We start from the raw sequence: 65,119 nt of genomic DNA on the forward strand, positions 1-65,119 counted from the left end.
ATGAATCATCGGTTAACTGTATTGACGCCGATAACTGATAACTATAATGGTAATTACAACTTCATATGTAAGGCTAGGGTAAAAGTGGGTACGAGATGCCATAAGAAGGGTTCTGGGAACTTTTATGAATCTCATAAGATCATCATCTCTGGGGAAGTTTCCATTTACAAGCCATTCAATGTTCTCACAAAATTTTCATAAAGTTAGATTCTGCAAATATGAAAATTCAGTTCTCCTCAAGCATGGTTGCTACGAAACCCATAACACACACATTATTGTCATTCCACTAAGCTCAACAACTAGACAAGAAAAATCATTGTGTGCCTTGTTTCAATGACACAAATGAAAACTCATGGTCGCATATACTTGCATAGTCTGCTGAACAGAACCTCTTTCTTTTTTGCATGTATAGATAATTGCAAAGTGATCTAGCAATCAAACAGCACAAAATTAATGGCATGAACCAGATCACGCAAGTTACCGTCAGCACAAAGGCCAATATAGACTTTTATTCAAAAGAAAAAAAAAACAACTAAAATTCCATCTGTGTTAAAGAGAAATGTTACAAAATCTATAAACCCTTTTAAATTGGAGTGATAGAGAAACTAAAATCAGAGCCTAAAATACATAATCCTAGATAGACACAGGCACAAAAACTGGCTTCCCCATACTTGCAACCATAAGACATCCTTGAGATTTATTCTCACTCATTTCACAAGTTAAATTTGGGTGTTGAGGCCATCTTTCTCTGCAACTCCAGCAGCATCAGCTATAGAAGTTTTTGAAGGTGGTGGTTCAGCACATGCCTTCAACACAGCTTCATTCTGTAGGAGTGTAAGAAGAGCACAAGATATGAATAATTATTAAAAAAACTGTTAGAATTATTAAAGACATCCATCAATATTTAAACTAAACAAAGAGTATAATTTGTGTAAAGCTGCAGATTTTTTCGTCCAAAAGAACAAAGTAGCATCACTAGTGCTAAAGGAAATAGCTTTGAAGAAGTCAGGAATCAACAGTTGGTACAGTGGTTTGGAACTAAAACAAAAACATATTAACAAAACCTATCAACCTTGAGCTTAAAACTCAAGAAACAAAATTCAAGTAACAAGAACTCAGATTAAGCACATGGCTAAACCCAGCAGGCATGCCTGAACAATAGGTGCAATTTCTTCACCCTTTTTATCATAGAATGACAAAAATAATTCTGTGACGTCACCTTCTGATCCACCACATTTACAATAAACTCAACTCAGGTTCAAGAAACTTAGGGTTGGCCACACGTTAGTATATGCAGGTTTTTGGCTCCTCCGATACCCATTGGTTATACAACTTTCAAGATTTTACTAATAAACGTTAACAAGGTTCAAGGTAGAAGGATCTAAATAATGTGCATGAATGTGGAAGTATAACATACAGCAAAAGATATGAAATGTTGCCCCTTTCAATACTTTAGAGCTTGTTTATTTGTGGAAATTGGAAGATCGTTTTCTGTTTTTCATTTTCCATTTTCTAAGAAAACTTTAGTTTTCATTTTTCATAGAAAACAAGAGAGAAACGGAACATGCATTCACTTGTCAATTAGAAAACAAGTTTCTAATTAAAAAAAATTAAAAAATAATTCATATTTTCATAATTAAAAAATCATTATAAAATATATTTAAAACCTTATTTTACTTTTAAAAATTTTCACTGTGGTATTCATTTATTTATAATAATATGATTAATTTTTTATCAGTGAAAATAAATGTTTTCCTAAATAATTATTCAACTTTAATTATGAAAAGTTATAGTATAATTTTGATGATAGAAAAATCATCGTTTTCACTTTGAAATATAGTTGAAAAACAGAATTTTTGTTATAAAGGAAAACAACCTAAATTTTGGAAAACAGAACTAAAAGTTGTTTTCTAAAACATAGTTAAATCTTGGAAAATTGGAAAACTAGTTTCTAGTTCTTCAATTGAAAAAGGGTACATGCGAACACAAAACTTTGTTTTCCAGTTTTATTAGAAAACTTTCCCATAAAACTATCTCAGTTTCCCACAAGGGAACAGGTCTTTAAGTCCTCCACAAATAGTCTCCTTTTTTTTTTCTTTTAAGTAAAGAAAAATCATTAAAAGGCACCAAATGGCCACAAAACAGCTACAAACACAAAGTAAGGAGTCCACAAAATCTAAAACAGCATGAGCATCATAGTGTCCCTTTTGGAACTCCAGGTCATCCATATCATACTCTTTGTTTTCTTTTTAATTTTCTTTTCAGTTAAGAAAATTCATTAGGGCACCAAAGGGGCAAAGCCCACAACAAAACACCTACAGGCACAAAAAAAGAGTCTGCAAACCAAAATCCAGAACAGCATAAAACATTGAAATTGAATTGTCTCGCACAATAGTACTAATCTACATAACTATAAGAATATAGAGGTGTTTTTACCCCTCAGCTCTTCTATTTCCCTCCCTCCAAAAGCCAATATATACATAGTAAAGGATCAAAGAAAAATTTTTTCTTGTTTTCCTTTTGAGTGTGCATACTCTGAGCCCACAACTTATTCTAAGCTAAAACTGCAAATGCAATAGAGCATGCATTGCATAGTCCCACAATAATCTAGTCCACTCGCTGCTTGCAATCCAAAAGCATGAGTTGATGATTGTTAACACTAAAAAAATTATCTCCCACATCACCACCCAATTGTTTTTTTCCCCTTTTTAACAGTGTTGTCACCAGGCGGCGGGCGCTCGCCTAGGCACCTGGGCGAGGCAAAATCAAGGCACCTCCCTGGGCACCTAAGGCGAGGAAAGGCGAGAAAATGCAAGAAATTAAAAAAAAAAAATAAGTTGAAAGAGAACATGACCAACTTCTCCTCTTTCTTTCTTTCTTTCTTTTTTTTGTTTGGTTAAACATTTCTATTATTTTTCTTCATTCTTCTCTTCTATCCCTCAAATTATTAAATTCTTTTTTTGTTGTCACTTTTTTTCTTAAACCAGTATATCATTTGAAATTCTGTATTTATTTTATATTTTTTTAGTCTAAAATTCCATCACATTTTTGTTATTCCAACTGAGTATGTTTATTGTTCCTTTTCTTGTTTTTATTACTCCTTATTAGAAGTGTCGTGGAGTTCTTTGACTTTCATTGTTCTTATACTTAGTCAGTGGAAATAAAAGAATCTTTTCATTCTTCTCCTTCATTGATCTATAATTTAAATTCCTAACTCCATCAAATACATTGCCAATCCCAAATTTTTTTATCCCTCTTGAACATTATTTTTTAAGGAAACATTCAATACATTCAATGAATATTATTTTTCTAAAATTTTGTTACATTACACATTACAATATATTTGAGTATTCTATTACAATAATCTAGTCTATTCTAGTATTTACAAGTTACCATTCTAATCTATTCAATTCTTATGATGGAATATATATATATATTTTTTTTTAAATTTGGTTAGGATCAAAACAAATGGCTAAAAAATCGATAGCATCATAATGCACAAACAATAAAAAGGATCCAACATGAAAACATAGATAAATACTTTTGATCTTGAAGCTTAAAATATATAATATATTACGAAATATGAATATGAAATTTGACAATTTATTGGTTGTGTAATATATTAGAGTTTTTTACATTATATATTTAATAATTTATTATTTTAGAATGAATTAGCACCTCACTTCGCTCAGGCAAGTGCCTAGCGCCTCGGAGGATAGAGGACCTTCTCACCTTAAGGGCGCCTAGCGCTTTTGACAACACTGCTTTTTAAGCAACTTTTCTTTTTTCATAAAAGAAGAAAAACAAATGAAAGTACAAAAGGAATGCAAAAGGTGTCCCCCTAAGCAAAGACGAAAATAAAAACTGAGGAACATAATTTTTATTAAGCAAATTTACTTCATATAGCCCTCCAAGGAACAATGTTTTCGATCCAACAAGGTTTATGATTTCACTTCAAAACAAACCCCTTTATACCAAAGATTGAGAAATACTCTAGATTCCCTAGAAAAATGCAAGTTGCAACACACTTCCCCATCAGGAGAACCCATATAAGTACAAACAGAAGCTTACGCATTCCTAGCCTTAAAAAACCCCAAAATACATATTTCCAAAGGGCTGTCAAAGAGAGCACTCGGTACCCAAAGCAGCATTCCCACTTCCAACTTGAATTTTATTAAAGAAGTACCTAAATTTGAACAGATGCTTCAACCAGAAAATCTCTATAGCTAAAAGAAATCATCCTTGAGCCAAACTGTTTAATTGCTAACTAATAACTGCATAAACCTTACAGTTACACTAAATGAGTAAATTTTAATGAAATTTGTATCATTTGAACATCAAACCAATGCCTAATAAAACCAAAATTCCAGTTCACATTGAACCCTAGAATTAGATAATTAAAGATGCCTTTTTTTTAATACATAAAATCAAAAACAGAACAAAACGGGCATAAAAGACCAATGATAAATTGAATTATATAGAGAGGGAGACCTGCCAAACCCTAAGGAGTCGCTTCTTGGCGTTGGCTTTACGGGTAGTGGTGAGCTTTATCCTTTTCCATACTAGACCTCCTGAGTCATGCTTCTTCACTATCTCCATTATTCTTGTTCCCCAAAATGCCCCTACCATTTCTCTCCTCTGTGCGTCTATATAGGGTTCTCTCCAGCTATTGAGTCTTTTTCAGTAACTGTGATTGTGTCTGCTCTTACCACAAAAAAAAGAGAACTGGCAATTGGAACGAAGAGGAAGTTGGAAGGGTCTGCCTTTGTTAAAACGTTGCCGCTTCTTTTGTGAGGGTTCCATTAGCGACGTTGTTTCATTATTGCTTGTTTATTTTCATTTTTTTTTTCATATTTCGAGAATTCTTAAAATAAATTATGATCCCATCTGTTGTTTAATTCCGTTATTCATTGTATCATGATTTTTCTTTTTTTTTTTTTTGTAAAATTTTTTAATATATATATAAAAAAAATTCGCAATATATATATATAATTTAATATAAAAAAAATATTAATTTCAATTACACTTATCCAATTCTATAAAATTTAATAGAAATAATTCAAATTTCATTTTTTTTTAACCCTAATGCTAATCATTTAGCATTTAGTAATATAAAGAAAATAGATCAATCTAACTCCATCATAAAAATTAACTTAAGAAAAAGTAGATTTGTTAAATTCTTATAATTAATTCAAATATAATATCTAAAACCAAATATGATAAACACACATCTTCACATACGAAAATGAACATATGAAGTGTAAAGTTTACAAATAAATATATCTGTAGGTGGTCCAATATTAAAGCAAAATAAATTTTAATATCATATAAAAAAATCAAATTTAACTCTATCTTAAAAATTAATTCAAGAGAAAAATATTTACTCAGTCATATATTTAGCTAAAATATAGTATTCCAAACTAATATGTGACAGACAATTAAAGATCACTCTCATTCAATGGAGATCCATAAATGTTTATCAATGTATATATATATTTTAGAGGAAAGGGAAAAAATAACAACAAATCACATGGGACAGCTCCTGCCATATTACGCCACCCCACTTATATATACATGCAGAAGAAGACTACGTAAACCATGAGGAGTGATCTTCAAAGAAATGACAACCCAAGGCCAGAGAGTGCCCCAAATGCGCAGGCCAATCCGCATTATGATTGTTGCTTTCCCTGAAAATATTATGCACATGAACCTCCCATTCCCTTCCTAACAACTCTCAATATATATACGATATTTTAGTGCGATTAAAATATTATTAAAGTGAAATATCTAAATAAATGGATGAAATTAGCGGAAGCAAGATTGCTTTTGAGGGGACAAATTTAAAAATTTAATGGGATGGTGGGAGTAATTGAGAATAAATTTGAAAATTCAGTGGAGAAAACCTAAAATTGTAATGCAACAAAATATTATTAGGTTATGATTATATTTTAAAAAATTATTTTTCCAATAATTTAAAAAAAAAAATTTGATTTTAAGTTATCTATTTATTTTATGGTTCTAGAAGTCAATCATAGCTCTGATGATAAAAATTAAGAAAGTGAGATTTTTCCATGCAATCTGTTCCTAGTTTGATGTAAACAATGGATGGAAACCTAACCTAAATGTCCAAATTCCTCCTGTCACGTAATAATGGAGGAAAGACGCGTGTAAGAAAGAATTTGATAACGGCTTTAACTGTAACCAAGTCATACACACCATGAATGAAATCGAAATCCATCGCTGATTATTAGTTGAATCAGGAAAAAAAAAAAAAAAAAACCCACCCCGTAACCCTCGTTCGATCTCTCGTTCTCTTATCATTTACAACACCTATTCTTATCACGATTTCAACAAGAAAGGGACTTTAGCTAATTCTCTCTCAACCCCTCTCCTCTACCCATGTGTCTTCTTCTTCTTCTTCTCTGATTCTTCTCATTTTTTTATCTTTCCCTCCTTTCGTGCCCTTCCACCTTCATGGGCTGTGGCATTTCCAAGTTAGACCTGAAGGAGACAGGGCAAGGCTATCAGATTAGATCCCTTCGTCGAAGAAGTGATGACGAAACTGATTCTTTAACGAGCAGGAATCGAAAGAGTGTTTCTTCCATGCCCAGCGAAGGTGGTGTTGGTTTCTTGAAAAGGGTGATCGGTTCAAATGAGAGAGAGAGAGGAGTGGAGAGGGAATTAGAGGCTAGTAGCGATCATGGTAGGAAAAGTAACGTTTCTTCCTATTCCTTTTGTTTCAAGCAGCCTCAAGTTGAGATAATGGAGAAAGAATCTTCAAAGGAAAACAAGTCTCAAAATAAGTATCATCAGTATGCTAACAATGATGATCTTCACCAAGAATATATCAGGCCAAGCGATGCAGAGGAATGTGCAGCAAGCATATTATGTAGTCCAGGATCCCCTAGTTTCAGGGTTTATTGTGTTAATGACTTTATGGCTGCTCCCCATGAAGGTCAGTTCTTTTTCCTATTAATTAAATAACATTTGATTAATTACCGTTGGATATTGATTATACTTTGCTGTTTCTAATTTGCAGACAATGGCGATGAAGAACTAGAAGAAAACAAATCAAATAAGGGGAGTGACAAGGTATATATATATTATCTTAATAATTAACTTACCTGAATGTGATATTAGCTTAATTATGAAATTATTTTTATTGGTTTCGTGAAGGGATCGGAGACACCACGGGCGAAAAAAGGAAGGAAGGGAAGAGGGTTTAGGAGTGCCATGCACATGGGTGGATCAAGTCGAGGACTTAGGGGTGTATTGCAAAGGGGTGGATCTGCAGGAATGAAAAATATACTCAGTTCCACTTCTTGCAGAAATCATACTTCTTCACCTTCTCGTGACAGCACAACTAAATTGATTGCAAAAGCTGTTTGATGATGATGATGATCAAGGCAGAAGAGATCGTAATTTATGAAGGAGCAAATCTCTCATTCACTGACCTTAATTAATTCCCTTTTTTTTTGTCAATTAAAAGAGAAAAAAAAAATTCCTTGATTTGTTCCTTCGCTTGTGTTGTTGGAGAACTGAAGAATTAACCCTTTTCGTTTCTTCAATTTTTATGTAGATAGGGATTTGTTTATTAATATGTGAACTATACCTTCAATGTATTTATATATGCATGTTGTTCTCAGTTTTCTCCCCTTGTACTATATAATTTGTGCAATGCAAGACACGGCTAACCCCTCTCTTGCTCGAATCCATTAATTCTGTTATAACAGACATATAAATTTAAGACACGCACAATAAGCACAATCACGTAATATAGGGAAAAAAAAAAAGAAAATAACACAAGATTTACATAGTTCAACCATAAAATCATATTTACAAGTAAAATAAAAGAAAAAAAAATCACTGTAATAAAAAAATAGCAAGATATAATCATGTATTTTCCAAATATCTCAAAAATTTATTGTCAATGACAGAAAATACAGTATTTATATGGGATAAGATTATCAAAGGGCTCCTGCTCTCTATGTCATGACCCAATCCCATAGACTGGACCGGCACTAGAACTTGGGTCAGTATAAGTCTCCCAAAATCGATAGTAAGCCTAACTATTCTCTAGCCCAATATTAAGAAATCAACCGGATAGAATTCGGCTATAAACTGAACTACCTAACGGGGAATTTTTGGCTCACCCGACTTGTGATCACAAAATAAAATCATTTGGAGAGCTCAGCTCATCCTTACAATAATCAACAATTCAATATGATTACTGGGAGCTCAACTCTCTCATCTACATAACCCATTCAATCCACAAATTCATATATACAGAACCAATAAGTTACAGATTTCACATAATAATATATTATAGTCTAAAGTCAAATGAAATATCCTCTAAAACATGCGGAGTTCTAGAATTTTCAAATTTATAACACAAACATAGATAGAATACTAATACACCTGCAAGGTAGAAAGCAAATTACACACAAGAAAGAATCCTCCTGTGGCCTGAAAAAATAGGTGAATAAGAGTGAGCGTTCGACTAATAGAGTAAGATATTGATTTTACATATAATTTTTATAACTACCCAAGTCTAGTATATCCCTAATAATGAATGCAACACCTTCACACAGTTCAAATAGGTCAAGTCATAATCACATCAAAGGCAATCTGGAGCACTCATGCACCCTTGTGTCAATCCATACTCACACATATAAATATGAGAGTTGATCCCCTATACAGCTCTCTTAGTTTTAACCTATGCCAGCGAGATCAACTCAAAGTCGGACTTTCTCTTGGTATATAAATGTGGGGGTCAGCGAGATCAACTCAAAGTCGTGCCTACCCCGACTTATCCATAATAAGGATTGGGTCGCAGCGAGTCAAGTTTCAGCTGCATCTGCTCGTCCTATCCATATCCATACACACAACTCATTCACATCAACTCACACACCAGCTCCAGATTGTCATAAAGCAACAATCACAACAACATCATCAAATACAAATGCAATACAAAACATGCATAGCAAATAACTATGTACATATATCTATAAATGATGCATGAATATTCCTTAAATACATAATAATAACATTGAAATTATAAGTAAAATTAATATTTACTCACAGTATTTCACAAGTCACTGCGGTGGTTGGGCAGAAGAGAAAGGCTGACCTGGCTCACCTAAATAATTACATTACAAACTAATCAATATTTACTTAAAACAAAACTTTGAAAGAGTCAAAGATAACCTAAGTTTTGCTGAAAATTCAGAAAATTTTCCCTATACCTAGGACCTAACCAACCTGCAAAGTAGCTCAAATCACACTTCTAAAATCACAAGTCTCAAATTTACATCTCAACAACATCATCTGGCCTCTCTTGGGCTCTCTAACTAGTTAAAACTCATATACTACACATAAAATAATTATTTAAAAATTCGGATGTTACACTCTACTTCTACCATATACTTCACTTTTTATTCCAATTAGGTTACAATGCAAAATTTTTCTATTGGGTAATAATTCAAATATGTGAAAATATATCCAAAAATTCATGTCATATAAAATAACATATTCTTATGCCATGATTTGGTAATTACTAATTATATATCTTTGCAATTTGTACAAATAAAGGAAATTATTACCAATTAATTTCATTCTAAACTACCGATATATGTATTCAGTGAAATATTTGCCTTAAACCCCATTTATTATGAGACAACACAATATGTATAATGAAACTTATATATTAAATAGGTGAAACTCGCATATTTATATATTGGATTCATATGATAAATTAGGTATAAGTAAAATTTTTTCTATATATATTTATATGACCTATTATAATTTTAATTAATATGATATTTATAAATTGATTTGGGTGTATATATCAAAGTAGGGGTGGCTATGGTTTAGGAACCGTCAATTCAGGTTTAATGAAATCATGAACCTGAACCAAACCGCCATGGGATAGTTTGAAAGACGGTTCCTGAATCGTCGGTTCTGGTTCGAGCCCCGATTTAAAATAGTTTGAAGTGTGGTTCAAAAAATAACAGTTCAAGACGGTTTGTAGAACAGTTTGAGAGCGATTTAGGGGCAGTTTAAGAGCGACTTAAACAAAAAAATTAGAGAAAATTTTTATTGATTTAGAATTTAAGTTATATTTGTAAAAATATTTTAATTTTTCTCAGAAATCTTTCAATCAAAATAAAATAAGAAAAAAAAGAGAATGAAAATAACTTATTTTTAAGAAAAAATTAACAAGCAAAGACTTGAATATATTAAAAAACAAGAGATGAAATTAATTTTTTTTAAAGAAATTAAAAAAATGTGCATGAACTTAATTTTACCTATGTATCCCTTTAGGATTTAGAAGAATCAAAATTTCCAGTTATATTGCTTGCCCTTTTTTTAAAAATTTTATGATAATTGATAATTAAAAAAAGTATAAAAGAGCAAAAAAAATTAAAATAGAGGGTATTAAAAATTTTATTGAGGATATAAAATAATAATAGAGTAATTGAGATAATATTAAAAATTTCAATGAGCATATAAAATAATAAAGTAGGAGAATTGTGAGAGTACTGAAAATTAAAAGGAGTATAGAAAATAATAATTTAGAAAATTTGAGATAAATTGAAAAGTATTAAGAATTAAAGAGAGTGTAGCGAATAATTGTATAGAGAATTAATAATATATGTAAATGAATTAGGAGTTGGGTGATGTATTTATTAAATTTTTTGTATTTAAATCACCTGTTTTATCCGGTTTGAAACCGTTAGTTTAATCCGATTTGAAACTGTCAGTTTACGGTTTTTGAAAAAATATAAACCTAAACCAAACTGCAGAAGGGTGATTTCGATCTGATTCAAAGTCGATCCCAATTTTAATCAATTTCAATCTAGTTTTGACCGAACCAATTTCGATTCGATTCCTGTTCGAAATCAAACCGTGACCACCCTATATCAGAGTAGGAAAGTCATACTTTAAAAATAAATATATGTGAATCTGTGTATTTTCGAACTACCTACTAAATATATATTTTTTATCCACTTTGAAATTGATGGAGGTACAATACAACTATTTATAATGGAGTTAGAAATTAATTATAGTTCAACAACTATTAATTAATTAATGATGCATGTCAAGTGGAAAATCACATATATTTAGCAGATATTTTTTTAAACTTAGTTTATTTATATTTAAGATATATAATATATAGTGATACTTATTTATTAAATATATAAATTTCATATATCTATATTTTAAATTCATTATAAATAAATTTAAGTAAAAATTTATATATAATAAGTAAATCATAAAAATGACATCATGCATTCTTAACTTTAATTAATTTTTTTATCAAATAAATATATAAGCGCAGCTTAGAAAAAGAATACACTCTTTAATAAATTTTATTAAAATATGTTAATTTTTATAAATTCACACACATTTATTAATATGAAATTCTGAAGTCCCTATATGACTAATTAGCAATTAAATAAAAGAAGGAATCCAGCCTTTACACTTGAAATGGGCGGCTTCAATGTTTGAAAATGGGATGGAGACCATATATACGTAGCTTCAAGGATTGCCCTTTTTCTGACCCTATCCATTTTATTTATTTATTTATTTTCTCTGTCCCAATCACTGGTGATTCTCCCCAGTACACAGCTGGACCATACATTTTATAATGTTCTCTTTTATGAATAATGCATCAGTTATTCACAAAAATTCATTTTTTAATGAATTATGAAAAGTCGATATCAACGTGAGTGAATAATATTCTCTTTTTAATTTTTTTTAAGTCATAAATCATATAGAATAGAATATATATAAAAATAAAAAATATAAAGAAAATTATGAACAAACGCAGATGGATGATTATCCTTAAGAGATTATTAAATGTATCAAGTGTATATATATCTCTTATAATTTATATAAAATTTATTTTTTATATTATAAAAATAATTTATTTTTCTGTAAAAAAATAAAATATTATTTTATTAATTTAACCAAAATTAATTAGTTAAAAGCCATAATTAATTTCCTAATGACAGCTTTCTATGAAAACTAATAAATTTAAATCTCATTAAAAATCTCAAAATAAATTAGTAAATAGATTTATTTATACAGATTTATAACAATTGGTTAAAATTATGCTGAATGCATTTTTAATTATATGAATTTTTAAGAAAACATATATGATCAGCTAATAATTCATATTTAGAGAAATTCTAAAAAAAATAAACGAGGAAAAGTTAAATATTTATGTTTAAAAGAATAGGAGTGAGCATTCGGTTCAAACTGAATCGAATCGAATCGAATCAAATTAAATTATAAAAATCGAATCGTAAATTTTAGAAATCAAACCAAATCAAAATGGGTGAAAAATCAAATCGAACAGAATTGTTCTATTTTGGTTCGGTTAGGTTTAAACCGATCGGTTTGATTTTTTTATTGATTTTTGAATTTAGACTTGATTTTCAAGTTATTTAGTCTAATTTTAATTTTGGTTTGAACCTAATAACCATTAATCAATGAAATTAAATAATTAATATATATAAAATTAAATATAATTCATAAATTTTTCATAAAAATAAATCAATTTAAAAATCAATTCGGTTCGATTTAATGTGATTTGACTATATAAATTACTATTCGGTTCGGTTTGATTTAACTGATTTTTTTCTCTTCAAAATCGAACTGAACCGAACCGAAATAATTGAAATTTTTATAATTTAAAATCGAATCGAACCGATTTAATTTTAAAATCGAACTGATTAAATCAAATTGACTCGATTCGATTTGATTTTTCTATTTGAACTTTATTCTGCTCAGCCCTATAAAAGAGTATTTAATAATTTTTAATAAAAAAATATATATAAAAGTAGGAAGTTGAAAATTTTCAAATGTAAAAGCACATGAGAGAAGCGGGCAGAATTAATTTACAAAGGAAATTAAAGATTCAAAAATGTATGCGTCCAATGTTAGAATAAAAGAGAGCTAGTCCAAAATACCAACTGCTACGTACGTAGAATGATATGAAATCTCAAGGCTAGATGCATTGAGTGACGTATCCCAACATCAATTATTAGAGAGAATTCTGGTGACTCTATTCATTCAAGGGGTCTGAAAATGGTGAAGATATAGAATGAGCAGTTTAACTTTGAATAAATATTAAATTTATATTATATAATTAATAATATTTTATATTAATATTAATGTATTAAATTAATATTAAATTTATATATATATATATTAATCAATTTGATAATATGTTAAAAAAAAAACACACACACAAAAACATTCCCATAATTTCAATATTATGAAAAAAAAATAATTTTAATCTAATTTTGAATTAAAAATTGATTACCTCCTTAATTTATAGTTCTAATTTTATCTTTTTAATCTTGCTTTTGATTTAATTAAAATTTAAATTTGAAATCTCTTAATCTACAGATAATTCCAATATCACTTATCATCTAAATTAATTTGGATATAATTATTAAAAATTGTGTAAAAATGGAAAAACACATTGAAAACAATGAAGAATAAGTGATGCAATAACCACTTAAGAGAATGGGCGATGTAATAAGATTCATGGATTAAACCAAATTGAAAATATAACCAAAGTAGAGGGCAGAATTGGAAAACAAATAGAAGATCTTAGCCAAACCTCATTATCGGTCAAAGTAAAAGATCGTTTCCTTTATTGGTTTCTAATAATTCTAGAACTAATTCTTCCCCTTCCCTTTCCTTGTCACTAATCTCTGACTTTGACTGTCTTCTGTCAGTATCCTATCCGTGCCCACGTGTCACCATCCCTTTACCCTCTGGCTCTTCCCACGTCAGACTGCCCTTAATTGTATGATTACCATATTCTCCTCCAATGCAACACGTGTCAGCCTATGAGAGACTGATCTCTCGCTCTTACCATATGACGTTGAGGAGTTTATCCCCGCCTTCTCGTGCCTTTCCATTTTTTTTTTTTATGATTTATTGTTTGGTATTTAATTTTATTATTTTCTCTGATCTGTTACGAGTCGTTTTTGACCCGAACGAAAGCTTTCTTCTTTCTTTCTTCAATGTCGTTGAAACTATCGAATTGAAATTTCACTCTCTGTTTTCCTAATTTCACGCTTGAAATTCATCTCCGAATTCACACAGAATTTGGATTCCACGACAAGCGAGAAAAACGAAGAGCTTTGATTCTCTCTCTCTATCTCTCCCTCTGCGCCTCTTTTGGTCGGCTGTGTGTCTGCCTCATTGCGTTAGGGTTTTCGAGAAATGAAATCTCCGCTAGGTAAGCTTCGAGGATTTAAGCTTCACAAGAGCGATGCTAAGGACAAAAGAGACCTTTTACCTTCCGCTCAGTTGGATGAGCTCGCTGAAGCAGCCCAGGTACCTTTTTTCTCTTCTGATCTTAATCTTCAAGTTCAATACTCTCTTTTTCTCTCTTAACTCTTTTTTTAAGTGTTCCTTTTAATCTTAATCACATATTCAATTCTGAATTCTTTTTTTTTTTTTGGGAACAGATAATCGTAAAGTGGATTTGTTTAGTAATTTTAGTGTGTTTTCAAATCGAAATCGGGAAATAATTTAATGAGAAACAAACCAAAATTTATAAAAAGTTACCGAAAATTTATAAAAAAGTGAAGGGATTTGTAGAAATTCATGAATTTCTGTGAAGATTTGTAACTTTGATCGATATTGTTAATGTAAGTTAAGTTGATTATGTAGTGGATTACAATTTTATATGTAAAAATTTGCTTGCTTTTGCGTGTTCCGAATTTAATTTTCGGTGGTTAGCTTCGGTCTCGCCATCATGTTCGCTCTTGTGTTTCTTTGACCATTCTTGGGACATTGAATTGCCGATAAGGAGAGTGAATTAACTCCAGGATTTAATTGTCGAGCAAATTCACAGCATTTATGGGGATTCTGTGGACGTAAACGTTTTGGGTTGCGATTGATATAGCATTACGCTCTCTACAGTCTGGAAAACCATAGCATAAGTTTTTTTTGCTTTGTCTACTTTGGCTTTTGTATTCTTCAACTCAATTAATAAATTTTGAGAACTTAATGATTCGAAATTTTGTTTATTGGGCATTTGGTATGACCATTGTTTAATACTTCCTTTGATTTTTTCCTTCTCACAGGACATGCAAGACATGAGAAATTGCTATGATAGCTTACTTTCTGCAGCTGCTGCAACGGCAAATAGTGCATATGGTAAATGAACTATCCCCTTCTCTTTTGATTTTTGTTTTTTATGTTGTATATTAGATATTAGGAGGACTTTGTTCCCATGTTCTGCTTTTTCCCATTAGAATTTGGCCTGTTCTGGTTTCCAGGTTTTTTTTTTTGGGGTCAGCTTTCTTATTGCTGTTTAGGGTCAGAAAGTTGTTGGTGGGCTTTCAATCAGTAGCCAATATTACAATCTACAGGATGTTGTTGCAGCTTCTAAGCCTTCATTCTTACCATGAATGAAGTTCTGAAATTGAATTTATGCTCATCTGTGGCTGAAATCCACATTATTGAGGCATAATGAAGATATCAAGAAGCATTTCTCAGACCTAGGAAACAGCCTCCTTGCACATGCAAGAGGAGACGTATGTCTTCCTGTCCCCAAGGCCTGCAATATGGAGGCCTCGGGCACTGGGAATACCTTTTAAAGTAATTTTATGGCTCGTAGCCTTGAAAAATGAAACATTTGTTGGATTGAGCTTTCTGGTATTATGTTGTTCTATGTTGCCAACTGCAAACTCTCATATGTTTTAAGATTTTGTAAATGCTCGAGGTGGTTTAATTGCGATACCTGATATGTGCATTGATAATTTTAATATCATTTATAACTTGCGCCATTCTACTTACTACTTGTTAAACTTCACCTTTTATTGCAATGTGAGATTCGTCCATCTGACTCCGTCTCCAACTTTCAGAATTCTCAGAGTCACTGCGGGAAATGGGTTCTTGTCTGCTGGAGAAAACTGCATTACATGATGATGAAGAAAGTGGTAAGCAAAAGTGTGAAAAAAATTGGCAAGTTGCTTTTGTTATGGCAGTTGTTTGAAATAGATATTGGCATTGTAACATGCTTTCTCAAATTTAGCCTGGAAGTTTATAATGTTCACTTCATCATTAAAATTTCATGCTTTTCATGTATCAGGGGAATTTAGCTATATAATATACACTAGTGTATTTGTGTTATGTACATGGCTCAATCAAAATACAGTATATTCTTTGGGGGAAAGAAAAAGAAAGTTGTTGAGTGCTATATGGATCAGAATGGCCTTTAAACCTTTCTTAAATATTCTACAGTTGACTTTAATTTTGAATAAAAAACGTTTTGTGTCTTGTTTGTTTATTCATGGTTAAATTTGAGAGCTTACTCTCATGGATCTCTGATTCTTGTGGCTTTAGAACATCACTTCTGATTGCTTTAGGCTGGAGTGGGTTTGGTGTTCAGCTCAAAAATATGTTCTAACATTTTATGATTTTGTCTTTCTTTCTTTTTTCTTTCTTTGTTTCCCCCTCCTTGATATATCAAGACATTTCACCTTTATTTATACTTTTTTTTTTAGTGAAGGATTAGTTGAGTTTAGTATAATCTTTATATTTTCTTTCGTTGCACAAAGACTTTGCTTGATATTAGTCTTGTAATGTTGGCCGGAAGTTAATGTATTCTGTTAAATGTTAGCCCATTAAGTACCTAAAGGTGCACCCTAATTTGTTTCTTTAGTTATTTACCTTCTGTATTAGAACTTGTATTGTGAAATTTAGTGAACATGCTAGTTAAACTTCATAGTTATTAAAGGCATAAGATGCAAAAGAGTCCTGGAGCCTATGTGAACAATTGAGAGAGGTGAGGTGCAAAGAAAATAAAATAAATGAGACAACTAATACTATGTAAGACTACAACTTATGTTAATAACATAAAACATTTGGAATTCTAGCTCTGATGTTTTTGAAATCAATAGAAATAAAAATAAGATGTTAAAAAAATTTTTAAACAATATTCCTACTACCTACTAAATAGCAATAATCCCCAAAAAATCACAAGACAACTACTCTTCATCAAGAGCAACCTAGGTCATCATGACAAAAGGTATTATTCATGGCAAAAATAAAATATTGCATACTATCACTTTAATGTCCCTATTTTCCCTAATCATTGATTGCTTACAGTCAAATTAACAATTTAAGCAAAAAGCAGTAAGAGCATTCAAAGAAAAAAGAACAAACAAAAGCATCCATAAAATAGATAGGATTTGAGAGGCATCTAGAAAAGGAAGAAGGAAAAAAGTGAGGAATGAAAGAAAGTGGAGTTGTCCTTTTTTTTTTTTTTTTTAAAGGAGAGGGGGGGCGGGGGAGGTTGATAGAATTGAATAAAATATGAAAACAGGAAAATTTCAGCTCCTGACAACTGGATCATAAGAATTAGTCAATCTCATACCAAAATTTACCAGTTTCAGTCTCATGTTCACAAACATAGTTGTGGCCTATTTCTTTGTGTTGAGCTGTAATCTTGCATGCATTGCTTACATATGTATAATTTTGTGCGTGTATGTGTGTATGCTGAAGTCATTCTTTGAGAAATAGTAAAGAGAGAAACAGTGATTTCTCTTAAGATTATGTTCTTTATTAGGGAGTGCGGGGGGCTGAGAGGCAGCAGAGATAGAATGAATAAAAGGGGTTTTGACACATAATGTTTTGGGTTAAGTGAGTGAAGGAGTAGAATAGATGGAAAAAAAAAGGACCAAGAAGGGCTGAAAGAAAGAAAATTGGAGTGAAAAGCAATAGAGAAGAAGGATGTGAGATAGAGAGAACCTGGTTGTGAGCTGCAGAAAAACTGTAACTGTAGTATTTTCTTACCCCTTTTGTAGGTAGTTTGTTGTTCTAAAGCAATGTTGCCTTCTTTCTTTCATTTTGTTGTTTTAATTTGATTTGGTTTGCATGGGAATGGTAAGACTGCTTGCATAGTTGAATCAACGGTGGAGGTTTGTGGATGAAATAACTTTTTTATTTTTAAAAACAAAAACTGCAGAAAAAATATAGCGGAGGCGTGCTTAGGTGTGCGCCTCATTAAGGTCACCTGCCTCTCAGTGATTGAGGTGCTAGGGGCTTCACCTGTGACAGCTTGTGCATCTGGGCATGTTTAACAATTGTGTTAAACTTCAAAATCTATATCGGACCTACAATTCAATTTAGCTGAGAAAGTGGAGATGGCTTCTTCACTTTAAAATATATGCTCATGGCATAGCCTTCAAAAATGAGATATGTGAAGAGGAGTTGATATATAATCATTTACTAGTTGATTGGCTTTTCCCCCTTACTCAGTTTCCATATTGGTAATTTGCATTTCAGTTTATTGAATATAACAGTCAGTTTATTTAGGGAAGTGCTGTAAAAATATTTGTGTACTATCCAGACAATTAAATTGAAGTAGCCCAAACATTATGCACAAGAATGTATGTGTGTGTTTGTTGTGGGTGGAGAGTTCAACGGTTTGATTCTTTTTTTGTTTTAATGATTTGCTTTTATGATTTTGTAGTTTCATTTGAGAACCAAGCATATTATCACAATTATATTTCTAATATGATTTATGGACTATGTATGAATTGCTTTGATTGTCTACAATTATCTGCAGGCGGAGTTTTGTTGATGTTGGGGAAAGTGCAGTTTGAACTTCAAAAACTTGTTGATAGTTATGTGAGTGCAGTTGTTTCAGTGTAATTGTAGCATTCTTTTTGACACTGTTATGAAATTATACCTTTAATTCAACCTGATTCTATCATACTGTTGCTGGTAATTCAGCGGTCTCATATATTTTTGACAATTACAAATCCATCGGAGTCTCTTCTCAATGAACTTCGGACAGTTGAGGTTTGTTCCTCTGAATCCCTGCATTGTTTGTTATCTTATAAGTGGTTTCTTTTATAACATTCCCTTGACTGTTGGTTAAGTGTTCTTTGTTTCCATTTTCTTGATTCTGCAGTAGTTGCAATCATTGCCCCTAGCCCTCTAAAGTTGTTTTGCACAATATTTTTGTATCATTAAGGGTATTTTTCTTGTTACATGTGCATAATGCACTTGTGAAAGTGCACGTGTTCTTTACTTCCATGTGCCAATGTTTATCCCTTGGTAGAATAATAGAAATATCCTGCCTTGGTTGGAATCAAGGAATTCACTTTGAAATTTGATCATGAGCATTAGTTGCCACATTAGAGACAGTAAGGACTTCCTACTTTCTTTTCCCCCTGATCTGTAAGAGAAAAAAAAGATGTGCAAAACCTATCTTTTTATTGAGTCCCCTTGCAAAAATTCTGTTTACAATGGATTGAGTTCTCTTCTACGTGGTTGGGCTTTTAAATTTTACATTCATCAGAACATATTGCAAGTCTCTGTTTGCATTGCCAAAAATGGCATTTTTGGAGGGTGAGCCATGGTATGGTGGGAAAGTTGCTACGCGAGTTGAAGTCAGGAGTTTCAACTATAGTAAAAATCTCTCTGCAATGGAAAGAGAAGGTTATGTGCACTGTGACATCCTTTTTGCTATGGTGCCACTAATAATCTTGATTGTAGGTGATGTGAGTAACCCATTTTTGTAATAAGCTTGAAAACCTAGGTTTGCACAAACCATTTTTAGTTAAGTCCTTGATCTGTATGTGTGTTATAGCTGAAAAACAAGGTTTGCAAAAAAGTGGTTTTGCAAGTGCTTGAATGGTTGTTGTGAACTTTTTTGTTTGTAGCTTTTATGTTTATCATATTTCATCTCAAAATTAATATTTTATATTAGGTTCTTATGGCACTGCTTGTGTAGCTACTATTGAGAAAAAAACTCGTAAAAATTTTGGTTAAAAGCAATGAAATTTCTTTCAATGTGATTTTGGCAAGTTTTGGCCTTACTCTAAAACAGCTCAAAGGCAATTTCTAACTACTTTTTGGGGAAAAAAAAAAGAGAAAATCTTCGATGCTTTTCTGAAACCGGTTTCAAAGGCAATGTGCTCAAGGCTGTTGTTAGTAGGGCGACAGTCAGTATTGAGGTATGGTACTTGTCAATATGTTAGACATTGGATTTTGAATAAAACCCCTGCGAAGCATGGTATCGGTTTTAGAGGTTTGATTATGAAAGCCTTCCCCTTCTTTCTTCATGGTAGAGGTGGCTGTTGCTTCCTTGCCAGAGGATTTGCATCATCTTTGTATATTTTGCTATGAATTTTGCTCAATAGGCTCCTCTTGCTCTCTGGTGCAGGATATGAAGCGACAATGCGACGAAAAAAGGTCTGTCCTTTTCTATTGAATTCTGCTTTTATTTGATGAAAGTAATTTTCTTCTGAATCTTTGTATGTGATGTTCAGAAAAGTCTATGAATACATGGTGGCACAACAGAAAGAAAAAGGAAAGTCAAAGAGTGGGAAAGCTGAAAGTTTTTCTTTGCAGAAACTGCGAACAGCTCATGATGAATATGATGAAGAGGCAACCCTGTGTGTTTTCCGGTTGAAATCTCTGAAACAAGGACAGTCTCGAAGTCTTCTAACACAGGCAGCTCGTCATCATGCAGCTCAGGTTTTCTTTTATTTGTTGAGAGTATTTAGAAGTCAAGTTCTTTCATTCTTATTGTAACTAAGATGATGATGTGCTCTTGTTTCTGCTTTAAATGCAGTTGAATTTCTTTAGGAAGGGACTTAAATCACTTGAGGCTGTTGATCAACATGTAAAATTTGTTACAGACCAACAACATATTGATTATCAATTCTGTGGGCTTGAAGAAGATGGTAGGGAAGATGGTGAAGATGATGAGGATGGTGATGATACAAATGGAGGGAGGGAACTGAGCTTTGACTACAGAGCAAATAAGCAGGGGCATGATGTTGTTTATGCGTCTAGTAATTCAATGGAGGTAAGGATGTAAATGTAATATTAATAGGAAATATTTTAGGTTTATAAGAAGATCCACTGTGCTTAATTTATTTATCATTTTCTATGCCTAACCTTCCTGAAGTACCATCCCATCCCTTCGTATTCTTTTTTTTTTTCTTTTTTTTTTCTTTTTTATTGCTTTGTGATTTACATGTTACTCCTGTTATGTCTTGAAATTTTATGAATGCCTTATTGGTGAGCTTGTAACAAACTGCCATCCTTCCTTTATTTTTATATTTTGAGATATTCTTCTTTCTGTAATAATGATTTACATTACTGTATAGGAAGAGTTTATCAAAGTATTATTATTATCGTTGCTGCTGTTGTTGCACTTTTATTCTTTTACACGAATTACTCTTACATAAGATTATAGTAGCTTGTGATTGAGTCTTAGTTGGATGGAGTATATATTACTATCTTGTAAAATGTCCTGTTGAATCTTCCTTCATGAACTTGTTAAATAACTTGGTATTTTGGGCAGTTTGGTGTTTCACTTGAATCAAAATGAGCAGTACTATTAGCTGGCTTTTAATTATGTTAATGGCTATGGACTTGTCCTATTGTTGAATGAAATTATTAACTTATTTTGTGGAAGGGTAGACACCTATCATAATTGTAATGTGCTTCCTTTATAGAAGAGTATGAAGGGGTGGACCTTTGTTTGAAGAAGGGACTGTTCTCATAATAGTAATGGAAGTGCATTGTGTAAAAGAATGGATATCTTTCTTAAGAGAAAGAACAAGTCTTTCAATAATGGAAGAATCAAACTTGAAGAGCCAAATCTTCCAAGTTAAAGGAGCCATAATTTGTAATGGGGCATTTCTGGATATTTTGCTTTATTTCTGACTTTTTTAACCAACTTTGTTTTTGGTGTTGACATGGCTGCCTATTATCCAGGTGGATGATGTTGACTTGTCATTTCCTCAAGCTTCAATGACAGAAAGTGCAGAGGTACAATTTTGCTTTCCTTTTGGTTAGTACATTTGAACATTGTGAATAGTGATTTTACCAGTAACAGTTATCCTTCCAAATCAGCAGGCAATGATGCACTTCATATCATTAACTTTACTGATAATTCCCAACTCTCATTGAAGAGAACTTGGGAATTTTGGGCTCACTTTTGAAATTGCTTGGTGTAGAATTTCAATATGATCATTGCAATTATGTTAATGATTGCTATCATTTTAAAATCGTTGGCTTGATGATTCCATGCTGTGAGGTCTGAGGTGTAAGCTAAGCAACTAAAACTGTGTATCATGATGCAGTTAAATCCAGACAAAAACCAAGGGAGTTTCCAGATCTCATTTAGGGAACATCGACCAGGAAGCCATTCTGCACCAATATTTCCCGAAAGAAAACCTGATCCAGTTGAAAAAATGAGACAAATGCAATCATCTGTAAGGAAGTCCAACACATATGTGCTGCCCACACCTATTGATGCTAAGGGTGCAATCTCGTCAAGAACAAGTGGTTCACTTATCCAGACAAAGCCAACTGACCTCAGTGGACGCACCCATAACTTGTGGCATTCATCCCCATTGGAACAGAAGAAGCATGAAAAAGATCCTGTTGACAGTCATCTGTCAGACTTCACTGTCTTAAAAGCATTTTCAGCACACAAAAAGAGCAACAGTAACGCCTCCACCCAGTTACCCCCTCCTTTAGTGGAAGGAACTTCACTTCCACAGCTTGATACATATAATGCATCGGATCACAAAAAGGTTAAACGGCAGTCTTTCTCTGGTCCAATAACTAGTAAGTCCTGGTCTATGAAGCCTGCTTTATCCGCCAGTGGTCCCATTTCCTCTAACGAACTTCCCCAACAAGTTTCTGGCGTGTTTCCACGTGTAATGATTCCTCAGACTACATCTCCAAAAGTATCCCCAACTGCTTCACCTCCTCTTGCATCTTCACCCAGAATAAGTGAGCTTCATGAGCTTCCTAGGCCACCGGTTAATTTAGCCTCAAAACCAGCAAAATCATCTGCACTAGTTGGTCACTCTGCTCCGTTGGTGAGAAATCCAGAGCATTCTGGAACAAGCAAGGTTCCTTCCACAACAACAAATTACGCATCTCCTCTGCCAGTTCCACCTTTGGTTGTCCCTCGGAGCTTCTCGATACCCTCCAGCAGTCAGAAAGCAGTAACAGTACATGTTTCTAAGTCTGCCGAGTCTCTGCATGTCCCAGAAAAGGCTGAAGAAGTTGACTCTCCTCCATTGACACCTATTTCCCTGGCAAACATCAAACAAGCATCTACCCTATCTGAATTGGTCCCTCATTCTGGTCAAATTAGAGGTAACTGGATATCATATCTTTGGCTCCTGTAGAGTCAAAACTATTATCTCTACTTGGACAACTAAAAGTCAAACTGATTATTGATTCCTTGACTTTACACTTCTGTTGAGAATTTTTTTTGCATCACTTTAATTAAAAGTATTAATATGTTGAAGGGGAAAAAAAAAGAAAGCTTTCCAGCTTGAATTAAGAATATTGTTTTCTACATGTTCAACTGTCTTAATCTAAAATTCTACATGTTCAACTGTCTTAATCTAAAAGCCATGTTATGTGAACTGATACTTGACAAGGTCCAGTTGTGCAAACATGCACAAGATCCCTCTTGGACCACCCCTTGCAAATATTAATGACTTGATTGGGCCTGCCCACAAAAGGCATGTTAGCTGAGTGGCATTGTTATTGAACTATGGAATTCTGATCTGTGATTTTGTCTTTGACATCTATTTTCTATTATAGATGGCATGCGCTCAGTCCATTAATGTTATTCCAGCATCAGTATTCACGTTTAGGCTGTTGCCATATGATAATGTAAATCATTTTCAGAATTTGTCCTTTTCTAGGGATGGAGTGGATTTTGTGTCTTGACAATTTAACTAGTCTTCAGAACATTGAAATGTCTTGGAAATTAACTTCCAGAATTATTGTGTCATTTTCTCAGCAAAGGAATTGTAAGATCGGCATGGACCTATATGATACCTTTGGCAAACCAGGCCAAACATTGTTTATAGCTGTGAATTTTATCTACTTATACTGCTTGATTGTTTAGCTGTAATAATGATAAAATTTTGGTTCTGATTGCTAACATGTTCACTGAATGCAGGTGGGAGCTGATATCATGCACGTTAGATGAATTTATGATTTTTTTTCAAGACTGCCTGACACAATTCATTTCCTTTTTCCGATCTCGTCTTCTTCAACCTGGGTACTGTAAATAGTATGTTCTATGCATTGTTTAGTTTCTCATCCAAATTTTTGTTCGTGTGATTGATTTTGATGAGAACTAAGCTCCACATAATTGTGCATTATTACACTGTGTATATCATCGATCAAGAAATTTTGTTTTTGGTTCTACCTTATTAAAAATTTCCAACCACAAATCAAGTGAGGATTGTGTTTCTTACACTGCTACAATCTCTAGAAATAAAATGTTTGTCTCTTGAACATCTCTGCCAAACAATAAGGTTGGCAGGGATGTAAAAATTTTGCATTTCATTTTATAATTGGTTTCATTTGCTCCCTCAAATTACATCACAAGATGTGAAATGATAATGATATCCCACCTCATATATATATATATATATATATATATATATATATATATATATAGAGAGAGAGAGAGAGAGAGAGAGAGAGAGAGAGAGAGAGAGAGAGAGAGAGGATAATTACATCAATGGTTGGGAAACCTAAATTCGCCCCTCAATGACACAAATCTTTATGCAAATTAGGGGATTATTTTATAAAAACTAATTGAATTGATAATGAATTTGACAAACGTAGACAGCGTCAGAATAATACTCAGCGGCTATGAACCATTAACTTAAATTCTATTCTTGAAACATGGAAGTTTATGTCAGCAATCTGAAAAGTTGGGGGCTTCTTAAAGCAAACATGTCTCAACCAGCACCTATGACTAATTATGAAGATTCAAATTCATTCTAGAAGAGGAGGAAGTAAAGGGATAAGCAAAAAAGTATAAGGTTGAATTTGATAACGATATATAGGAATTTCTTAGGTTTAAACTTTAATTATACTCTTGTAATTATTGAGAAAATTTAATTTAGCTTATTTTTTTACTTTTTATCTAATTTATTTTAAAATTTTCAATTTAAATTCGATTTAGTCCAAAAGTAAGAAATTAAGTTCTTTAATTTTTAAATTTAAATCAAGAAATTAAGAAATTTAGTCTTAAAATTAAAAAATTAAATTTATTAATTTTTTATTTAAATTAAAAATTTTAGATGATAAATTTAATTTTTTTAATTTTTAAATTTAAATCAATAAATTAAGAAATTTGATTTTAAAATTAAAAAATTAAATTTATTAATTTTTTATTTTTAATTAAAAAATTTTAACCATAAATTTTATTTTTTTAATTAAATTACTTTATTTAAAAATTTAAATTAATTTAAATAAAAAATAAATTAAATTAAATTTCCTGATAATAAATATCGAAATTAAATTAAACATTTTGCCGAATTTCTTATGTTTGGCCAAATCCGTTGATGTATAGCGTTTACATACTTTTTTTTTTTATTTGGTTAATTCTTCTTATGTATATATATTTTTTTCTATTTGGCATTTTCAGGTTATTAAGAAAATGGAGAAACTGACAAGAGTAAAGAAAATGACGGAAGAAGCAGGAAGACCCTTTAAGCGAAACCACAGCTTTGTTCTTATTGCTGGTACCAAATTTTCAGACGTTACATCACCTGAAACAGTTGGTCACGTCATGGGCTGATCTCGGTGTCCCTCTTGGGAATGCTTCTATTTTTCTATAGCCATATATTGTAGTTGTTACTGCTGAAAGGATGAAATAGATCTGGATAGAAAACTAGCCCTCTTGATCATCTCCATTTGTTTGAAATCACATATTCGTCATTCACGGAGCACGATAATCTGCAAGTCATAGCATTTGCAGCAAGACATGTAGCACAGTACACTGGGTTGAACCTAACCAGGAGCTGTACTCAGTGGATGTTAGTTAAATTGATATTTGTTAAAATTAATTAAATTTAATATTAATTATTTGATAATTAAAATGCTTACATATCCTATTTTATTAAGAGTATAGGAATCTAAGGTGCTCGTACTTTTTCACATTCATAAGAATCCTCAGTTTCCTTTATTTCATCTGTCGTCTTTGTAACTTGGTTTGTGAAGTCATATCAGTAGGATGAGCTATGTTATTTATTTATTTTGAGTCACACTAGATTAGATCAATTGAATTCAATCCAGTTTGAAGTTTTAAGAGAGTGAATTGAGCTCGTTATTCAAAATTATAAATCGGTTTAAGATATTTAAATTTGATTAATTTAATTTCAATTCAAAAAATTGAACTCAATTGTATAAGAAAATATCAATTAATTTTATTAATCTAATTTTGATCCCATAAGAAATGGACCCAATAACTCATATAGATTAATTTAAATTTATAATTTTCTATTTTGTGAAATAGAAATATATATTAAAAAAAACAATGAACCTTTGTAATGGCAAGGTACAGAATTTTATTTATTGACCATAAGGTAGTTATATTAAATATATATATATATATATATATATATAAGTAATCTTTCAAAGTAAATGTATAAATAGTCAATTTTCTCAAGTCAAAAATGATGTTCGGTAGAATAGTAACAAAATTTGTTGCTATAATATGCTTACAATAAGAAAAACAATAAATTAGAGTTATACAAACATGAATTAGTGATTCATGTATTAATTTTTCTTCAAATCTAAATTCGATTTCAAACAGGTTATGACGATTATTCCTTACACTTGGATTTTAAATTCGAAAAGGAGTGTTGAGTTATGATATAGTATGTTCTAAAACTCAAACCAATCTCTAGTGGGTTGAATCCCTATGATCCGATCCAACAAAGATTAGATCTAATATTAAAATAGTCTAAAGACGGAGATCTTACTCTAACATGAATGTGTAAAGTGTGAACATAAGGAGATTGGAAGGATTCATTGGATGAACCAATTTGAATAGAGCTCGGATAGGTAAGAACGAGTTCGGAAAGATGTGGATAGGACAAAGTCATTAAGATATTAAAAGGGATTATCTCCGGGAATGACACTGATATGTTTCCGTAGCATATGGAGATATACAACGTAACACTGATTAACGGAATCCAAAGAATTATGATGGTATCTCTCCTATCACCGTATAAATAGACTCCCAACGACTACCCAAGTAAGTTAATTATTCTCTAGCTATTACTTTTATAATACACTCTGTGAATCACTATCTAATTTAAATGTTGAAGTGACTGTCACTGGACTATCAATCTCACTTTACTTATGATTTTAGACAATTTAGAATTCGATTACGTTTATTGAGTAATTTGAGAATATGAGGCAGGCTGCATTTGCTTCCTATCTCCTTGCGCCCTCTTTAAGCTTTAAGGTGTAATTTAATATTATTCTCCTTTAAGGATAACTTATTCAAATGAAGCATGCCATGGAGATTTTTATATTTCCATAACTCGCTAAAAATCATATTCAGAGGTTGATGATAATATCTCATCCATTAGCATTAGCAGCCTTATCTTCTCTCACACATGGGGTGTATCTGCTAATAATTTTATAGAAATGTTCACGAAAGGAGAGGAGGTTTGGCACGTGCCTGGGATTTTGCATACCTGGTTAGCTCTGGTGCTTTTGTAGATGCTGCCACTGGATCCCCCTTATAGGCCTTGTCATGTGACTCCACGAGCCATCATGTGCCTAAGCTTTTCCTCCCAAGTTTTACCATAGATGTGAAAAATTGGAGAGCTTGGAAAGAAGCAAAACCATGTGGGTGGGCAAAGTGTCTGCCTGAGCCTGAGGCTTTTATTTTTGCATAAACAATGAAAGCTTAAATTCATGTTGTTGCTGCTGAAATCTTGATATTTTTTTTCCTTTGATATTAGAAATAAATTATTTATGTTAAAATTTTAAGACTGTTTAGTTTAATAGTGAAGGGTTACTTTTTGAGGGAAAATAATAGTTCTTTAACCTTAACAATTAGGTCAACTTAATGACAAGGAAAAAAAAAAAAAAATTCTTAACCATGGAAACATCAAATTACTACTCAAAAATATAAATTGGTTGATGGAGGTAAACATCAAATTTTGGATTTAATTTATAAATATTAAAAATAAAATTTATTTTTAAATAATTTTAAAATACACTCACTTATATTAATTACATATGATTTATAATATTTTTAAATAGTAATTTTTTTAAAATAATATAAAATAAGATAATGAAAAATAATGTTTTAAAATATATGCAAACAATCAATTTTGTAGATTAAAAAAGTGAGATTTTGAAATTTTTCAAGATTTTACATTCAATAAAAAGTTTTTTCCTTTCAAATAATTTAATTATTTTAAAAATTTATATCTTATTTCTAAAAATTTTCTTTAAATATATTATTAGTTTAATTAAGATTACGTGCTTCAAAATATAATTAAATAAAATATCAATAGAATTAATATAAGTGTTAAAAAATTTTATATCTTTTAAATAAAATTAAGTATTTAATTTTGTGAATTAAGAAAATTTTCGCTAAAAATGCTTTACTCCTCTAATCAAATAAGCTAAGAGGTAAATATAGTTTGCTAATAATAAAATTTCAAATAGAGTAATAAAATTAAAATTATTCTTAAAAATTTTAATGATTAATGTTAATATTTTAATTCTACTTTATCTTTAGTCAATTATCCCTATTTTTTGAAATGTTTTTCATTCACAAAACTATGTGCAAATTTTTGGAGAAAAAAAAAAAAATTTATATATATATATATATATACGATCCAATGCAAAGAAGGGGAAAAAAAAAAAAAAAGAAAATAACGAAGGTACCAAAAAGAGGTGGGTGATGAGGCTGGTGTCGTGGGATTATAAACAGAGAGGAATGGACTTAGACATGGCTTTCTCCTTCTCTCCTTCATCTAGAAATTCACGCCCATCTTCTCTTTCTTCTCCATCTTCCCTTCTAAGTAGACCCAGAAAGAAAAATAGGAAAAAAATCTTTTTTTCTTTTTTCTTTTCTGTTTTGAATAACCTTGTTGTTTCTCTTGCCTTGTCAGAGATTAAAACATATAATTCTTTTCTGGTAATTGTATGATCCGGGAATTGATTGAAATTCATGGCAGATGATCATTGAAATGTCTTATCTATCGGATTCTTTGATCAGATGCTTTATTGGTGCGTCCATTGATCAGATTAAAACCTTTTTCTCATATAATTTCCTTGTTTATTTATTTATTTATTTTTTTGATTTTCTGATAATTTAAGTAGAAGATCAAGCCTGATTGCTTTTTGGGTTTCGCTGAGGTAAATATATTTTGGGTCTAGCTTAAAAAAAAAGAATGTTGCTTGTGGTGGGCTGTTGATGTCTTGATGACTCAGTGAATTGGGAGGGAGGGTTGTGGTGAATGTGTGCCGTACAAGCAAACCCTTTCGAGCTCTGTACGCTTTTTGTTACTTGTTTTTGATCGGTTGAGGAATCGGTTGTGTGCCTTTCATTCTCTTGCCTTGTTGTCACTGCGTGCTGCTTGAATCATTTATGGGTAGTGGAAATTTTGGTTCGTAATAGTAGTCTGGAGTTGCTTTGATTTTGAGGTTCTTTTGCTATGCTGTTTCTGAATATTCTTTTTAAGATTCAATGTTGGCTTGAGGGGTGAGAGCTTTTGAAGTACTACTTTTGTCGTTTATCTCACTGCATATTTATTTATTTTTTTTTTTTTCATAGCCATTGATGCTTAACTTGTCGTCTTGGATTCTGTATTCATGCCAAGTTCGGCTATAGATACTTGCAGTTTGGATTCAACCATTTGTAGCTTATGGTGATTAATTTTAATTAATGAAAAATTCTTTTTGTGGTTGTCCCAAGGATTGAGAATTAATGTAGTCCAGTTTGGTCAAATTCTCAATTCAATGAAATGGAAGTATTGATAAAGGAAAAAATAAAAAAAAATCCCAGTGCTCTCCAATTTGGCTTTCTCAAGCTTGTACAGCTAATTTTTCTTTCCTTTTCTTTTTTATTTTGAATTTTGTCAGGCAGGTGCTTCAATTCTGTAAGGGACCATGAATTCTAGGTGCTTCATTGTTTGCTGGTTTGGAGGTCAGAAAATCTGTGCTACACGTTATTGTTGGGTAATTAGTATGTGTTCAGCTTTCTCCATGCAATCTCATAAAGGAGTTAAGAGTTGAAATGTGGACGCCCTTGGTAGATACATAGTGCTGGGAAAACTGTAGATAGGAAATTGCTTTTGTGGGATTCCTTTACATTCTGATCTTAGCTGTAATGGTAGAGCCAGTTGGTTTTCACTTAAATTCAATCACATTGATAGGATTAGGAAAGCCCTAGTACTGCTTTTGTTAGACGATATAGCACAGATGATCTTCTTTAAGGAAAATGAGCAGGAAATATTGAATTCTACAAAATTGAAAGTTGAATAGACTCATTTAGAATGAAAAGGACATATAAATTATTCAGCTCAACAGGGTAAAAATATTTTTGAGACTACAAATTTGAGCCATGGGCTTGCCACAAGTTTCCTCTGCTGATGAAACTAATGAAGATCCTGCAGCATTGTTGGGCTCGTTTTTGCAAAGTCCATCACAATTTGCCAGTGCGAGCACCAGTGATTTGAATGGATTGCAGGAAGGAAATATAAGCCGAACAGTAGGGGATACTCTGAGTTCTTCTTTGGGAGATTTTCAGAGGAAAACTGCCTTGGAGCGTTCAAAATTTCCAGAGAATTCCATGAGATTTGGAGGGGCAACTGATGCTAATTCAAATGTTCATGGAATGGTAACTGCTTCTACAGATAAAATTGGCCGAATAACTCCTAAAAGTGGAAGGAATATCCAAAATCCTGCTTCTAGGATCATTGGTTTTGAATCATGGGGTGCAAGTTCTTTAAATAATGGAATTGAGGGATTTTCTGCTGATCATCTTAATTCTTCTTCTGTGGCTGGCCTCACAGTGAGTGACGTTGAGCTGGCTGGGCCTCTTGTCAGGAAAAGATTACTGTCGCCTCTAAACAGCATGCTTTCTGCAGAACACTTTTATGGGGATAATCTGGATATTGGCTGCAATGCTTCTCAGATGAGTTCCTCTGCTCTGACCAATAATTTAAATGTTTCTGCTTCACACGACTATAAGAAAGCAAATGTTGGTAGCAAAATCAATTTCACCGCATCATCTTGGTCCTTATCCAGTTGTTTGGATAAAAGAAACATGCTATGTGACAATAGCACAGTAGCATCTATTTTTCTCACTGATGGCCCTCTACTGGAAAACAAGGACCCACTTTCTAACAGTACCCTCTTATACTCTCCTACACTTGATCATTTCAAAGAATCGAGTGAAGGACGATCCCAGAGTAGGGCAATATCCTTATCCCCTAAAAAGGCCATTTCATCTCCTCTATCATTGTCACCTCTAGGTCCTAAGTTTTCTGAAAGAATAAAAACTCCAAGAGGATGCAAGGATGTCAAGAACTGCATTGAGGATTGCTGTTCAAATTTGGAGAATGTAGAACGGTCACTTGACAAAAGTAACTCAGGCATTATCTTTGCTCCAGAAGAAGAAGATTTCAGAATCACAAGCAGATCATTTGAAGATATTGATCTCTTTCACAAAGAGTTTCGTCCATCTTCCCTTGAAAGTGCTACTGACAGCTGGTGCTTGTTTCAGGAATCTGCTTCTTCCCAATGTGCAAGCTTCTTCAGAAGTTTGAGTGGCCTTCCTGTTCGCAGGTCCTTGGTTGGTTCATTTGAGGAATCATTATTGTCTGGACGGTTCTTTTCTGGAAAATTCACCCAGGTTAGTAGCAATGTGATGTTTCATTGATTCTGCTGTTTGATTCTTATTTGATTTCTTGGAATTATTCTTAACATTCTTCTGTTATTTGTTGATGTATTGTATTTGTAGAGAATAGACGGTTTCCTAGCCGTGTTAAGCATTACGGGAGGGAATTTTTCACCGCAATCACAGAAGCTTCCTTTTTCAGTGACCAGTGTTGATGGAGATTGTTATTTGCTATATTATGCATCCATAGACCTTGCAGGAAATTCATCAAACAAGCATAGGGGCCAAAAATTGAGAAGAGGCTTAAGTAATGATGATTCACAGACTGTCAGGAGCTGCTTTCGTATTCCTATGAAAGGGCGTGTACAGCTGGTAGTTTGCTTTTCTCTGCAAATTGATTGGTAGTTATGAGTTCCTATGCCATAATACGTTGAGCTTATATATATATATATATATATTCTTTTACATTTAGCTATGGTTTGCATTTGATCTTTTATAGCATGTTTTGGTGTACTTCCATTTTTGCTCTTTGACATGTCACTGAACCTTTTTATCACATTTGTCTTTTACATTAGTAGGGATCTTGATTGGCCATGTTGATTAGAATGTCCTACTTATATTGCATTCTTTTGAAGTTACACATTCTAGTGGCCCGTTACTATATTTCATCTTTGACAGTTGGAAAAATAAATATAGTTTTCCCACAATTTTGTGTTTGATATGCTAGTTTGCCCATTATTCAATGTCGGCACTGTTAATTATTGGAGGATCATTTACTATGATTATTGTCATGGGAGTTACAGACATGTTAGATGATTTGTTTTTTACTTCCTTTAATACTACAGTCTATAGATTGAAGTTATAACTTGTAGGTGATTGATATAAGAATTGGCTTTTATTTACCACCATCAGAATGGTTTGCTCTCTGCAGGTCCTTAGCAATCCAGAAAAGACCCCTCTCCACACCTTTCTTTGCAACTATGATTTGAGTGACATGCCGGCTGGTACCAAAGTAAGATGGAGCAATAGTTAGTTGCATTAACTTTGGTTTAATTTTTTTCAACATTTGGATGGTGATTGAACTTTGTTGGACATTATTTTAACACTAGATGTAGATGACATAGGAATTGCATTGAGCTCATTGAGGTTTCAATGTTAGCATCGCCCTCTGATGCAGTATTGGAAGATATACTACAGAAATTATATTCCATGTAAAATTAGGATAGAAGATTTCTATTACATAGGAATATTTATCGAATTCTATTAGGTTTAATATGTTATTATTTAGGAAATTTTAACTGATTTGAGATTCCTAATTAGTATTTGATTAGGGTTTTCTTGTTTAAGGATTCCTAATCCTAGTAGTAACAGGACTAATTATTTTACTATAAATGTGTGTTATATTAGAGTTTATTAATCATTATTATGATTTTATTGAGAATTAGTTTCTTTGGAGAATTTGTTTATCTTCATTGTATCTTGAGAATATATTCTCTTGATTCTTGTGTTCTTGTTCTACGTCAGTTTGGTATTAGAGCCCAAACATCTCACCCTTGTGTTTTATCCCTTGAAATGTTGCATTGAGTTTACTGTTCTGGGAAAACCAAAAAAGAAGAAGAAGAAGAAGAAATCCCCTCAGCAGAGAGCCTTGCAAACCAATGCTGCCCTGCCCATCTGCTGTCTCACCCCAAATCCCCAATAACTGTTGGTTCTACATGACTACATGAGACATTTACCCCTTAGTAAAGAAAATTTATAGGTAAAGAAAAATTGTAGGTAATTGTTTGAATTGAATTATAGGCGTGCTTTTTCACCGATCAAAATGCAACTTAAATTTTTAACAATCTTTGTATGGTAGCAAACTTTTCTTTTTACATATGTAGGAAAAGTTGAACTTTAGATTGATTTTCTTTTTGAACTTTAAATGGAAAATGGTATTTTGTGTAGTCACATGTTCAAAATTAAGAACTAGCTGATTGATCTTTTTCCTCCTTCTCCTGGTTGAGCCAACCAATTTTACAAACTTAAAAAATTTATTTCTTTGTCTAGGTATTGAACTTATGTTATCTTAAATTTTTTTGATGAATTTAATTTGTAAAAAATACTGGGTTTATATGAGTTTGGAAGTGGCCTATGGGGCAGTGCTAGTAAGAACTTTGAGGGGGGCATAACTTTTTGTATTATAAATGTATAACACTTTATGCCAATTTTCACTTTATTTCGACTTTGGGCCATCCAACTCTACTATTCTATTTCTGCATGTGGGTATGCTGTCTGTTGTAATATTTATTGTAAATGTGAAATTATTAGTACACTGCAGTACAAGATGCCATTGGCTTGGACTTCATAATCATGCTTTGTCTAATTAATTTTTTTTTTCCTTTTTTTCTTTTGAAATCAAAGTAGACATTCTTGCGTCAGAAGGTAACTTTAGCCTCTTCTGGAACAACTTCGCCAGAGTTGAAACATGGGCATATAGGTTTAGACAAAAAAATGAGAGACAAGGTGACTACAGTGTCACAGAAAAACCATCCTGTAAATTCAGTTGCTTCTATTGGCCAAAATGAAGTCAAAGGGAATGAATGCCATGATATAGTAGATTCAATACAGACACAGAATTTGTCCACGCAATCACAAAGTGTGGGAAAGGCAGGTGTTGAATCTATTGTACTTCACAATGACTGCCGTAGTGGTAATCGCCCGGGGTCTAGTGGGAAGGACTGCACTGGGGTGAATACATGCATTGGAATTGACAGAAGATCAACTCATGGTTGTTCAAAGATCAATGATAATTCCCAAGGTGGTGGTGCTCTTCGTTATGCACTCCATCTACGTTTTCTTTGCCCTTCACCTAAAAAGTGTTCTAGGTCAGTTCAGAGGTGTAAATCTGATCCTACAACCGTACCACAAAAGCCACAATTAGATGTGGAAGGGGGGCGCAGGTTTTATTTATACAATGACTTGCGAGTTGTGTTCCCTCAACGACATTCAGATGCTGATGAAGGCAAGGTATGTGATTTTGAGTGGGCTCTTAGCATTTTATCACATCAGAGGCGTATTCTCTTATGGTTGTTTTCATACTCATCTCTGGTAAAATTTTATGGTTGCCAACTGGGAATTTAAATTTCAGTCTAATGGAATCATAATGAGTAATTGGCACTTGCAGCAATATTCTATGCTGTTAAGAATTTGTACGATTTTCTTCTTGTAGTTGAAATAGTATTGAACATATTTAATATGTTTCCTATTGATTTTACATCCTATTTTAGTAATTTTTGGTGGTCACATGTGAAGTGATAGATCCATTTGTGATTATTTAAGGTTTTGGTCACATGTGAAGTGATAGATCCATTTGTGATTATTTAAGGTTTTGTGGGGCATTTGCTGCCAATTTCTTGCAACATCTTTTTCTTCTTCGTTGTCTCGTGATCGAATTCTCGCCTTAATGTGAGCTGCTTATATTTTATATCAAATTGGAAATCTTTTTTATGGAGCCAATCTTATCTTGTGATGAGAGGATAGAAAAATAAAAACAAAAGATGGGCTGTGCATAACTGATGTTGCTATTTCGAATGAGTGAACAAATTGATGCTTCATACTTTAATTAGTTTCTGCATTATATTTTTCTCCTCATTCAGTTTGCTGCATCAGCCATCAAGAATGAGACTGCTTTTTTGCTTTCTTTGTCTCTATAAAAACCTGGCCTCATGGGGCTGGCCTGATTAGATAACAACGGAAACTACCTTGACAGTGAATTTTCTGTAAATGGGAGTGAGTCTTTACCTAGAAACTAAAGCCTTGCAAACAAGTTGTCTATGGTCTTTATGCAGAAATGTTTTACATTGACAAAGTTGAACAGTAAGTTATATTTTCTTCTATATTAGTCTAATGAGGTTCATTGCTTTCTCTTTGGCAGTTGAATGTGGAATATCATTTCCCAGACAATCCAAGATATTTCGATATCAGCAACTGAAATCTCAATAGATTGCTGACATTGTACATAATCACATCATGTTTTTAGTTGTCTAATCTAAAAGTTGCACTAACCCCTCAAGTTGTAAATGCTGCCATTCAATAATATTTGACGGGTTGAAGATTTACTTGCTCTCTTGATTACTTATTATATTTCTTGGTATGATACCTGACACTGATAAGTATTAGCACCTTTGCAAGATGCAAACCATACTGCTTGTGAGTTGCAGAAATGGTGCAGCCTTGAATTCCTCGGTTTGTTCCGTGCTTATTTGCTACAATTTCCCTTGTTCAGTTTCCATTTTGCCTGGTTTTGGTAAACTTATGCATGGAATGGCCCCTTAAATTAAGGAACTATAAATATGAAAATTGAGCAAAGTGTTTGAGTAGGAAACTTATGAGTTGTAGAATAAGAATCATTGCGGTCCTGCCTTATAGGCCCATATAATCACGATGCCTGATTATTCGGCCACTGAAATACTTTGGATAGAAAGACTGTGGACAACTCCATTAATGAGAATAGGTTTAAGGGTTTATTTGGTTGAAGTGTTGGACCTGGTGATCGGTTGTAATCGATTAATATTAGGTGGTATATCTCAAATGTTTTGATAAAATTATATTTAATTATTATTTTTCTGTTATTAATATATAAAATAATTAATAAAAATGTATATTATATTATTTATTTATTTATTATTGAAGTAGATATAAAACTAGTATTGATATGTCAGCTATCACAATTTTGATAGGTTCATCAATCAGGTTGATTCACCTGTGATGGTAAGCTCAGTGAGGCCAATCGGGAGCAAGTATAAAGACTGATTGTGGAAACTAAAAAAAGTTGAAATCTCTAAAAGTATCCTTCCATATCTCTTGAAAGGAGGGTTATCAACTTGTCCATGTACCATATCCAACTGGGTTTAACAAGATGCTTGGCAAGAAAAGGAAATCACATCAAGTTATTGAATTCTCTTGTGGCAGCGACACAGGAGGAGAGTGAATTAAACATTGCAAATGGCAATTGATATGTAAGTCTCCAAGAATAAGCAGCCAACCTAGAACAAACCCATTAGAGGAAAGGAACCCCAACCAAAAACCCTACATGATACATGACTCCAGTGATATCACAAGCCTCTTGACTACTGGGTTCTGTAATTGGGCTTTGTGACATTTAAATACATGCATATCAAACGTCACATTTCCTTGACATAATCAGATTTCGCTCTAGTCTATACATATCTATCTAGTTGACGTGGCCCTTCATATTTTTTCCCATTTCAGCAGAAGATGCACAGAGAGGGAATCTCTCTCTCTCTCTCTCTCTCTCTCTCTCTCTCTCTCTATGCGTGTTACCATTTGGCAGCTCTTAGAGACGATTGGGTTATTCAGTTCCTAGTAATTACAACTCTCACATAACGTGTGCTTGCTTTGTTTTTGGCTTTATAGAGCTGAGAGTAACAGAAAAGAGAGAGAAAGATAGCTGAATATTTTCTGATTTTTGGCTGAACTCTTCTCTCACTGCCCTCAAGAAAGGAGGTAACTCTTGCCTCTTCTTGTCCTTTCTCTACTCTATATTTTTTTCAATTTCTTTTCCCATTCTGCCCCTTCCTTCATGTTTTTTCATTAGATTTTATCTACTTGACCATTTTATTAATTTTAAGTAGCTTGATTAAAAATGTAAAAACTCTAATCTAATTTTATAACATAAGTAATATGTCTTTAATTATTAAATTAAATTAAAAAAATATAATAATAATTTCAAAATACATGTACATATTTAAACTTCAATCCCTCTAGACTTAGTTGGAGTACTAAACTAGTAGGCCCAACCAAACTTCATTTCTCTGTTGCTATGGTGAAGTTAACACCATTCTTTGTTTATCAGTCAGTTGTGTTGAAGATGGATTGGACAAGGAAGCCTTTCCTATGTGAATAAAAAAATATATAAGCCGTACACGTGTTAGTTAAATCATGTTTCATGGAGAGTGAGCTCATATTGCCTTCCATGGAAGCCACAAGGACCCAATACTCCAATCAACAAGGCAACTAGTTCTATATTTCAGTACGTAGTAGCTTCTACCACTACTACGTACTTCACTAGTCCATTATTCTAATATACGCACACACAGAGTCAATTTGCTCTCTGTTTTTTTTTTTTTTTTTTTTGTATGTTAAATTTATCCCAATATCTACATTTAAACTAAATTAATCCAAAGTTTTTTAATTTTTTCTGATGGGTTAGGCATGGTGAGTGAGTGGTTTGTGTTGAGATTTGATGGTGCTGGGCAAATAATGAAGGTTTTCTGGCGTCGGACATGGGTGAGAATGGAGTTGGGCATGGTTAATGGGTGGCACTGGACTGCAGGAGATCATGAGCAGGGAGAGGGATGACGTCGTTTTGGATGAGAATGAAGGTTTTGAGTTTTCTTCTGCCCTGTGTTCTAGAATTTAGTATTTAAATAATTTTAATATTATAATAGGTAAATTATTAACATTTAATTAATAAAAAATTGAGAGAGCTAATTAATAAAAAATAAAATTTATACTTATTAATTTTTTTTTATAAATGTTTTTTTTTTAACTGAGTACTGTTTTGGCGACCCATGCCCCTCTGCTCCGCCGCCGCCCCATGCACCATGCCAACAAAATTAAGCAAAGGGTATTTTTGTCAATTCGACTACGACCAATCATATTCCTGCACCTCCTCTATCTCCACGTACAAACAAAACCTTAAACCCCATATAAACCCTCACTCATCATCTTCTGCAACCACACAGCACCTCCCCTCTTTTTCTTTCTCTCTGCAAATTTACGCTCAGAAATGGCGGACTCATCCATTTACAACTTTCTCAACCAGAAACGACCCTTGCCTTCAAGACCTTCTAGAAAGAACCCTACAAACCCTCCACCATCTTCCTCTTCTCGCCTCTTCCAGTGTCTTTACTGTCCCCGCAAGTTCTACACATCTCAAGCTCTCGGCGGTCATCAGAATGCCCACAAGCGCGAGCGAGCCGCTGCTCACAGGAACATATCTGTGGAACCCATGGGTCATCGCTTCCCATCAGAGCCATACGTGGACCCTGGTGCAGCATTTCTGGACCAGTACTGGCTGGACCCCATCCAGACCCACCAGTTTGCACCTCCTGCTCAGTCTGTTTCCCCACCTCATAATGGGTTCTATGGTGGCTCCACCACTTCTCCTGACAATGATCCTCTCTCCCCAGTAGCTGATCTTAACAATGACCCAGTAAACCTTGATCTTACTCTGCGTTTATAATTTCTCTAGGTAGTTTCTGTGGAGATTGAAGTTTGGAAGTGAAAATGCGGAGATGTTTTTCCAGATACTTAGATATTATATGGGTTTAAGTAGTTTATTAAAAGGAGTTATTGAGATTTGGAACAATAGTTTTACTGAGACAGATGACTGTGAAACTGATGAGATATGGTTGATGAGTTGCTGTGTGGCTGATCCTCTCTTTCTTTATTTTCTTTATCTCCCATGTTTGTTAGTACGTACTAATGTGATACTGTTTGTTTATATCATCCCGAAAATGCCCTTATGTTTGTTCTGAGTTCTGGTCACCGGCCTGGAATTTATTGTTCTGTTGCGACAAGTTTTCAGTTCTGGAAGAGAGAGAAGCCATTAGTAGTTTTGCTTCTCACTGACAATACAGGTTGCTTTCATTCCTCTCTCAATTAAGTAGTACTAGCTGGAATTAGTTTATCCAAAATATTTTATGTTATTTTTTTTTTGTGATTTCATGGACTTTTATATATATATATATATATATATATATATATATATATTGTGTGGGTTTTATTTATAATTCTCACTATTGGGCAACAAGTTCTGCCAAAAACAATATGATTATCCTGATTCCTTTCCTTTTTTGGCAAATGACGAAATGCTTACTTTTTTTTTCTTTTCCCTTTATTATTGGTTACATTTGTAACTAAATTATTCCCTTGTGCTCGAACATTCATAACTAGATTAAGCACCATTAATAGATAATTATTGGAAAATTCCTATCTAAATTAACTTGAATTTAAGATGTAATATGAATAAGAGGTGTGCGATTTTAGTTCAATTCGAGATTTGTCTAAAAATCAGAATCGAATTAAAATTTTGATATAATTTTAATTTGATTTTTTATTATTTTGGTTTCGATCAATACGATTCTTGATTTTTCGATTCTAATTCAATACGGTTCTAGTTTGATTATCAGTTCTTCAAATAATTTTATGTAATTATTTTCTTAAAAAATCATACTTAATTAATATTTAAGTTTTGAATTAGGTTATTAATATATATCATATAATATATCTTTTAACTATTTCTAAATTATATAATCTTTAATTATAAAATATATATATATATATATAATTTAAGATAAGTATATTATATAATATAGTAGTATAAGCATCATATAATATATATTTTAATTATTTATTAATTATATATTATTTAATTATAAGATGTAAATATAATTATGAATTTATATATATAGTACATTTATAATTAAAATTATAAGATAATTTTATGTATTTATAATTAAAATTATTAAGAAAATGTAGAGAAATGAAATATAATATTAGGTTATATTTAGTTGATAGTTATATATAAATATATATTTATATTAAAAGTATATTATACATATAAAAGAAATCATAGAAAAGCATATGTATAAATTTAATTCTCAATTTGGTTTCGATTTGGTTCTTAATAAAAAACTAGAATCGAATTAAAGTATCAAAATAATTTCAGTTTCATAAGGTTTCTATGAATTCAATATGATTCTTTTGTTCGGGACCTTTGAAAATTGCATATGATACTATATGAATTATAAAATTAATATATAAAATAATTATGATTTATATATTTATGTCTTAAATTTATAATTAATGGGTTCAACACATTTCTTTCATATATATATATATACAGACACATTAATTTTTAAATTTGCAATTGACTCTTATATACACAATACATCAAGTAGAAGCTCTAAGGAATTTGAAATAAAAGATAAGACTTAATACAATGTATAACACCAATAATTTATAGCAACACATTAAAAAAAAAGAATCTCTAACTTAAGAACACAAAATTAAAACAAAAATTAAGGGTGTTTACTTAATTATAAAAAATTAGTATATATTTCTAAAAAAAAACTGAAAAATAAAGTATAGTGTTCAAATGTAAAAGTTTTCTAAATAAAAAATTATTTTTTTTCAATTCTTTAAAATATTTTTTTTATTCAATGAGGGGTAATGGACCATGTAATTAACGTCCCAAGAGCAATAGTGGAACTAGGCAGTGGGACAATACCACATTTCTGGGAAATTAAAATGTTAAAGGATATATATAACCTTAATCTTGTTTTGAATCCAATAATTTACGGCTTGAACATTATTTAGATCAATTTAATTAGATGTTAGATTTATTATTATTATTATAAAAATAAATAATTTTTAGATAAATGAAAAGAGTTTCTTATTATAAAAATAAATAATTTTTAAAAAAATGAAAAGAGTTAATAGTGAACAGAAAACAAATTAAATGATGAAAATATGCATTAGAAAACATACATAGTATTTTAATATATATTACCCAAAAATATTTTTATAATTTTAGTTTTTTAAATTACAAAATTATTTTCTATACTTAATAAATGATCATATTTTCTAAGTTTTGAGAAAATTGAAAATAAAAAAAAAATTGTATAACTATTTTTTTATATTAAAATTGAAACCAAGTGATAATTTTTAAAATTATACCTAATTATTTCTATTATGGGAAATTAATTCTCTCTTTGACACAATTTCTTTGTTTATTAGAAGATAGACTCATGTATTTATAGAAAAGTCACACATGCTCTAAGAACAACATGATAATCCTTCATTATTTTGCACATCAAATATTGTTATGGCGAGAAAAACATGCTATTGTACCATGTTAGTTTAAAATAAGAATTTTGTAGTAAATATAGATTTGAGTAAATCTCTTCTTTTTAGACTAACTTTTTAAAATAGAGTTAGATTTGAACCATTTTCTCTATAAATGCAATATATAAATCACAAATATTACAAATTCATTTATGGGCCAGTTCCAGCCTAACACAGAAAGGGAGAAAATGACCCAGACTCACGTGAAGCGATTTTGGAACCAAGCCACATTAGGCCAGAAGTGGGAATTTATCAAGCAACAAATTTCTATTTTGTGTCGAACCATGCTTGCATTTGGAAAGAAAGAAAAGACAGAGAGAACAAAGCCGAAGAAGAAGAAGAAGAAGAATTGATATTTCTTCTGATATTGCTTAATCCGATTATACAATTTACTCATTGAGTAATCAAATGAATCTGACAGTGGCATGGATATTAATATTTCAATAATCTAGCCACATAGAAGATACAATGTCCTTCTAAGATTTTCTCAAAAATCTATTAAATGATATTTTAGTAATTAAGGCATTAGAAGAAGATGATGAACAATTTGCACAAATATCACTAAAGTAATATTCATCTTATGAGAATTTATTTACATACATTTTATTTTTATCTTATTATTTATTCTTTATATTTATTTTCAATATATTAATTCTTCATTTTTTTTAAGTTATTCTTAAAACAATTTAAATAAATTGAGTTTATTTATATAAGAAAAGCTATATGGTCATATTTTTACTCAATTAAATAATAAATCAATAGTGATTATATCCATGCAACGCATGGATGAAAAAGATTAATAAATAATTTCAGATAAATGTTATTGTATACATTTACAAAGATATGGTGCATTCTAACACATCATAAATTCTGTGATCCAACATTATCTAATCAAGAATCGAATTTTTTTCCTTCTTTCTATTGGAGGGTTTGGATTAGAACACTGACAGATGATGAAAACAATCAAATCTTCAATGTGCAAAACAATCAAAGTTCAAAAGTTGGAACTTCAGAAGTAAAGCCATGCGTAGCCTGGTAATTTAGTCGAGTGAATAGATACCTGTAAGGATCACTTTCTCTTTTCTCCTTCAAAAAATCAAGGCATTTCTGCACCTCAGACTTAACTTCCAGGTATAATTCATGGGCTTTCTCTCTGTCATATAATGCCTTCTTCCTCCCTTCAGAACACAATGAAAAATCTGAGTGAATCTTCTTGCGTTGAGAAATGGACACTAAACTTCACAATTTCTTTTGTTATTATGGTAGTGGTGTACCGGCAATAATCTAAGTTGGACATGTACCACTTCAATTGCCACATCAACAATTATTAAAAAAAAATTAAAGAAATGAAGAAAATAATCAATATTGATAAATGCTGACATAAAATTAATATATTATATTTTGATGGTATATTATTTGGAGATTGTAGAACTTTTTATCAAATGTCATGTCATTGCATGTAAGATTCACAAATATGTAAATATAACCGAGAAATGACTGTAATTGATGTCTAACACTACAAGAAAATTACTTTCCTTATATAAGAAAAGTAGCCATGGGAAGTTAGTTTGGTAATGTAAATCAAATAAAATTATTTTTTGCACTTTTCAGAAAGTTTTACTTAGTTTACTTATCTCTAACCAAACAAAACCTAAAAATATAATTGATGAAACTATTGAAAAAAGGGTTAAGACAAATGTAGACTCTAAAGTTTAAAATTTTGAAATTTTTTGGTGAATTTTCCTTTTTGTGACACAATTTGCTTTGACACCTTCGACGCTTGCTGGTTTTGGCTAGATGGATGATTGTTGGTTTGTGTTACCAATGAATAGGTTTTTCTCATATAATGTGTTGTCATCATACCTTGTGTTTCGATTGGTTTCCCAAAATAATAATAAAATCTGCCCGGAAATTTTGGTAGGAGTCCTGGAAGGTGTATATCTTGCTTTCCCACTTCGCCATGTTCTTCATTCCTATTATCACAAGAGACCAGGCAAAGAAAAGAAAACAAAATTGGAAACGAGGATATATATTTCTTTGAAGATTTAGTGAAATCAACAGACAAGAAGGTGAGCATACCTCACTTTCGTATACTGCTCTGATAAGGCTATTATGTAATCCCTAAGGAAAGGAATCTTCATTTGGTCATCATAGTCAAAAACTACCTGAGATTCATAAGTACAATCAATTATTCATATGAAGGTTGAGACTAGAGATTTGTTCCAAACAGGAATTAAGAGTCTTGGAGAATAGGATTATGTGAAAAAAATAATGAGGCATGCGTACACAATGCCAGGAACCAAGGTATAAATGCCATATTAGAGATCTCGAGTCCATGTGTCTAAAAAACTTGTGTAGGCACACAAAGTAAGCTCACTGTGAAGCTAGGGAATCACTAACTTTTATGCTTCTCGCTTGGCAACTATGAGTTGTACCACGACACAGAAAGCTCAAGCATACTACATATAAGAGAGAGAGAAAGAGAGAGAGAGAGAGAGAGATTTCCAATGAGTAGGAAGAGTGATTCATCAAAGATAAATTCACCTAATAGGATTGATAAAAAAAAAAAATCCATTGCAGCAGTGATGCCCTACAAAGAAACAAAATGATAGAAGGTTTAATAAGATAAATGAAATCCTCCGGCCTTACCTCTAAAAAGTCATCTTCACCGATAACACCAAATGGCACAATTTTGGCTCCGAACTTCGCCGCCATCCTGACAAACTCGGACTTTTCTGGCCAGAATAACTTGTATTCTTCACCCTGTATGGTGTCAAAGAAGAGGGAAAAGGAACACTAAAACTCATCACATCCCTTCAATTAAAAAATAATTAAAAAAAAGAAAACTCCATAGAAAAATGAGCTATATCATAGTATTTACTAGATCCCAAGATTTTTCCAACCATTTGTGGGATAAGAAAATAGACCACAAGTCATTTCATTACTTCACCAGTCTTTCAGGATCCATTTGGATGGATATACATTAGAGTGCATAGTAGTTAGTTATTTTAGTTGGAGTAAGTTTGATTTGGCTTGGTTTTTAGTTAATAATAATAATTTTTTTTATAATTTTATAATAATATTTAATTTATAATTATTATCTTGCAAATAAAAATTATAAATATATTTCTATTATTTTTTTTAAATAATAAATAATATAAAATATATATACATATTTTTTTTCAGTTAATTCAGTTATAGTCTATCACCGAATATTTTTTATTTCAATTTTTCTTTCAATTTCAGTTTGATTCAATTTGGTTAACCAAATGCTCAACCATATATATATATATATATATATATATATATATATATATATATATATATATATATATATATATATAATGAATGTATATTTAATTTTTTTTTTTTAGGAAAAGTAATAAAATTTCAGGATAACATTAAATTCAAATATTTCATTATTTAAAATTCACATTTATCGAATGGAGCATTAAACAATTTTCTACTAATGTCAATAATTACTTTATAGAAATTAGAATAACAAGCAAGCACTAATAACATTACCTTGCGATGAAAGGCCTCACGCGTGCCTCCTGGGTACAAGAGCACGTGAGCCTTTGAAGACAGAAGCTTGTGCAAAAGGTTTCCTGAAACAGGAACTCCACCCATTACCCTGATTATGTCAAATTGTGACGTTGGAGGTAAAATCCCTTCTTTCAATCTCCTAAACATGAATGGATGTGCTATCCCCCTCACAACAATATTTTTTTCCAAAAAACATTGGCCCAACAGTGGAGCTAATTCCAAACCCAGTAACACGTGATAGCCAACATACAAGACTGGTCCTTCCGAAGGAAGTCCAGCGAGACCCCTGACTATCTTCCCATCTTCAAACGTTGATAGCATCACAGGGCTTGTAGCAAGCCTCAACCACCTAAATCATCATAATTGTAACCAAATCTCAATTAATCACAAATGTCATATATATTAAAACCTATTCTTAGACTCTCACCTATAAGCTTGAAATTTTTTGAACCCTAATCTATAAATTTGAGATTTATATAGGTAAAGTGATTTCACAACATCATATCAGACCTCTCTAATTAATTAACTAAAAGATTTAAAATTCAACTCCACTTATTTATTGAATTTCATGAAAGGTAAGTCAAGCCTATGCTTGTCCAAGTTCTTAAGTCAATGGACTTTACATGAGGAGGCATGTTTAGTATATTAAAATCTAGTTCTCAAAGCTCGAGCATTTAAATTGAATGATTTCCTAATAACAAGAACTCCAACAATAGATTGACTGGTTTCATGATAACCAGGAATTCCTATAAATATGATGGCTAAGTTAGTCTCAGGTTGGCTGTCACCATTTGTATACTATAGTTTTTTCCCAGAGATTATACCAAAAAGTTCATCTTCCACATGAAATGCTTGACAGGAAATTGAAATAAGCATATTGTGTCGGGGCACAACCCATGTCACACCGCTGCTATAGTAGCTAAGTTAACTAGAAGTTGTTCTGTCCAAGTCACAGAAAACATTTGTATTTATATAGCACAATAATATACCTCGTTGATTCATATATTTTTTTGAACTTATAAGGGGATGGTTGTATGTAATCTGAAATATAGTCGTAGTAGGCTCCTCTACGATAGAAACTAGCACCCACGATGGTAGTCACCAAATCAACATCTTCCTGCTTCATGTTTAGAACAATTACATACATCAAATAAATGCTTAAAACCAACAATTGAAACATTTACTTGTTGTATATAAATGATATGGGGAGCAAGAAGGACATAAAGAGTTAGTTTATCCTACCAAGAAGAGGAAATGACCGCTATCAGAAAACAAACGAGTCTCACATTTTGGCAGCAAACTATGAAGTCTTTGAGCTTCCTCTGCACTTGGCAGCAACTGATCCCTTCCACTGAAAGTACAATGCATGAACTCAGGCCTATCATTCTGAATTGAATCAGACTTAAAGCAGCAAAGCTACTCCTATCATGCATTATGCAAGCATTAGTCTAGTTTATCAGTTACAAGTTGGCACTCATTGAATGAAAATAATTTGAGAAGTTCAAGATATAATCCTAGAAGATGATGCATCTGGTTCTTTCATTAATTTAAATTCATATGAGAAGTCCAAATATGGGAATGCCAATGTATTGTTGTGCCATATGCTTGAGGCTCCATAAATGGTGCTATCTACTTGATATCAAGGACGGAAACTTAGAGGGTGTTTGGTTTGGTGTATAAGTTGGTCAAACTTACTTATAAGTAGAAAATCATAAGTAAATTAGTATTTAATTTGGCTTATAAGTTAAAAAACTAAAAATAAGTTAGAAGTTGTAAGTAAGATACCCCTCATGACTTATAGTATATTTTGATCAAGTAAAAGACTATATTATTCTAATAATTTTTTAAAATATCAATACTGTCCTTATTTTAACAACCACAACACTAAATGATATCCCTTTTTATCATTTTGACAAATTAAGTTACTTTTAAGCGATTTAAACTAAATATTTAAACTATTTAAAATTAAAAAGTTAATTTTAAATAATTTTACTAAACAATTAAATTAACTTATAAGTTAAAAAATACATTTTAAGTAAAAAATAAGCAATCAAGGCAAACACTCTCTTAATTGGCTTAAACAAATGGAGAGAATCTTTTTTGTTGAGTCTTGTTAAAGCAAACACTTATGAACTTGACACTAAATTCAGCCCAAAACCTTACCTAATAGGTCTACGGGTTCTTCTCACTTACATTTTTAACTCATTCCATTTCTTTCCAATGTAAGAATGCTAACTTCGCGTAACTCACAACTCACACTTTCATATTCTCTTTTAAGTTATATATAAAATATACACACTAAAGAGCTTTTCTTTTAATAAAATAACTAAAATAATGGTCTTAAGTTATACGGTCAAGTCTTCAATATAAATAAATATTACATACATACACACACCTTAAGATTTATATTTTGAAACAATGGGTTATGCCAAAGATATAGACCTGGAAAGTATCAGTGTTTGAGCCTTTACAGCATGGAGGCGTGAATTGGCAAATGCTGAAGCTGATTTAAGCAATTGTAACTTCCAGAGAAGTGTTTCCCTAGGTAAGACATCACCCAAAACCTGAGACAAACCATCAAATTCTATTCAAAAGAGTTAACACATGGCATCGTGTGAGCATTATAAAAAAAACATGTAGATGCATAATGAACTGCGAATAGATATCCAACAATGGCTATTTCCTTTTTTTAACAATAAGATTGAGAACAAGAAATGCCGATGATAGAGTTCTTGACATGTCAAATGATAGTTGTCGTCTATGGTCTTACAGACACTTCATCATCATTTTCCCATTTGTAAACTAATACTTATACTCACTTATCGTGACCATGCAACTACATTTCATAATCACTTATAGTAACCATTTCCTAAAGTGTAAATGTGGGATCTTACGGAGAGGTAAGATGGAATCGCAGCTACATGTTGTGAAAATTCTCCAACTGTCTGTTGAAGAGGAACTCCCTCTGTCACATCATCCATCGTCACCTTGAAAGGATCACCTAAATGCATGTAGCACCAATTGCTGGTATCAATTTGGGGGAGAATCCATTCATACACTTAATTGAAAGATTTTTATAGTGCTGACAAATTCCACTTTATTAAGGTACAAACTGCAAAATGCGGATAAAAGGAGGGATGAGGTTTTACTAGAATCAGTTCCTAGTAGCCTTTTCAATCCACCGAAGTCATGCTCTCCTGCTTCCAACCAAAAGACTAGAAGCCTGAAAGTGCTCAAGCTTTGCCTTTCAAAGAAAGAAGCTTATTGACTTCACAACACCTTTCAGGTCTACCAGTGCTCAAGCTTTGCTTTTCAAGTGATGCTAATGGGAATTTTCTGTGTTTTCTCATGTGCTGTGGGTGTTTGTGATTCTAACATTGCAGATTTAAAAGCAACCTCTAAAGCTTTGGAACTTTCCTCCAGCATCCGAGGAGCTCATGGTATTGAAGAAATTATTGTCGAATGGGATTCGAAGACTGCAATTTCTTGGGTTAAGCACATCAGTTCAGCTCCTTGGAGAGCCAATTCCATTATGAACTCCATTGTTGCCTGCTTGCATAGCTTGCCCTCTGTGATTTTTACTCACACTCTTAGGGAAGCCAACTCTATTGCGGATTCTTTAGCGAAGCAGGGTGTCTTTCGGGCTGTTGATCTCATTGTTTTTCTCTAATTTGAGTTATGTGTGGCTTGGGTTTGGGTAGCGTATTGTGGATTTTGTTTGGTCCTTAATGTGGTTCTTTCTTTGTTGCTACATTGCCGCCGTGTCATTGAGACTTCTTGGAATTCTGAAGTTGGTTGATGGTCATCTGCAATTTGGGTCTGCTCTGTTTTAGTTGCGGATTGTTGGGCTCCTCTGTTCTTGCTTGCTGTCATGTAATTTCTGGTTTATAGCTGCTGTGTATTTCTTGTTTTTGGCGGGCAGCATTTGTTCTTGTTGGCGCTGCATTTTTGTGTTGAATTTGTTTGCACTTGGACTTTTGTTTGGCTTTTGTGTTTTTTTTTTTTTTCCAGATTTTTTCACGGATTCCTAAATTGGGTGTATTAAAATTAGTTGGAGTTATATTTGCCAAGTTTTCATGGATTCTTTTAATTTTAATAAAATCTTATTTTTTAAAAAAAAAAAAGCTTCCCTAATAATTTATTATCAATTTAGTTATTCTTAGAGTCAAATAATTTATTGTCAATTTAATTACTCTTAGAATCAAATAAGCCTTATTTTATTTTATTTATTTATTTAAGCCCGAATTGAAAATTCACTTTTACAAGCTCTCATTTTAGAGTGTGTATTCATTTAAACCTAAGTCCAGCATGTTCAATGCCTCTCAATCATGTAGCGTCTAAATAGTAATAATAGTGCACAACACTCATATTTTCAATTATTTATCTTCTATCAATAGAATTAAATCACACACAGAGAGAGAGAGAGGGGGAGGGAACACTAGAAAATTTAGCTCTTATGTTATGTAACAAAAATTGACGTCAACTAAACGTTTGTCCATTATGTATAAATCACATGATAAATATTAGACTTCTTTGGCCCAAATTTTCAATATTTTCGTTCTAATAGTAATTATTAAGAGTTTAAATGAATCAACTAAATTGATAATGGCTTATTTGATTTGAATAATAATTGTCAATAACTTAAATAGATCAACTAAATTGACAAGAGTTTATTTGATTCTAAGAGTAATTTGTAAGAACTTAAAAAATATTTTACCAAAAAAAATTAAAAAAAAAGTTGTTAAAGATACCAAACTTATTTTTGGGTCCTAACAAACTTATATTTAGGTCCTCACATCCATGCTTAAACTTTCACATCAACTAGTTTTTCAAAATGGTTCTACAGTTTCCATGACTTTGGTGAAAAGATCTAGAATTTGGATCCTACGTTTCCCTTTCTATCAGATGGGTCTGTGTCTCTGTGCTTTTTCATGGTTTACGCCCATTGAGCTTTTGCATGAGGGGCATGTTAGAGATTAAAAAAATTTATATTCTTTAGGTGCAGAAATCAAACAGTTCAACTTGCTTCTAGCTTAGCCTCTCTGATCATTGGATTCATGTGGCTGATCTCCCAATCTCAATCAGCAAAGGGCCAAGCAACTTAATTCTTAGTTGTCATTAAACAGCACAAGTATCATCCAAGGTCCTAGAGCTTACTATTAATCATTGAATAGTGAAATCGACTAAGACATGAAAATTACCATCACAATCAAAAAAATTAACAGAACTAATTTCATAGCACTGGTAGACCTAATAGTTACCTGGCAAATGGAAATCCCTCCCCAAACTTATTATGCTACGAAATTTATAATATTGCCCATATTGCCCCCAAGACTAACTGAACTACACTTTATAAACCTAAAGGAATTCGATAAGTTATTATCTATGCAATTCTCTAGGTGCATGCCAGTGTTATACATTTACTAAAAGCAGACAGGAAGGGATGTTGCATACATGAACTCAGAATAAGCTTCATGCATAATGAAATATGTATCTCAACTCTCAAGCAATGGGAAAGCCAAAATATTCAACTCTGACTGACAAGAAGAACCTGTCATCAAACTCAGAATATAAGGAAGCCTGAGCTGGAGCGGGTCAGGTATGAGGGCCCATAAAGGTATTAGAGGTTCCAGCTGCGACTTGTTAAATGATGTTCCTAAAAACAAAGAACAAATAAATAAATATTACATGAAAAAGTATTAGCAATGAGCAGAGTCAACTGAGAGCTTTTGTTGAATGAATGCATTTTCCCTTTATCTGAAAAAAACCAAAAAAGAAAAAAGACATCTTTGATACATGTTGGTGTGCTTGCATTTCTTAGAATATCCAGCCATCACATAGATACAAGGAAAATGCTGAATGTATAAAATAGAAAAACAGTTGAAAGAATTGCAATTTTTCACCTGGATTAGCCAAAATAAGTAGAAGATCAACATCCGGATTGCGAGCTGCAACAGCTAGTGCAAGGCATGCTCCCAAAGATTCACCGACAAGATATATCGGTCTATTAGGTGAACGGTGATTCTCTGATCTAACTGTTCTTTCAACCAGCTTCACTAAGCCTGAAACATGAGTTGAAATTTTTGGGGTAAAAAATCATACTTTGATGCAAAAGAATTTTGACTGTAAAAGATAGATTGCAAATGACCTGTAAATGATGTTCTATCCTTAACTGGAATATGCAAGCACCATAAGTCGAAAATCCTAGTTTCAAGATGAAGGAAAAAAGAAAACATATATTAGGCAGCATAACTATTAATATTAGAAGTTGTACTTCATGATGCACTAGGCAATGCAGTACTATAATATATAAATTGGTTTACAAGATTCATCTAAATAAGTTGGTAGCACAGAAAGCAGGTGGGGGAAACTTACTTTCCAAGACTATAATGTTGCGTTATAAGTCCTAGCCCAACGCCATCAATCCCTGCAAAATTAGATTTTTTTTTTTTTTTAACACTCACGTACTAATTTATAATGAATTAAAAATTTAATAAAATATACACTAATTCCCTGCAAATCAAAATCCAACAAAGCTGGTTGTTATGTGGGAACCGGCGTTTTATTGTTTTCAATTTTTTTTATCCTATTTTTTTGTTATAAAATAAAATGTTAAATCTTTACTTTTATATATATATATATATATATATATATATATATATATATATATATATATATATATATAATGTTAATAACAACAATAAACATTTAAAAATATAATTTAAAAAAATATGATAAATAAATATTTTAGGTAAAGAATTTCTTTCAATTTTCAATATTCTCAAGGAATTAATATTTATTAAAATTTTAAAATATATTCTTGTATACTAAACAAACTATCTAATACTTGGAAGTGTTAACGTTATTAGAATTATTAAATTAAAATAAAAAGAGAAAAAAAGAAAAAGTAGAGAAAGAGATAAATGAATAGAAGAGAGCAAAAAGTAAATCTTGCATTTTCTGTTTAACAAAAAAAAAAAAGTCTGAGACCAAATCAGATTAACGGTTTCTGAGACCTGAATTGGCCTAAATCAACAGTCCCTTCTTCCACTGAACATGAATCCAAACCGGTTTGAAATTGACCGATTCAAATTTACTATTTTGAACCGAAATTGGTCCTATTAAAAACTTTATTTTTTTTAAAAAAAAAAATATTGAATTTATTTTTAGTTACTTTAATTTTTTAAATTAAAAATTAAATAAATTTGATTAAAAATTTTATTATAATTTAATAATATCGAAATTAGTTTGATCTGTGCTTAACCAGATCTACCTCTTCTCACAAATCTACCCCCCTCTCAAAAAATAGTTTAGTTTTACTTTCACATAAATTAAGAAATATAATTAATTAATTCATTTTATTTAATTTTTTTTAATATAAAACTTTCTTAATTCATTAAAAATTAAATAGTTTATAATATATATTGAATAAAGATATATTAATAAATTATTATTTTAAAAAATAAATCTATTTTTTTATGCTATGTTTGATATAAGAGAAAAAAATATTAAAAATATATATATTTTTTATTATTTAATTTTTTTATTTAAATAATGAAAAGAAAGAAAATAAAATTTATTTTTTCTTATTTAAAAAGAGATAAAAAGAAAAGCAAAATAATATTATTATTTTAAATTTATTATTTTATTCTCAATTTTATAGATTACTTAAAAATTGAAATTAGTAAATAAGAGTATATAAGAATTTCTTCAACTAAATACACTTTTTTTTCTTGATTAATTTATTTTTTTAAATTAAAGAAAAAATAATAAATATAAAATAAATATTTTTTCATTATTTTTCTTTTATTTAATAATTTCTTTTTCATCCTTTATTTTCTTTTTCTCTTCCCTTTTCATTATCCAAACAGAGGCTTAGTACGGAGAGAGACAGTAATAATGCAGAGGAGAAGCCATAGAAAGAAGACAAATGGGGTAGGAATTTTCAATAGCTATTATTATTAGCGAGTACTACGACATTATACAGCACAACATCAACAGAAAAACGAAGAGAAAAGAAACCATCATTATACTTTCCAATTACCAGGCACCCATAGCCTATTTTTCTCTGATTCCAATCAAAATTCGCATTCAATATCATAATATTAGATAATAATTTTAAATAAAGAAAAGAGAGATCAGCGAATGCACTAAGCAACTAAAAATAAAATTTAAAATAAGAAGAAAAGAATTGAATAAGAACGAAGAAGACGATGAATGGGAAAAAATAAAATGACTTGCCTGGTAAATAGAGGAGGAGAGGAGAGTTGTCCAAGCGAGACCTACACTCCAACGGAGAGAACCACCGTGGTGGACCACCGTCCGATCTGATCAAATCCTTTGACTCCTCAAAGTAATCCTTCAAGCTTTTTAGAAAATTCTTTTCAGCTTCGGCTAAATCCCAAAGCAATGGATTTTGCTTCTCTTCTTTTTCGTTTTCTGAGCGTTCCAACTTCAACCTTCCATTCTCTGGAAAACTCGTCGTCGTTGCTTCCTTTTTCGTTGATATCTGCTCTGTAAAAACTGCAAATCGCCGAGTCGGATTTGATTTCATTTTACCAGATGACAACGATGATCGCGTTAAGCTAGAACGGACCACCGCCGGAGAAAATCCGGCTGTTAAAAGGCACGCTCCCGTGGATGCCATGTTAAGTTTACAAATCTCTCACTGTGTCTGTGTAACCGTGCGGCGGTTTTGAGAGATTTAAAGGCTCTTTATGGTATAGATTTGGTAATATATAATTTTCCATTTTGGCATTGTGGGAGGCTAAATCAATTAAATAATTTCTTATAATTTTTATACCACAAATAAAAAATAATTAAATTATATTTTTAATTTAATTAAATTATTTTTTTTATTAGATCACATAAATTATAATAAAATATTTTTTAAAATAATTAATATATCTTATAAGTTTCTAAATTTTTTTTATTGTTTTTCTTTTCCTATTATGATGAATTATTGATAATTTTGTGAACATGTTTATTGATAATTTTTTAAGCCTCTCCATATCATAAATGTGAAAATAATTTCAGGAAATATTTTATATTATTTAATTGGAAACATGTTAATTAATATTCTTTCAAGCCTCCGAAATGCCATAAATGTGAAATATTTTATATGAAATAAAAGAACAATATTCGTTCTAATTATTTAATTTAAAAAAGGAGATGTCCAAAAAACGAAAATCTAGGACGCCAGTGACGTGTGTTGTGCTCATCCCACATCATCAAATAAGAGGGATTTTTGAGATATATAAGTGAGTGTACTGTACATCTCATTAGGTGTTTCTTTTGAAAAGAGGGTAATAATTTTATAATATGTGGTATTAAAACTAATATTATAATAATCTGAACTTACACTAAACACTTCAACGAGACTGAGATAGACGAGATGGGCCAATCGTGATAAGGGCATCATAGCTTGTCACCTCAACGAGACTGAGATAGGCAGGGTCGGCCAACCATGATAAGGGCGTCATCATCTTGGCTGAGAGAGAATATTACACTCCTTCCATATCGATCAAATAAAAGAGATTTCTAAGATATATAGACAGATGTGTTACACTTCACATTAATATATCTTTTAAAGGTGGGATAATGATCCCATGACATGTGGCAACCGACAGCCGTCATTTTCCAGAAAAGCTGGACTCTGGGGAGGTTGGATTATCTGCAGCTCTGGAATTTGTCTTCTATTTTATTTTTATGAAAATTTGCTATTAAATATATTTTTATATAGAATTTATTATCATCTTAATTAAAATAATAATTAATAATTAAAATATATATATTAAATATAGATAAAATTATTTATTTTTTATTAAAAGATGAAAATGATAATATAATAATAATAATAAATAAAAAGACTGATTTTCAAAATTTGAAGATCCTCTTCTCCTCCTCAATTCCTTTAGGTTATGTTTGAAGGGAAAGATTGACGAAAAATAAAAGAGAGAAGAAAAATAAAAATAAAAATAAAAAAATAAGAAATAAAAATAAAAATTTTTTTTCTTTCTCTCATGTAAAATGGAAAAAGAAAATATTAGAGAAAAAATTATTTTATAAATAGTAAAATTATAACTTACCCTTAAATTTTAAAAAAAATATTAAATATAAAAATATTTTTATATTTTTCATTTTAAAGAAAATAAAAAAAAATAAAATATTTTTATTTTCTGCCTAATATTTTTTTCTCCTCCTTTGTTTCTACTCAATCCAATTAAAAAAATAAAAAATAAATTTATTCCCCAAACACACCCCACCCTCCCCGCCCCCCCCAACACATTTTCTTTCCCCTTCTTACTTTCCCCCTTTACAAACATACTCTTAGAGCTTGTTTGGATTGGAGGAAAAAGGAGAGGAAGAAAAATAAACTATGAAAAATATTTATGATGTGACATTTTTTCCTATTTGGAAAATAGAGGAAAAATGAGGATTGAAAGGAAAATATCCAATATTTTCCTTTGAGCTCGTTCTCTCCGATTTGGAGAGAAAAGAAACAGTGTGGGGTAAAGCCACCTTTTTTAACTTATAAAATTACATAATAACCCTTTTACTTTTATATTCATTTATGTCTTTTAGTTATTTGCATATTTTTTTTTTAATATTTTTAACATCAATAATAAAATAGTGAAGTAATATTTTATGAATCCTTTTTCATAATTATATATTTAATATAGTGTTTATTAAATTAAAATATTTATTTATATAAAAAAATAATTTATAAGATAAGAATAAAATAGTAATTTTAATTATTTTACTTTCACTCTTTTACAAGAGAAAATAAATTTATTTTCTCTCTTTCCCAAACACAAAAAAAAAAATAAAAGATGAAAAATAAAAAAAATTTTCTTCCCTTTATTTTCCTTCCCCTCCTATAATTTATCCAAACATAGCATTAATGACTTTCCAGTTTCTAGAGATTGATGGACTGAAAGCAATTTTATTGTCATACTGCGTCGTTTTCTCTGCTATTATTATTATTTTTTTTTTTTGTGGGGGCGGGCGGGCGGGCAAGTGTTCTCTTTTCATTGTATTATGTCAGTTGTTCCAATTATTTTGTGGATGCTGCGAAGAAAAAACAGTATTCATTAGATGTTTAAACTTTTTTTTTATTGTAAATTAAAAATTCCACTGCAAAAATCACTCATTTAAATTTAAATTTAATTAAAATTTATTTTTAATTATTAAAATTTATTTTAAATTCAATTATTATTACTAAAAAAATATTAAAATTCATTTAATTTTATATATTTAATTAATTGCTATATAAAAATAATTTTTTATTAATAATTTATATTTTAAAATTTAATAATTTTACAAAGTATTTAAATTCTATTTTATTTAAAATAAAATATATAAAATTTATAAATATTATTATAAAAAATTAAATTAATTATTTATATAAATAGATTCAAATAACAGATATCAAATATGTAAAATCAAAATTTAACCCAATCTGAACCTGTTAAGTATATTATTACTCAAACACGAATCTATCTCAAAACTAATTCCAGGTTTGTTTGATAAATTAGATTTGGACTTAGTTGAAGAGAATTTTGGACTTAATTAGAAAATTTTAAAAGTTGAAGGACCTAAATGTAATTTTTATTAAATAGTTTAAATTTATTTTATATATATATATAAGGGTTGAAAAGACCACTATACTGCAGTGGCAGAATTTGACCCTTTAAAAAAAAAAAAAACTTGAAAACGGAAACACTCCCCCCTTCTCTCTCCTCTCCCCACCCCTTTCTTCCCTTTTCTTCTTTTTCTTTTCGGCCACCACCTCCTCACGTCAACCAGTGACTCCTGCACTGACCGACGACATCATCAGTGGTAGTGGGGGTCCAGAATCCAATAAGCAGTAAGTGGTAGAGAGAGAGAGAGAGAGAGAGAAAACGTCCGGCCAAATTTTGGCCGTTTCAGCTAGTGACTGGTGACCCCATTAGCTCCAGCCGACCCCTCAAGAGCCCAACTTCATTTTTCGACCAGCCTCACCATCGGCAACCCTCATAATCACACAAAATAAGGAGAGAGAAAAATGGGTATTTTTTAAGATTTTCAGCCACTTTTTCGGCGATCAAACCGTTGGATCAAAAATTAGAGATCATCGATGGACTTAGGGCGACGAAACTTTTGAGATGGGACAGGTTTCACTCCGAAAAAGATGCCGTTTGAAAAAGGCGATCATCAGACGGTCCAAATCACCAGGTGAGATTTTTGGACTTTTTCAATTTTGAAAAATTAAAAATAATTTTATGGTAATTATTAATAATTTTTGGGCTTAATTTAAGTGAGATCGGAATGATGATAGCTCACTGGTTCTAGGACCTCGTTTTCGACCAGATCCAACTACCCGGCAACCTGTCCAGAAACATGGCCAATATTATAGTCAATCCTAACTTTTTTTGACGTCTTGGATGCATTCCAAGCATCGAAATCAATATAGGTAAACCCGAACCCTAAGTTTCTTTAATTATCTAGTATCGAGTTTAGAATAGAAATTTATAAAATATTCATAGGTGATTAGAAAATTATAATTCTTTTGTAATAGTCTTATAACCTTATTAAGGACCGCGGGATAAAATTTTAGAATTTTTAGAGCTCGTTTGAATAATTTTTGTAAAATATCAATTTTAGAGGCAAAAATATAATTTTATTAATTTTATGAGATTTGCTTGGATTGAAGGGCTTAGGAGGAGCCATGTGATGTTGATGAGATTTGGATGTGAGATTTGTGATTTTAGAAGTATTATTTGAACAACTTTACAGGTTGGATCCTAGGTACAAGAGAGATTTTGTCGGATTTCTGACATAAATTAGGATCTCTTTTGCCTCTTTAAAAGTTTTGTTTTGAATTAGTACTGATAAATTTATAATATAATTATTTAGGTGATCAGGGTCAGCCATTCTCCCCACCCAATTGCCGCAGTAGTCGTCAATTAACTAGTGAGTAGATATTGATTTTACTTATAATTTCAATATTATTATATATTCAAGGCGTGCTCATGCATCACTTATAAATATATGTACATAGTTAATTATTAGGCACACCCTGTGTCACATATATCAGGGTGTGCCTAATAATTGATAACTTATTGTATATATTGCTTTATAGCGATCTGGAGTTGCGTGTGTAAGTTGGTGTGCAAGTGATATGTATATGGATATGGGTAAGATGGGTAGACGCGGCTCAAGCTTGGCTTGCTGGGACCCAATCCTTATTATGAATAAGTTGGGGTAGGCACGACTCGAGTTAATCTCGTTGGCCCCTGCATTTGGATATTAAGAGAAAGTCTGGCTTTGAGTTGATCTCGTTGGCAGAGATTGGAATTAAGAGAGCTGTATAGGGGATCAGCTTTTATATATATATGTGTGTGAGTATGGATTTGACACACAGGTGTATGAGTACTCCAGGTTGCCTTTGATGCAATTATGACTTGACTTGTTTGAATTGTGTGAAGATGTTGCATTTCATTCTTAATGACACACTAGATTTAGATAGTTATAGAAATTGTAGGTAAAATCAATATCTTACTCTATGAGTCGAACACTCACTCTTGTTTACCCTATTTTTTTAGGTTATAGGAGAAGTTCTTTTTTAGAATAACTTACTTCCTTCTTCGCATGTTTGCTAACAGTTATGTATTTGCATTATTATTTTCTAAAATTGTAATATAGAACTCCACATCTGTTCGCAGTTGTATTAAACTTGTCAGGTACTATGTTAATTTAAGTTTTGGGTATTAGTAAATGAAAATTTTTTATGATATTTAAAATATTTGCAAATTGTGATATTGGAGTTGAGCTGGACTCCTCTAGCTTTAGTTTTTGATAGTTATCGAGTTGGGTTAACACGAATAAAAAATGTAATATTTTATTTTATTTTATTCATATGTTGGGCCTTAGTTTTTAACCCTGATTATGGATTTGGGAAACAGTAAAACTTACTATATGCTTCCAAGGGTTTATGACAACTCAGGTCCTAATGTCAGTTCGATCCATGAGATCGAGTCGTGATAAAATAGTTAAATGATAAGCCATTAAATTAAAATTCTGTTTGAAAAGTTGAAATTTTAAAATTTACTTTTAATTATATGATGTTAACTATGCAAAACACAAATGAGTGGAAAATAAGATTATTTTTCTTTCAAATTTTCCTTCCTCTCTTATTTTCCTTCAATCCAAACACAACCTATAGTTAGATTCCAAGATTACCCGAGGAACAGTTGGAAGCATAGGTTCCTTTCCCTTTAACTATAAAATTCGATTCATCTCCATTAATTAATCGAGCCTGTGATTCAATTCTTCTTGACTCTTCTTGTGCATCTTAATTATCAATTCCTTCAGCCTCTTTATCTGACTCTCAACCTTGAGATGCATTACTTGATTGAGATGATGCATCTCTTGATTCCCATCTTGAAACCTTTTGCTCCAAAGCTTGCATTTGGTACTTAAGAATCTGAATCTTAAGGTTTTCCATGGTCTGTTTTTTCTTCGCCGGCTTTGACTTTACAATCTGTACAATCATTAGGTCCTCTAGATCTTGATGCTCTGATACCAAACTCAAGCTCATGAACATGGCAACAAGCATAACGAAAGAAAGAAAAGCAGAGAATGAGAATAGAGAAGAGAAGTTTCGAGAATAAGTGCAGAAATAGAGAAAGAGGAAGAGAAAAAAACAGAGAATGAGAGACAAAAGGAAATCAAGGAGAAAGAATCAAGCTGGCAAATTTTTGGGAATAAAAATGTAATTTTGTAAAAAATAATGAGTAAAAAAATTTAAACAAAATATTCAATTAAAATAATAATATTAAAATATGCAAAGTATTGCTATGTTGTTGAAATTGATAAGCGATGTGACTACTGCGAAGGAGATGGCATCCTTAGTACTGTACGATGCCCACACCCATGTGAGTTTGGACCTGGAGATGGCATCCTTAGTACTGTACGATGCCCACACCCATGTGAGTTTGGTCCTTATGAAGTCCAAAGAGGTCAGGGTGAGCATAATTCAACTTGGATAGAATAAATTGAATTAAATTATATTAATTTAATAATTTAATTTAATTTTTAAAATAATTTAATTTTATATTGTAAAAGTTTTAATTATTTTAATTGAATTTAAAAAAAAATTAAATTGAATTAAAATAAAATGATTTGATTTAATTTAAATTTTATTTATTTTAATTTAATTTTTAAAATATAATTATTTAATTAATTTAATTTTAATTATTTAATTTAGTTTGAATCGAATATTTAATATTAGAAGAAGACAAATCAGATTTGACAAGTTTCCTGGACAGGACAAGCCAAAGCTATATATTAGTAAAGCATTGGTGGAGATCAATGGTGATTAAAAATAAAAATATATTTTTTTATTTTATGTTTGAATATAAAAAGAAAAATATTAAAAAAATTAATTTTTAAATAATAAAATTATAATTTTACTCTTAAATATTTAAAAAGAATTTAAAAATATAGGATATTTTTGCAATTATAAATATTTTCTAAAAAAATGAGAGCAGAATTTAATATTTATTTTTTTTTATATATATTTTTAATTAAATATAAATAAAATAAAAATAAGATTATTTTTTTCTCATATTTTCTTCCTTTTATATTTTTTTTCCTTCTTTATTTTCCTTCAATCCAAACAAAGTATAAATGATGAGTTTAATATCGTTTTTGGATTAAATTACAATTTAGTCTTTAAAATTTAATAAAATATATAATTTAATTAATTTATCTAATTAGTTATTAATTATAATAAAAATTAATAAAACACCCTTAATTTTATATATTTTCAAATAAAATGATTTAATTCATAAGATTTTATATTATGAGTAAAATAATCTCTTTATTTAAACTATTTTATTTATAATACAAAATTTTAGGGATTAAATTATTTAAGTAAGGAAATATATAAATTTAATGACATTTTGATCTTTTTTTCTATAGTATAAATTGGACGGAGTGACTAAATTATATATTTTGTTAAATTTTAAAGACTAATTTACCTAAATATAAAATTAAATTGTAGATTTTATTAAATTTTAAGAATTAAATTATAATTCATTCATGAACTAAATTAAAATTAAAATTAAAATTAAAACTAAAATATATGGTTGGAGTTTTTGCACTATCCAAAGTAATTGGATACTAATTAGTGTCTGAATTCCTGTTTGTCAGCAAATATAGACAAAATTTTAATAAAATAATTAATGTCAATTTTGTCTAATTTATTTTAATTTTTATTTAATATATTTTGATGATAATAATTTCAAAACAATTATTTTAAATTGTTTTTCTAATAATTAAAAAAAAAATAATTTCAACGTCAATCTATTAACATTTGGTACTCGGTTATGTTGTTTCATATGGGCCAGATTTGCTCTGTATACTCTTTTCTTCCTTGAATTTAAAAATAAAAAATAAAAACTTATTAAATTAAATATTTACATTTAGAATCATGAATTCATTATATATACTTTAATTAATTTTGAGTTTATAGTAATTTATATTTAAATGTTAAAAAAATAAATATTAAATAAAAAACAGAAGGGAGATTCTAAGGTACCCCATTCAATTCAAATATAGGGGTGGGCTCAGACTTCATCCAATAAAACCATAGAATTGAAGACCATTCTGAGAAACAAGGCCCAATGGGCTTGTTCAGATTGCGTAGACAGCAGCGATTTTTTACTGAGGTGAATTAAAATGAGTTGTTTGATAATATCAAATCGGTAAATATAGTATTATTTTTTAATATGATTTGAATTTAATGTTTTTTTAAAAAATTAAATAGGCAAAAACATTTTTTTTATAATATAATCATTCAATAATATTAGAAGTTATTATGAAAATTCTTTTAAAATATATTTATAGGTTAATGTATGAAATGTATATTTTAAAAATACATATTTATATTTAAAATATAAAAATATTTAAGTAAGTTATCATAAATAATAAAAATTTCATTTTGTTAAACCGAATTGGAACATTTAGAATGTAAAATCAAATTAAATTATCAATATCAATTTAATTTGATTTATTGACTATTCCTAAAGAGGGGTTTGGGGGCATTCTATTGCCAATATGGTTTTGCAACTGTGTGTGTGAACAAATTATAGCATGAAATTGATGCACATATAATATAATTATATTATAACCGTTAATTATGATGGGGGAAGGGAAAGAGTTTGAGGGGAAAAATGATTTTTTTTTCCTCTATTTAAGAAATTTAAGGTGAAAGTAGGAATCATAATAGGCAGAATACTAGCGAACAATACTATATTCGAACTTATTAATATCCTTAATACTCGAATTTATTCTAAACTCAATTAAAATTTATGCTCAACTATATGAACAATTTCAAACTGATTATTATTACCTGAAAAATATTCAAACTTATTTAATTTTAAAAATGTTAATTAATAACATATATAAAAAATATTTTTTATTAATAATTTATATTTTAAAATTTAATAATTCTATAAAATATTTAAATTCTATTTATTTAAAATATAAAATATGAAATTTATAAATATTATTATAAAAGATATATATTTTTGGGTAACAGATACCAGCAATGTAAAATCTAAATCCAACATGAATTTGATGACTGAAACTCGAATTTGTCCAAAATTTGATTATATGTTATCCAAACCCGTCTTATTAAGATTCAATCAGTTGGATACTCAGCAAATATTTGACCCATTGTCATCCTAGTGAGAGTGAAAATTGAATGAAAATTTTCACCTAGTCCTATATATTTTGCCACTCCAATAATTTTCTTTGAAATAAATTATTTGTAAAAAAATAATTCAATTGAATTATCTCACAATTATACTTTATTTTTATTTTTTTAAATGAATTTAAATTCTTTCACTCTAAATATGAAAATCAATAAAAAAGAAAATTTCCAAAAGGGAAAAACGAAGATAAAAGTGGGAGAATGTGGGTTTTGTGAAGCTATACTTACATCTTTGCCTTCAAAGCTTTTTTTGTTTTTTTTTTTTTTGTTTTAATAAAGAATTCATTAGCTATACTTATAGATCAAATCACCTTCCCGAATATCTTTTTCATGAATTTCTTTCCCCTCTCTTTTCTCCTAAGGGTATATGTCGCCAGCTTCTTGATTGGGATGTGCCTTTCAGAATATGTTCATATATATATATATATATATATATATATATATATATATATATATATATATATATATATATGATGTTTGATAATCTGGAGCACGTGAAGCTGTAGTTTACTATGATCTTGAAGCTCTCCTTAATTTTTACTAAAAAAAAAACATAAAATTATGAATTTTTATTTGCATTAATAATTTAATAAAATGATTAATGATATGTTAGTTAGCCATATCAAGAAGAAGATAAATAAATAATCCACAAATGATTGAATTTTCATCCTTCTCATAAGGTTGAGAGTGACAATTACACAAAAATATACCTTGTACGTCTAAGCAATTGAATTGCTTCAAGGTAAAGTAACTGGAAAAAATAATTGAAGGATGAACTCTGGCTAGTAAAGCTTCAACTTTATTTATTTATTTATTTCTCTATTTGGTTGAAACAACATTCTTTATTCTTTTTTTCTTTCATTATACACTCAAACTCAATCTCAAAATTCAAATATCGAGGTTAGAGCCAATCAAGGGTAACCTGATTGGTATTTTTTTACTTTTAACGTGAAGAAATAAGTAGATCTCAAGTTTGAGTATCTCTATTTAACTATTATTAGATAATTTAATTCTATAGTGAGGAAGGGAGATGGCTTAGAAAAATATTGAAATTAAGAGATATAAGAGATTATGAAGAGGTTTCAATGTCTATAAGTAAACGATATAGAATAAGAAACTAAGAAGAATTTTATCTTAATAGTGAAGATTAGAAAATTTTGACAAAGTGCTTTTGACGAGGTGTTAATCTTAGTTTCCTAATTATTATAGTGAAATCCAAAAATTTATACTGTTAGACAAGAAAGAGCTTGATCATGAACCAGTAAATATTGGCTGATTGAAAGTTAATTTTATTGATTATATATATATACACACACACAAGAATTTTATTGATTATATATATATATATACACACACACAAGAATACATTAAAAATGTGCTTGTTCTTTATTATTTGAACTGAGAGAGGTAAGACTTAGCAGTCAAGAATGAGACATTTTATCTAACGTTAATTATAAGCAAATGCAATGCTTTTTTTATTACGAGAGGAAATATAAAATTTAAAAGCTGACATCTAATATTAAAAGGGTAACTGCATAATTTTTTAAGATAAATTCTTTTTTAAGTAAAAAAAAACTGAATTTTTTTCACTTAAGCTTATTTGGAAAGTAGAAATTTATAAGAATTTAATTTATTTTTTTTTTTCAATTCTTATATTTGAAAACATAGTGGCTTGCTTTGAAATAAATCATTTTTATAAGAAAAGGATTCAATTGAATTATCATGTAACAATGCTTGGTTTCTATTTTTTTTAAATGAATTTTTAAGTTAAAAAAAATTATATTCTTTCATTTCGAATTTGAGAAATTGACTTAAAAAAATTGATGGAATTAAATTCTTGTAAAATTTTAGTTTTTAAATATTTAACTTAGAAAAAGAACTTATTTTAAAAGAAATAAAAATCAAGCAAAAAAATTATATTATTGTGTGAGAATTCAATTCAATTCAATTATTTTCTTATATATGATTTATTTTAAGGAATTATTGCATTTCTAAACATAAAAATTGAAAAAAAAATGTCAATTGAATTTGGATTATTATGAAGTTTCCTTTTCTCCAACAAAAAGTACACTAACCTCCAATTAAAATGTACTAATTTAAAAGCATATATATGGGTTTTAAGAACTCAAATGTTTGAACAAATTGAAAAAAGGGCTTTTCCATAAATGCAAACCAACCCATGGTACCAC

General features: G+C 30.9%; 5 protein-coding genes across 9 annotated transcripts; 4 read left to right on the forward strand and 1 right to left on the reverse strand.

Annotated features, from left to right (window-relative positions):
- The first annotated feature begins 6,257 nt into the window (after window positions 1-6,257).
- LOC110637870 (uncharacterized) lies at window positions 6,258-7,622 on the forward strand. Its single transcript, XM_021788240.2, has 3 exons — window positions 6,258-6,955; window positions 7,040-7,092; window positions 7,177-7,622. The coding sequence occupies exons 1-3, from the start codon at window positions 6,475-6,477 to the stop codon at window positions 7,387-7,389; spliced, it is 747 nt and encodes a 248-aa protein (XP_021643932.2). The 5' UTR covers window positions 6,258-6,474; the 3' UTR covers window positions 7,390-7,622.
- Window positions 7,623-13,986: 6,364 nt separating this feature from the next.
- LOC110637841 (uncharacterized protein At2g33490) lies at window positions 13,987-24,272 on the forward strand. Its single transcript, XM_021788188.2, has 11 exons — window positions 13,987-14,361; window positions 15,117-15,189; window positions 15,900-15,974; window positions 18,608-18,669; window positions 18,775-18,843; window positions 20,213-20,241; window positions 20,319-20,526; window positions 20,624-20,860; window positions 21,778-21,831; window positions 22,146-23,175; window positions 23,996-24,272. Exons 1-11 carry the CDS (start codon window positions 14,248-14,250, stop codon window positions 24,004-24,006), a joined length of 1,962 nt encoding a protein of 653 aa, XP_021643880.2. The 5' UTR covers window positions 13,987-14,247; the 3' UTR covers window positions 24,007-24,272.
- A 4,446-nt stretch (window positions 24,273-28,718) lies between these two features.
- LOC110637852 (uncharacterized) lies at window positions 28,719-35,808 on the forward strand. Of its 3 annotated transcripts, XM_058147396.1 has the most exons (6): window positions 28,742-29,094; window positions 29,950-31,723; window positions 31,832-32,080; window positions 32,640-32,720; window positions 34,115-34,717; window positions 35,625-35,808. In XM_058147396.1, exons 2-6 carry the CDS (start codon window positions 30,431-30,433, stop codon window positions 35,679-35,681), a joined length of 2,283 nt encoding a protein of 760 aa, XP_058003379.1. In that variant the 5' UTR covers window positions 28,742-29,094; window positions 29,950-30,430; the 3' UTR covers window positions 35,682-35,808. The 3 variants fall into 3 exon arrangements, with proteins under 3 accessions (XP_058003371.1, XP_058003376.1, XP_058003379.1); XM_058147388.1 differs by having other exon boundaries at window positions 28,719-29,094; window positions 34,115-35,808; XM_058147393.1 differs by having other exon boundaries at window positions 28,741-29,094; window positions 29,954-31,723; window positions 34,115-35,808.
- A 2,445-nt stretch (window positions 35,809-38,253) lies between these two features.
- On the forward strand, window positions 38,254-39,388 carry LOC110637882 (zinc finger protein KNUCKLES). Its single transcript, XM_021788253.2, has one exon. It carries the CDS (start codon window positions 38,502-38,504, stop codon window positions 38,955-38,957), a length of 456 nt encoding a protein of 151 aa, XP_021643945.1. The 5' UTR covers window positions 38,254-38,501; the 3' UTR covers window positions 38,958-39,388.
- A 2,997-nt stretch (window positions 39,389-42,385) lies between these two features.
- Window positions 42,386-53,880, reverse strand: LOC110637864 (phytyl ester synthase 2, chloroplastic). Of its 3 annotated transcripts, none has more exons than XM_021788227.2 (14): window positions 53,456-53,880; window positions 51,545-51,596; window positions 51,318-51,373; window positions 51,073-51,231; window positions 50,721-50,825; window positions 48,064-48,170; window positions 47,612-47,733; window positions 46,412-46,520; window positions 46,159-46,289; window positions 45,149-45,518; window positions 44,273-44,386; window positions 43,703-43,788; window positions 43,487-43,596; window positions 42,386-42,801 (listed from the first exon to the last, which is right to left on the reverse strand). In XM_021788227.2, exons 1-14 carry the CDS (start codon window positions 53,814-53,816, stop codon window positions 42,611-42,613), a joined length of 2,073 nt encoding a protein of 690 aa, XP_021643919.2. In that variant the 5' UTR covers window positions 53,817-53,880; the 3' UTR covers window positions 42,386-42,610. The 3 variants fall into 3 exon arrangements, with proteins under 3 accessions (XP_021643919.2, XP_021643918.2, XP_021643917.2); XM_021788226.2 differs by having other exon boundaries at window positions 46,159-46,286; window positions 53,411-53,880; XM_021788225.2 differs by having other exon boundaries at window positions 53,411-53,880.
- Window positions 53,881-65,119: the final 11,239 nt, after the last annotated feature.

Source organism: Hevea brasiliensis, chromosome 1, assembly GCF_030052815.1.
Source record: "Hevea brasiliensis isolate MT/VB/25A 57/8 chromosome 1, ASM3005281v1, whole genome shotgun sequence".
In the NCBI taxonomy this organism is placed as follows: domain Eukaryota; kingdom Viridiplantae; phylum Streptophyta; class Magnoliopsida; order Malpighiales; family Euphorbiaceae; genus Hevea; species Hevea brasiliensis.

Excerpts from the sequence above, each read along its gene's own strand:
- LOC110637870 (XM_021788240.2), top strand. The coding sequence starts at position 6,475 with ATGGGCTGTGGCATTTCCAAGTTAGACCTGAAGGAGACAGGGCAAGGC. Across the intron at positions 6,956-7,039 it reads TATGGCTGCTCCCCATGAAG|ACAATGGCGATGAAGAACTA; the intron begins GTCAGTTCTTTT and ends TCTAATTTGCAG. Across the intron at positions 7,093-7,176 it reads CAAATAAGGGGAGTGACAAG|GGATCGGAGACACCACGGGC; the intron begins GTATATATATAT and ends GGTTTCGTGAAG.
- LOC110637841 (XM_021788188.2), top strand. The coding sequence starts at position 14,248 with ATGAAATCTCCGCTAGGTAAGCTTCGAGGATTTAAGCTTCACAAGAGC. Across the intron at positions 20,527-20,623 it reads CTCGTCATCATGCAGCTCAG|TTGAATTTCTTTAGGAAGGG; the intron begins GTTTTCTTTTAT and ends CTTTAAATGCAG. Across the intron at positions 21,832-22,145 it reads CAATGACAGAAAGTGCAGAG|TTAAATCCAGACAAAAACCA; the intron begins GTACAATTTTGC and ends ATCATGATGCAG.
- LOC110637852 (XM_058147388.1), top strand. The coding sequence starts at position 30,431 with ATGGGCTTGCCACAAGTTTCCTCTGCTGATGAAACTAATGAAGATCCT. Across the intron at positions 32,081-32,639 it reads TGAAAGGGCGTGTACAGCTG|GTCCTTAGCAATCCAGAAAA; the intron begins GTAGTTTGCTTT and ends TGCTCTCTGCAG. Across the intron at positions 32,721-34,114 it reads ACATGCCGGCTGGTACCAAA|ACATTCTTGCGTCAGAAGGT; the intron begins GTAAGATGGAGC and ends AAATCAAAGTAG.
- LOC110637882 (XM_021788253.2), top strand. The coding sequence starts at position 38,502 with ATGGCGGACTCATCCATTTACAACTTTCTCAACCAGAAACGACCCTTG.
- LOC110637864 (XM_021788225.2), bottom strand. The coding sequence starts at position 53,816 with ATGGCATCCACGGGAGCGTGCCTTTTAACAGCCGGATTTTCTCCGGCG. Across the intron at positions 46,521-47,611 it reads CAAACACTGATACTTTCCAG|TGGAAGGGATCAGTTGCTGC; the intron begins GTCTATATCTTT and ends TTGTACTTTCAG. Across the intron at positions 43,597-43,702 it reads GAGCAGTATACGAAAGTGAG|GAATGAAGAACATGGCGAAG; the intron begins GTATGCTCACCT and ends TTGTGATAATAG.